Source organism: Rattus norvegicus, chromosome 2 (assembly GCF_021556685.1).
Source record: "Rattus norvegicus strain SHRSP/BbbUtx chromosome 2, alternate assembly SHRSP_T2T, whole genome shotgun sequence".
In the NCBI taxonomy this organism is placed as follows: domain Eukaryota; kingdom Metazoa; phylum Chordata; class Mammalia; order Rodentia; family Muridae; genus Rattus; species Rattus norvegicus.
The window spans coordinates 145,470,088-145,542,176 of NC_141535.1; the positions used below are offsets into that span (position 1 = coordinate 145,470,088).

At 37.3% G+C, this 72,089-nt stretch overlaps 2 protein-coding genes across 2 annotated transcripts; both read left to right on the forward strand.

Moving 5' to 3' along the window:
• The first annotated feature begins 651 nt into the window (after positions 1-651).
• Positions 652-21,628, forward strand: Aadacl2 (arylacetamide deacetylase-like 2). Its single transcript, NM_001191706.1, has 5 exons — positions 652-789; positions 4,318-4,540; positions 9,138-9,207; positions 10,793-10,964; positions 21,026-21,628. The coding sequence occupies exons 1-5, from the start codon at positions 652-654 to the stop codon at positions 21,626-21,628; spliced, it is 1,206 nt and encodes a 401-aa protein (NP_001178635.1).
• A 19,234-nt stretch (positions 21,629-40,862) lies between these two features.
• Aadac (arylacetamide deacetylase) lies at positions 40,863-52,125 on the forward strand. The gene is given in 5 exon segments (NM_020538.1): positions 40,863-41,022; positions 44,875-45,097; positions 46,310-46,379; positions 47,419-47,590; positions 51,105-52,125. Coding segments are annotated over 5 exon segments (1,197 nt in total). The 5' UTR covers positions 40,863-40,887; the 3' UTR covers positions 51,702-52,125.
• Positions 52,126-72,089: the final 19,964 nt, after the last annotated feature.

Sequence of the window (72,089 nt, forward strand, 5' to 3'; positions counted from 1 at the left end):
CACCAAGCAGCTCATCTAAGCCATGTTGACTCATGAATTTGAATCATCATGTAATGCAACTTTCTGCAAGACAGAATGTTTGCTAAAATACTTGTTCTGAACTTTCTGGTAATTCTGGTCCAGGTTTAAAGTTTTAGCTTGGTGCATGATAGAACTTGAACAAGTCTGCACACACCGTTCCTAAAGCTTGGTCCACACCAGGCATGGCTTGTTAACACAGGTAATAATGCTTAGTTATGATATTAGCATATATTTTGACTGGATATCAAATAACTTACTATAAACCTGTTATAAAATATTGAAACTACAAATGATAACTTCCAGAATTATCCAGTGCTTCCATTTGGGCTCTGATTTTCCTCAAAGTATTTCATGATGATATTAATATCGCAGAATGAAGAAACACTGCAGGGAATTTAAATTGAACAATAGGCACCTCACTTGATGCGTTTCAACATCCACTTCTGAGCCTTTGCACTTGCAGAACAAGTTAGAAGGGACACTGTGCTGTTTAAGAACCAGCTTCACATCATGGGAATAGCTGTGTTTCTGTGAGAGTTCCCAGTCTGTACTCATTCTGTGGCTTTTTATTCAGTATTTATGGAAATACGTTAATCTCTGCACTGGAAAGAGTCTAGGATCTAGGATATCATGGGATTTAAAGCTCTCTGTGTGGGGCTGCTTTGTGTTAGCTTTTTATCTTATATTTATACACCTATGCCTGACAACATTGAAGAACCTTGGAAACTAATAGCCCTGGATGCAGTTGCTAAAACTTTCTCCCTTACGGTAAGAAGAATGCATTTTTTTCTATTATCAAGACTGAACATTTTTGAATATTTTGATAATAGTAGTGATATAATTTTGAAAAAAAACATCACTTTTTAAAGAATATTGTTAATTTGATTTTTGCTTACATTCTAAGAAAAAACTGGTTTCATAACTATGTTTTTATATAGTATAAAGATATGAATTATTATTAACAGTACTTGTTTGATAACGAATTAGGACTTTTCTTATCCTCATAGTTTCTATTATTGGTCTCCAATTCTAAACTTCTGGAATTCTGGGTTAACTTAGAATATGCAATGTGGATATAATGGCTGAAATTGTTCCTGTATAGTCAGAAACTAGTATTTTTGATGTTGTAATACATATGCTTTCTTTGCATATATGTAGATCCCTCATTCTCCACTGTCTTCTAACTATATTGTGTATATGAGAGGAAAAAGATATGCAGAAGAGCTCATACAGAGAGAGTAACAGCTGAAATTTGAGCCCTTGCTTGGATGAGTCAACTGTGCTCTTTATGTGCATGGTGGTTACCTTGCAGAAAGTGGGTACCCTTTGGCAGTTCTAACATCCGGAGGCTGAAATTCTAAGCAAGAATTAATAATCAGAAGTTAACAACAGTCCAAGGTTTAAAAGAAGCACAGTTCTATGACAACTAAAACTCAAGTTCTTATAAAGTTCTGAGCCTCTATGTCTTTCTCCCACAGTTCTCTTTTTCAAGTGTTCTGATTCCTTGATTGAAGAATGAATACAAAATCCAGCACATGTCAGTCATCTTGTGATTAGTTTATATGTATTTAATGAGAAATTTCCATGCTTTTACCAAATCACACATTATCTATCAGAACTATCTATCTATTTCTCACTATAGTAAAATGCTTTTACTTTGTCAGCTTCACCAGTTTCCAGTCATCATGTGTTCACCATTAAAATACATGCTTTATGTATGTGACATCGTGAATCATTATACTGCACTTCTGCAATGATAATACACAAAATGAACATGTAATTAAATTTCATCCTAGCAAATTTGGAACTCTTTGATAATTTTAGCACTGAATCCTACAATTTAGATTGCAAAGACAACAAATACTCCTGCTTTTATCATATGAAAGTAAAAAATATTAAAGTGCATTATTGTGCAATCATATGTTGTTTTAAAAGAGTTTTGTAAAATATTCGCACATTAGCATGAGAGACTTCCTTGTCTCTGCGTTGTACCCATTAATCTAAAAGTGAGAGCACTAATTTTAATATTTGTATAGATTGTTCTGTGTAATATCAATCAGGGGTATTAGAAGAATATGGGATAATCTCTACATAGGCAGTTTTCATTATAGTCTTAAAATGCTTCAGTATCTTTTAAATCCAGAAAACATTGACATAATAGACATAAGGCAATTTCCTAAAAATCTAATTTCAAGAGTAAATTCATTGAATGAAAATTCCCTGAGTATATTGATATCTCATGCACTCATAGTAACAGATCATATCTTTTTATATTTAATTACTTAGAATATAGCTATAACCTTTTGTTTCATTTCAAAATTAATGAATTAACTAGTTAGTGTGTGTGTGTGTGTGTGTGTGTGTGTGTGTGTGTGTGTGTGTATGTGTGTGTGTTGGAGGGATAGTTCATGCCAAAGCATGGGTAGTACTCAAAGAACATCATATAAGAGTCAGTTCTTCTCTTCTAGAAGGTGGATCTTAAAAATGTTCGTGATTGGAAATAGGTACCTCTATCTACTGAGACATCGGACATGCACCTCTAGAAAGAATAGCTAAAGAATACTTAAATAATAAGGCAATATTTATTGAATGTTAACATGAACTACACTCTTCTATGTACACTAAAAATATTCATTCATCTATACTATACTAGAACTCAATAACTTTATTACTGGTATTATCATTGCATGGATTTTTACATAATAAAGTCAGTGTTCATTGATCAATAGCTTTCTATTTTACATTTTATTATATAAGACAATTTTTAAATTCAAACATCTTTTGATAATATTTTCCCTTCCCCCTACTCCTTCTACATTTTCTCCCTATCCACAAAATATTTTTTCCAGAAAAACTCAAAACTGAATACAACAAACTCCCTAAAAACCTAGAAAACAAAATGTAATGACAACCAAAAGGTAAAACTGAAACAGAATAAAAACTAACTAAAGTGTAACCAATTAAAAGAGCACTAAGTGGATGGAGTCCATTATACGTTGGTCAACTACTCTTCAATGTGAGACATGCTGGAGTAGTTGGTATATGCAGTGTTACTCTACTGCAGAAAACTTAATCCTATGCCTGCTGGTTTAAGAGGTAGTTCAGTCATTAACCTTTGCCATAGTTTGTAGACTGTAATTCATTCATTCATTTAAAAAATGTATAACAAAATAAATATAAGATAAAACAAAAACTATCACAACAAAGTTGGATAAGACAAATTGACAGAGGGAAAGGAGCCCAAGAGAAGGAACAAGGATCAGAGACCCACTCATTTGCAGTCATGAATCCCATAAAATAAAATTAAACTACAAGCCGTCAAGTAAGCTTGAGGATATTGTACAAGCATGCTGATTCAGGCTCTGTGGATAGTGCTCCTGGACAGGTCTGGCTGCAATTTTCTTAGTGCATTTTCTTCATCAAAGCATGGAGATTAGCCATAAGTACCTTACTCTGTAATACATGAGGTAATAAAGGCCATTTAGAGTACTGTTAGCTCTGGAAGTTTAAAGATATATTCCTTGAGTAAATTGTACAGGTTCTGAGTATTCTGGTAAGATTTCTGCAGTAAAATCAAAGAAGGATTTCAGAGAATGGGTAGAGAAAAAGAAGAACCAAGTTCAGATTATGCATAATGTAGTCATATCATACTTGAATTTAAAATTGAATAATTCAATTTAGAATTGAAATAAGGGCTGGAGAGATGACTCAGTGATTAAGAGCACTTACTGCTCTTTCAGAGGTCCCGAGTTCAAATCCTAGTAACCACATAGTGTCTTACAATGATCTGTAATGTGATTCGATGCCCTCTTTTGGTGTGTGTGTGTGTGTGTCTGTGTGTGTGTGTGTGTGTGTGTGTGTGTGTGTGTGTGAAGACAGCTATAAAAATAAATAAATAAATAAATAAATAACCAAACAAACATAAATCGTTTAGAAATTGAAATAAATAATGTAATTTTAGAAAGAACATATGACAACATACAAACTTAGAGGGATTATAAGACAGTAGTTTTAAAAGATTTATAATTGAGCAATAAATACAAGAATTTTTTAAAATGTAAGTAAAGATGCTTTTCTAAATAACATTTAATCTAAAACATCTGAGATTTTCACAGGCAGAAGGATCATCAAAAATGATGGTCATAATACTATTTTTGTTTAATTTTACAAATTCTTTAATTCTGTTTGACTTCTCTTCACTGTTTTTTGTGTTTTCTTCTTCTACCCTTTATCTTCACATGTATTTGATATTACAGATCTATTAATGAAGTTTGTGTTTATTCTGTTTCTTTGTAGGCTCTGTGTCTTGAAAACATAGGTGTTATGAGATATGAAGAATTTATCTCCATGATAATCAATCTGGATTACACACAACCACATTCTGACGAACACATTACAGTAACTGACACTGCCTTTGTTGACATTCCTGTGCGTTTGTACTTACCCAAGAGCAAGTCAGAAGCCCCAAGACGAGCTGTGATCTATTTTCATGGAGGAGGTTTTTGTTTCGGAAGTTTTAGTAAGTTTATCATATAAGGAAATTAAACAACTAGTTGCATGTTTGTAATACACAGCACTGATATATTTACCTATTCATATATGAAAATAATAGAGATACACATGTTAGATATCCAATACAATGATAGATACAGATATGTTTGAGGAATACTCTGATAGTGGCTTTCACTACAAAGTTTGCTTTACCCTGATCCACATTTGTTTACTTTTGTTTTTGAGATAGAAACTCATCTATTTTGGTCTTCCCTGGAAAGTACTACTTAGTTGATAATAACATTTTACTTATGAGTACTCTTAGGTACTATGATCAAATGCATTTGTCTCAAACTTGGCCTATGTGGTATTGGGTTTGAACTTAGGGCTTCCTGCAGGCTGGGATAATATTTTAGCAAGTGAGTCCTAGTAAAAGCCCTTTTCTCAAGTGGTATTTTATTTATCGTTCATGTGCAATGAACGGAAAAAGAATTGTCACGGATATGCCAATTGCTACAACACTTTCTCTTTAGCTTCAGGAATTTTTCAGATGTAACATTGAAAGGATGACTATAAGAAGTACATGCTCTTGATCCAAGAGGGAGTTTGTAATTTCTTACTAAATTGGTAAAGCTTATCGGGAAGTTGTTCAATTTAATGCTAAGGGGAAAACACAAAATAAAACTTTATAAACAAGCCCCATTCATTAAGTTCAGAATCTGTGCTCATCTCCTGTAATAAGGGACATGTAAAGGTGATGAATGTAAAAAATAAAACAAACAAGTCTTTGGAAAATTCCTTTTTTATTTATTTTTTTCATCTTTATTAACTTGACTATTTCTTATTTACGTTTCGATTGTTATTCCTTTTCCCGGTTTCTGGGTCAACATCCCCCAGCCCCTCCCCCTCCCCTTCTCTATGGGTGTTCCCCTCCCCATCCTCCCCCCCATTAGAGATAATAACAATATATGGAAAGCCTCTGTAAGTAAACTGCAAAAACAAGCAAGTTAATTACATCATAAAAGTTTTAAAATAATATATGAATTTTTATCAATCTCAGGTAATATCTGAATAGTCTATTGATTCCTCAATTTAAAAGAGGGTATGAGATTTTTAATATGGAAGAGAAAATTGAGTATGCTCCCTTGCAGTTCAAGAACGGCAATAGAATTCAGTGTATTAAAAATGGTGGTTTGGATCAGTCCTTGCCCTTTGGCACAAATATTAAAGAACAGCACTACTTTTGCACTCTGTCTTTTTTTCTTTCAGTTATTCAAAGTTTATAGCATGTTTGTAGAAGGCAGGTAGTGACTCTATGTAAATTGCAAGACAAATACAATGGCTGTGGGGAAAGAGGAACCCTCTATCATGTTTATTTTATTCTATGCAAACTTCCAAGTAGAAAGCAAAATACAAAACTAGGTGGTTCCCATGCTGAGGAGAGAAATTCAGGTCTATGTTCTTAGAAAAAAAATCTGTTTTATGGACACAACCAATGTCTTAGAAGTCAAGGCCACTGTATGCCATTGATGGTAATGATCACTCTTATAAATATATACAGTTATGGAATGACAAAAGACATGCAGGAATAGTAAATCAAGGAACAAGAACTAAGACTGTGTTGTACAAAGTGGCTCCCTAAGGAGGCCAGTATATCTGCTAGATGTAGGAAAAACTCACAAACTTTGTTTTCTCTTCCTAAGACTTTAACAGATGCTTTAAAGATTAATTTCAGTGCACACAGGGTGACAAAGAGGAGTGATTTCCCTTTAGAGGACAGTGATTCTTAAAACTCAAGTGGCTTAGAATTTAGGCTAAACAGATTATATGCTATTGCTTTCAGGACTGTTAACTTGGTAGAAAGTGCCCCAGGGAAGTCTCTGGTTGATGTTCATGTCTGGTTTCTCACAGCTGTGTTTTGCTATTGTTCCTTAATACCCTGCTGTGGGTCAGGAAATCTTGTCAGCGTGTAGCTCTCTTTGCCACTAAGAACACTTGAAATCTCCTAGTCTTCCAGAGATCAAACTTTATATGATTCTAGAGAAAATGAAGGACATGGGGAATTCCATGTTCTTACATTCTAAATCTTCCATTCTTACCTGAATCTCTTTTTGTCAGTTTTACTTCCAACATGTCAGTCATGCTACTCTCTTTTAAGATCTCCCAGAAGAGAAAATATTTCCCTCTTGGCATTAGTCCTTTTTTGCTAGCTATTACATGGCTCTTGAGCTATATTCAATTTTATCAATACAGAGACACCCATCTTAAAGTCTTTTTTATGCACATGATTTCTTTACATCACTACATAGAACACACTGAAATTTCTTAGCAGTCTATTGCTTGGCCTTACATTTGATGTTCTTTTTTTTTTTTTTTTGGTTCTTTTTTTTTTTTTTTTTGGAGCTGGGGACCGAACCCAGGGCCTTGTGCTTCCTAGGCAAGCGCTCTACCACTGAGCTAAATGCCCAACCCACATTTGATGTTCTTAACTTCAGTCAATGCTCCTTTTCACATTTTGCTTCAGCCCCACAGTGAGCTGGTATTTTTGTCTTCTGTAGACTTCATATGATCTCAATTCTGTCTCTGAAAATTTTTTTTATATTATACTGAGCTCCCAAACGCTACTCATACTTTCATGTTGAGATGAAGTAGCATCTTTTGTCATGACCAGATAGATCTTATCAACAAATATTTCATACTTGGAACAATTTCTAAGAGCGAGAAAACTCTTTATTTTGACTTTGACTATATGACAATAAAAATTGATTGGGGGGGTGAATACAAATCCAAGTCTAAAATATAATACCAAAGGACATCAAATGTGAAAAATCTAGGCTTAATATCTTATATATTTTATCTTCAACTAGGCATTTCCTTTTCCTAAAAATGAACAACTAGATTTTTAATCATAAATGGGATCATTCTACCTAAAAGACTGAATGACTTAACTTCTTTGTTTTCCAAGTTGTTATATACTCAGTAACTAAATACCTTTTAGTTTAATTTTTTATAAACACATAAGAGATAGATGCCTCGTAAAAGTCTAGATTTTGATAATAATTTTAAAGTTCAGCAGCTTTCCAAGATTTTGTAGTTAATATATTGTGAATAGACATGATAGAACTTATGAAGACATTGCATCCAGGGAGGTGGAAAACAGAAAGGGTGAGTCGTTAGTCTGCCTCCTATTGCTGAGATAAACACCATAACAAAACCAAACGTGAGACAGAGAGGTCTATTTCATGTGAAATCCTGCCATCTGTCATAAAGAGAGACCAGGGAAGGAACGATGGGGGCAGAAATTGAAGCCGGAGCTGCTTTACTGCTTTGTTCTACACAGCTTGCTCAGCTTTTCTTATTCAACCAAGGATCACCTATCCAGGGATGGCACCATTCCATTGGTCCCTTCTACACCAATCATTAATCAGAACCAACCCCACAGCTTTGCCTATAGGCCAATCTTATGGAGCCATTTTCTCAAGTGAGATTCCCTCAACCCAGATGTGCCTAGCTTGTGTTAAGTTTATTAAAAAAAGTAACCAGCACAGGTGGATACTTGAGAAATCTGTAGCCTGTATGTAGAGACAAATGGACATCTATGTGTGTGTTGGGAGAGAATCAATGGCTTGCATGAGATGTGCTAATGCCTATATGTACATCAAAGCCTTACATTAACTTACTAGGGGATCTTTAAAAACTTGCGATTCCTTAGAATTTGGGTTAATCATTAAATTCCTAATCATTGCAGCATCATATAATGGGACATATTCATAAAAGCAGAGCTTTTAAGCAACTAAGTTGCTATCTTACATAATATCTGTCTATCTATATATCATCTACTTACATACTTATACCACACACACACACACACACACACACACACACACACACAAAGCACACATGTAAAAAGAGAGATCTACTGCATTCTTTCTTCCTGAATTTATGACCCAACTGATAGAATATGCCAAGAGTTCATATAGACCAACAGTTTTCAACCTTTCTAATACTGCAACCCTTTAATACATCTTCTTATGTTGTGATGACCTACAACCATAAAGTTATTTTTGTTGCTATTTCATAACTGTTATTCTGTTAATGTTATAAATCCTAATTTAAGTGTTTTTAGAGATTGAAGTTTGCCAAAAGAACTGAGACCCGTAGGTTAAGAACTGCTGATATAGTTGAATGACAAAATGATTCTTTCTAATGAAGACCTTGAATGTTTATGTTTATCTATTGATGGGAGAGTCTTGGATTATAGACCTGGCTGTGGTGATTATAAAAAGACCAATTAACTTCCTTTACTGCCTAAAACTTCTAGAATGAAGGAGGAGAGGATGATACCAGTTAACAAAGGGATATAAAAAGGGTCTTTCTGTGGCTAATAGAATTCACCAGCCTAATTTTCACCTTCAAAATGGCAAGATGCAGAACCATCTCTTCATATCTGGAAATTCAAGAATGTTGTGTACATTGAGTGCCCTCTGTGTGGAAGCAGGGGTAGGAAATAGAGATCCCTGTCTGATAATGGGAAATCACATTTCTTCTATAGATATCTGTCATTATTTATGTCACTTTTTAAATTACAAGGAGAATTTTAACTTTGCATTCTTTTTTCCTTTCAGAGCAGAGGGCTTTTGATTTCCTGAATAGATGGACTGCAAGCAAACTTGACGCTGTTGTTGTAGGAGTAGAGTAAGAGTTACTTTTTTTTGACTAATATGATTTTTACCTTATCTGTCTATAGGTTTGATTTCCAAATAATAAATCCATACTTGGAATTTGAATTTTAAAATTTACCTCATATTATCTGCCCAATTGTTGCATAGACTACCCTGTAAAGGATTCCACTACCCTAAATATTGTCCTTTAAAAAACAAAACAAAAAAAAAAAACCTTTTGAATTAGACTCTAAGTTGATTACTTTGTGAAATCTTGTTGGTCATGTCCCATATGGTCCAGTTCTGTCCCTTATTAAATAGTCAGACAGGAAAGAGAAAATTAATCATTGCATAATTGAAATATTTGATCATATTTATGCTCGATAGAAAATGTTTAGTTTCAAAATAATTATTATTTGGAATAGTCTCAACTTCCTAATGTTGTCACCCTTTAATACAGTTCCTCACGTGGTGACTCCCTGCAATAAAATTACTTTCATTGCTACTTCATAACTGTAATTTTGCTATTATGAATAATAATGCAAATATCTGTATTTTCTGAACACCTTTGGGAAGCATGGCCTACAGTTTTAAAATAAGCAGTTTAGAGTGTTGAAGGTAATAAAGTTTGGGGTCAGTTGAAATGTTGAACACATGCTCTCAAAAAGTGATTTTACACTCTTAAGGTATTTGGAGCGTGTGTACTGGAGTATCTTAGCCCATTATTTCCTTACTCATATTAGTATACTCTAGATTTCTGAATCTGAGTTTGACTCCAAAATTCATCAATCTTAAGAGGATTTTTTTTCATCCATCTTCTCCTTAGTTCATAGTTACAAAAACATAACTCAAAATTTTTAATCCAACATTTTTAATCAATAATGACATTTTAAACTATGCAAATTTGGGTAAAACTTAATTTCTAACATGTTTATTATTGTTATCATACCCAGAAAAAATTTATATGTTAATGACTAGATTACTATACTGGAACAGTCTTCTTTATTGTTTGGGGAAATTTAAATTGGAATCATATTTTAATATAATGATATAGGACCTGTCACACATTTACTCTAATCATTATGATTTGTATTCTTCTAAATATACTATGCTTGATGTAATAGATATAAACGTCTTTTGTGTACATCACAGTATCCAAATTATTCTTTGGGGTTTTCTTAGGGCAGTTCATATTACATTCTAGGATTCCTACCATGAACTTTCAACATTAAATATAGGTATTTGTAAATTTTTGACATTCTGAAGAACAAAAAGAGAACATGATGTTCATATAGCCAGTTACATTAAGAACATAAAAAAAAGATATAGAATATCTCCAGTATAAAATGCATTTAAAGTGAAAAGTTTACTTACAAAACTAAGAGGTTTGTAGCAATATATTACCTTCAGGCATAAGATCACCCACCGTTTTAATTACATGCTTTAAATAATTTTATATTGAGTTTTATTCTAGTTAAGCCTTAGAAGAAAACCTTGGATCAATTTCTATGAACTGCGCAGTAGGACTTGGTGTCACAGTGCATGTGTGGATGGATGCGTAGATGTTGGAGACCTGTTGTACACCTATGCTCTACCCGCTCTCCTTTTCTGTGTTGAAGCTACAGGCTAGCTCCTCAGCATCACTTTCCCGCACAATTTGAAGATGGTGTCACAGCAGTCAAGTTTTTTCTTCAGGATAAAATGCTTACCAAGTATGGAGTAGATCCTACCCGAATTGCTATCTCAGGAGACAGTTCTGGAGGCACTCTGGCTGCAGCAGTGACACAACAGGTAGAGCATATTTGGTTCTGTGGGTGAGGAGTAGTTATTTCAACTCTTTGAACTAAAGGAGCATTCATTCCCACAGAATTACAATGGTCTTGAATGAAACATCAACTGAGCATAACAGGGCTAATTTGGGTTATTTACTGTTATACTTATCTACATGTCTATCTTTATGTCAATATTTTATTTCAACCTTCATTTTCTTTGTAAAAGTTAGCTGTGGTGTTATATTTCTCAGGTGTTAAAACATTATAAAGAATATTGTTAATTAATCTCTAACAAAGAAAACAAAATAGTATTTTAATTATGCTTGCACTAGATCTATGGACTCTGGTGATTATGATCACGTTGATATTGAAACTTCCAGCCAAATTACCCTAGACCTCATGTTTTAGTAAAGTACCTTTAGTTCCTCAACAGTGTTAAAACGCTAGAGTACATCAATGATGCAATTCTCCTTTGAATTTGGTTTACAATTATTTTCCATTAATTAATTAATTAGTTAAATAATTAATTTATTCACTTTATTCCTGATCGCAGTCTCTCATCTCTACCCAGTCCCCTCACATGGTTCCTCTTCCTAGCCCCTCTCTCCTTCACCTCTGAGAAGGGGGAGATCCTCTTCAGGGAATCAACCTGGACTAGCACCTAAAGTCACTCCAGGACTAGGTATATCCTCTTCCACTGAGGCTAGACAAGACAGCCGAGTTAGAGGAGCAGAATCCACAGGCAACAGAGTCAGCGTAAGTACCATTCTAGATGTTGGGAGGACCCATATGAACACCAAGTTTCATACACACACACACACACACACACACACACACACACACACACACACACACACACACGCACACACACACGCAGACACACATACCTGCTACATATGTGTGGAAGACCTAGGTTCAACCCTAGTATGCTCTTTGGTTGGTGGTTCAGTGTCTGGGAGCCCCAAGGTTCTAAGTTAGTTGACCTTGATTGTCTTCTTGTGGGGTTCGTATCCCTCCATGGTATTCAATCCTTCCACAAACTTTATTTTACCAGATGTTTGGAGCTTCAACTAGAGTCTCTATATCTGTTTTGGCAAGCTGCTGGTTAGAGCATCTTAGAAGACAGTTATTCTAGGGTCCTGTCTGTGAACCCAGGTTGACTGATACAAACATGACCTGAAGCTCCATGACCTGAGGCCTGCAATATGTCTATACAGATTTTCTGAGGACAGCTTGAAACATTCCCCTCAAAATTGGCAGAGGTTTCTACTGCATTCATGTCGATATCACACAGGGCACCTCTGTATGTAGGCCAAGAATGAGGAATATAGCTGCCAAAAGTGTCTTTACATGTTGCATAATTATGACAAGGCTTTGACCACCAAAGAGGCATTAAGTTCTCACAGTGTGTCCTCTGAATTCACTCTTTGTGTAATCATAGTGGTTATTGTTTCCTCCATCCACACACAGATCTCCATGGAGACATAGCTGACTGGAACATTCATCAAAGTTGAGTTCACAGTGGTTTCCAAGGAATCCAAGTACAAGTCATAGAAGTCGGAGCATCCTGACACATGGCACCATGTAGACACAGCTGAGATCCACATTCATCAATATCAAACTCAGAGTTCACACCAGAATACACTTGAGGATACAACTGCTGTGTAGAATAAATGTGGCCTTAGCGAAGCTTGCTAAACGTACGTAGTGATTGACAGACAATAATAGGGAGAGTTTGGAAGATGCAAGTGCTAACTGAAATGAGGATGAAGAAGACTATGCCTATGAGGTTTCCATGGGAACACATAATTCATGGGAATCAGGGTAGAAGCTATTTGTGTCAGTTTATCTCAAAGCATGTAGCTGCATTCTTCCCATGTGTTGATATTTGATTGAGACTGTTGAATCAAAAAGTAATAGATTATTTTTTTTGGCAAAGGTAATTTTAAGACAGCGTAGCAGCTGGGCTTTGGAATAGCTATTGCTTACTTTCTTTATCATATTTATAGTGAAAGAGAGCTTAAAGCAAGGTAGAAAATATGAAAAATACGCAAGTCAGTGAGTAAAAGGGCTTGTGTCTAGTTAAATTGAAGACAGTAAGAGCTCCGACAAAGCAATTACGGTTCTTAAAGAGAATGGTGTCATTAAGGAGAATTATTAGACTCTCTTAGAACAATGGTAAAAAAGCTTCAAGAGCAAAAGCCACCAATCAAGAGCTCTGAGCTCATCATACAAATTCATTTTTTAAAAATAATTTGTTCTCTTTTATTGATAATGTAATTGAGATATTTACTTTATAGTTTTATATTACCTTAAGATTGAATGGACTAATTAGATACAGTGTGGTTCAAAGATTAAAGCATACTGAAGAGCTTTATAAACACTTATTCCCACTCCTATTACATTTACAAATCAAAAGATACATTTTTATTTTTAAAGTAAAGATTTTAAAAATGAGACTAACTCATCCAATCTTTACAACAATATGATTAGAAAAGTTTACATACACAAAAATGCAGAAATAACATTTGCAGCTTAATTTTGATGTCTTAAAATTATATCAGTTCTATAATCACTACCTCTAAAAGCAGTTAACTGCTTCTAATCCATGTGTCATGCTTACGACAGAAGAGAAAAATTATTCTAAACAAGTTTCATTTTAAAGGACAATGTCTGAGGAAAAATTTCCCAGGGAAACCATGAAGGCACACAGAGGCCATTGCCACCATGATACAAAGGAACAAGAACATACTATGTACTGGCAGTAGAATGTTTCAGTCCATGTAGTTCCAGATTTGTAGGCATGAGGGATAAAATACTAACTGGTTAGTAAAGTTTGTACCAAGGTTCTGACAGCTATGGTTAACTCTCTTTCATCTTGTTCTGATGAAAATATTTATGAGGTTCTTAAAACCTCCTGATAGAGCATACATGGATTTTTAAATACTAAATCCTATTAATATAATTTATTTAACTACATCATCTATACACATGAAGAATTCAATGTTCTTTCCAGTTTTTACCTTATTATTTCTTCTTTCTTATATTACCAGGTAAGGTTTCCACTATTATTTGAGGAAGCATGGAGAGAACACATAATTGCTGAATAATTTTGGAGGAAATGACTTCAGGGTTATTTCCATGTGGTTTTTTTCCTGGATACTGGTTTCTTATAATCTTTGCATTCCTTTTCTTCGATATTTATTAACTTGAGTATTTCTTATTTACATTTCGATTGTTATTCCCCTTACCGGTTTCCGGGCCAACATCCCCCTAACGCCTCCCCCTCCTCTACAATATGGGTGTTCCCCTCCCCATCCTTCCCCCATTACTACCCTCCCCCCAACAATCACGTTCACTGGGGGTTCAGTCTTGGCAGGACCAAGGGCTTCCCCTTCAACTGGTGCTCTTACTAGGCTATTCATTGCTACCTATGAGGTTGGAGCCCAGGGTCAGTCCATGTATAGCCTTTGGATAGTGGCTTAGTCCCTGGAAGCTCTGGTTGTTGGCATTGTTGTTCATATGGGGTCTCGAGCCACTTCAAACTCTTCCAGTCCTTTCTCTGATTCCTTCAATGGGTGTCCAATTCTCAGTTCAGTGTTTTGCTGCTGGCATTCGCCTATGTATTTGCTGTATTCTGGGTGTGTCTCTCAGGAGAGATCTACATCCTGTTCCTGTCGGCCTGCACTTCTTTGCTTCATCCATTTATCTAATTGGGTGGCTGTATATGTATGGTCCAAATGTGGGGCAGGCTCTAAATGGGTGTTCCTTCTGCCTCTGTTCTAAACTTTGCCTCAGTATTCCCTCCCAAGGGTATTCATGTTCCCCTTTTAAAGAAGGATTGAAGCATTTGCATTTTGGTCAACCATCTTGAGTTTCATGTGGTCTGTGCATCTAGGGTAATTCGAGCATTTGGACTAATATCCACTTATCAATGAGTGCATACCATGTGTGTTTTTCTGTGATTGGGTTACCTCACTCAGGATGATATTTTCCAGTTCCATCCACGTGCCTATGAATTTCATAAAGTCATTGTTTTTGATAGCTGAGTAGTATTCCATTGTGTAGATGTACCACATTTTCTGTATCCATTCCTATGTCGAAGGGCTTCTGGGTACTTTCCAGCTTCTGGCTATTATAAATAGGGCTTCTATGAACTTAGTGGAGCACCTGTCTTTATTATATGTTGTGTCATCTTTTGGGTATATGACCAAGAGAGGTATAGCTGGGTCCTCAGGTAGTTCAATTTCCAATTTTCTGAGGAAATTTCAGACTGATTTCCAGAATGGTTGTACAGTCTGCAATCCCACCAACAATGGAGGAGTGTTCCTCTTTCTCCATATCCTTGCCAGCATTTGTTGTCACCTGTGTTTTTGATTTTAGCCATTCTCACTGGTGTGAGGTGAAATCTCAGGGTTGTTTTGATTTGCATTTCCCTTATGACTAAAGATGTTGAACATTTCTTTAGGTGTTTCTCAGCCATTCGGCATTCCTCAGCTGTGAATTCTTTGTTTAGCTCTGAACCCCATTTTTAATAGGGTTATTTGTCTCCCTGCGGTCTAACTTCTTGAGTTCTTTGTATATTTTGGATATAAGGCCTCTATCTGTTGTAGGATTGGTAAAGATCTTTTCCCAATCTGTTGGTTGCTGTTTTGTCCTAAACACAATGTCCTTTGCCTTACAGAAGCTTTGCAGTTTTATGAGATGCCATTTGTTGATTCTTGATCTTAGAGCATAAGCCATTGGTATTTTGTTCAGGAATTTTTTTCCAGTGCCCATGTGTTCGAGATGCTGCCCTAGTTTTTCTTCTATTAGTTTGAGTGTATCTGGTTTGATGTGGAGGTCCTTGATCCACTGGGACTTTAGTTTGTACAGGGTGATAAGAATGGATCGATCTGCATTCTTCTACATGTTGACCTCCAGTTGAACCAGCACCATTTGCTGAAAATGCTATCTTTTTTCCACTGAATGGTTTTGGCTCCTTTGTCAAAAATCAAGTGACCATAGGTGTGTGGGTTTATTTCTGTGTCTTCAATTCTATTCCACTGGTCTATCTGTCTGTCTCTGTACCAATACCATGCCGTTTTTATCACTATTGCTCTATAATACTGCTTGAGTTCAGGGATAGTGATTCCCCTAGAAGTCATTTGATTGTTGAGGATAGTTTTAGCTATCCTGGGTTTTTTGTTATTCCAGATGAATTTGCAAATTGTTCTGTCTAACTCTCTGAAGAACTGGATTGATATTTTGATGGGGATTGCATTGAATCTGCATATCACTTTTGGTAAAATGGCAATTTTCACTATATTACTCCTGCCAATCCATGAGCATGGGAGATCTTTCCATCTTCTAAGGTCTTCTTCAGTTTTTTTCTTCAGACGCGTGAAGTTCTTATTTTACAGATCTTTTACTTGCTTGGCTAAAGTCACATCGAGGTATTTTATATTATTTGGGACCATTATGAAAGGTGCCTTTCACTCTAAGGTAGTGTCTGTCTTTGTCTCTGAGGTGTGTTGCCTGTAGGCAGCAGAATGCAGGGTCCTCATTGTGTATCCAGTTTGTTAATTTATGTTTTTTTATTGGGGAGTTGAGACCATTGCTGTTGAGAGATATTAAGCAATAGTGATTATTGCTTCCTGTTATATTCATATTTGGTTGTGAGATTATGTTTTTGTGTCTTTCTTCTCTTTGTTTTGTTGCCAAGATGATTAGTTTCTTGCTTTTTCTAGGGTGTAGCTTGCCTCCTTATGTTGGGCTTTACCATTTATTATCCTTTGTAGCACTGGATTTGTAGAAAGATATTGTTTAATTTGGTTTTTTCATCAAATATCTTGGTTTCTCCATCTATGTTAATTGAGAGTTTTGCTGGACACAGTAACCAGGGCTGGCATTTCTGTTCTCTTAGGGTCTGTATGATATCTGTCCAGGATCTTCTGGCTTTCATAGTCTCTGGTGAGAAGTCTAGTGTGATTCTCATAGGTCTGATTTTATATGTTACTTGACCTTTTTCCCTTACTGCTTTTAATATTCTTTCTTTGTTGTGTACATTTGGTGTTTTGACTATTATGTGATGGGAGGAGTTTCTTTTCTGGTCCAATCTATTTGGAGTTCTGTAGGCTTCTTGTATGTTTATGGGCATCTCTTTCTTTAGGTTAGGGAAGTTTTCTTCTATGATTTTGTTGAAGATATTTACTGGTCCTTTGAGCTGGGAGTCTTTACTCTCTTCTATACATATTATCCTTAGGTTTGATCTTCTCATTGAGTCCTGGATTTCCTGTATGTTTTGGACCAGTAGCTTTTTCCATTTTACATTGTCCTTGGCCTTTGTGTAGATGATTTCTATGGTATCTTCTTCTGAGATTCTCTCTTCTATCTCTTGTATTCTGTTGGTGATGCTTGTATCTACGGCTCCTTGTCTCTTCCTTTCGTTTTCTATATCCAGGGTTGCTTCCCTTTGTGCTTTCTTTATTGCTTCTATTTCTATTTTTAAATCCTTCACCTGTTTGATTGTGTTTTCCTGAAATTCTCTCAGGGATTTCTGTGATTCCTCTCTATAGGCTTCTACTTGTTTATTTATGTTTTCCTGCGTTTCTCAAAGTGAGTTCTTTATGTCTTTCTTGAAGTCCTCCATCACCATGATCAAATGTGATTTTAAATCTAGATCTTGCTTTTCTGGTGTGTTTGGGTATTCTGTGTTTGCTTTGGTGGGAGAATTGGGCTCCAATGATGCCATATAGTCTTGGTTTCTGTTTCTTGGGTTCCTGCACTTGCCTCTTGCCATCACTTGTCTCTGGTGTTACCTTGTTCTGCTATTTCTAACAGTGGCTAGACCATCCTATTGGCCTGTGTGTCAGGAGTGGTGTAGACCTGTTTTCCTGTTTTCTTTCAGTCAGTTTGGGAACAGAGTGTTCTCCTTTTAGGCATGTAGTCTTTCCTGTCTACTGTTCTTTAGCTGCTCCTGTGGGCGTGTGTCCTGAGTCCACCAGGCAGGTCGCTTGGAGCAAAAAGTTGGTCTTACCTCTTTTTCCGTGGCTGAAGTTGCTCCTGCAGGGCTGCTTTTGAGCTCTCCGTGAGGGCAGCAACCAGGAAGACCTGTGCTGCCTTTTCCTGGGGCCCCCATGCACCCGGGTCCCAGATAGCATTAGGTGTTTTCTTCTGGAGTCAGAATGTGGGCAAAGTGTAGTCTCTTCTGGCTTCCCAGGCATGTCTGCTCCTCTGAAGGTTTAGTTCTCCTTCCCATGGGATTTCGGTGCAGAGAATTGTTGACTGGGTCCCTTCAGGTTCGGGCAGTGTCTGGACAGCCAATCTTTGTATTCCTAGATGTACTACTCTGTCTTATCTATTTTTTAAACTTCTATTTCTTAATTAGAAAGGAATGGTAGAATTGCAATAGAATGTTCTGAATCTTTTATAACAGTTGTGATTTTTTGTTGCTCCTTCATTATATTTGTATACAGAAATTTATTTTTAAATTTGAATATGTTGAACCATTCTTGCACTTTTGGAAGACAGTAAACCTGATCCTGTTATGTTATCTTTTCAAGTATTGTTATTGTTGACTTTGATTTGGTTGTTGAGGATGTTTAAATGTGTGTCACCTTGGAAACTGGGCTGTGAGTTCTTTCTTTTTGTTCTGGTCTCATCTCCCTTTGATATCAGGACCCTACTGGCATTGTAGAGTTGCCAAGGATCAGTTTTGGTTTGGAGAGTGATTGTGTGGAAGGGGTGTTTGGGAGTAATGACTCAGAGCCAAATTTTTTGCCCACACTTGTGGCTTGTGTTCTGCTCAAGATAGCTTTCCAGACCCACACTTCCTGTGTTCTGCATAGAGAAGACAGTTCTTTGAGCAGTTCTCCCTTGCTTTTCTAAAAATTCTCTGGAGAGCTCATAACTTGCAGATCAAACTTCCAGTCTTGCTTACATATCACCTCATTTGTAGGTTTCCTTTACATTATTGCATGAATTAGAGTCACATGACCCAAGGGACCCTTGATTTTTAGGAGACAGCAGGCATTTTTTTTTTTACATTGTAAAAATTCAGAGATCTGCCTGCCTCTGTTAGGCACGGAAAATAAACTAGCTCTCTGGGACTCTGCCTGAATGTACCATTTATACCATGCCTGAACCTAACCTTGCTCTGTCCCAGGCCCCAAACCTGAACCCAGGAATCTGCATCTCCTTGTAAGCATAAAAAAAATTTGGGTATTGATTATTACCTGTTATTACCATTCATTAAATCTTTAATTCCTGCCTTAATACCTTTCTGACAAGTTAACACATAGCACAGCTACCTCTGTTCCTTTAGATCTGTGTAGCTCCTGACACAATTCTTATCACATCCTTATATCAGAAGGGAGGCTTGGAGAGCTCAGTGAAGCTTCCTTTTCTCTTATCTATGACCTGCTGAGGAGGATTCTCTCCATTATAAATCATATAATACTAGTGTGCTCCATTTCATCTTCTTAAAAAAAATTAGTTCTCTACTATAGAGGTAAGAGGTACTGTAGAGTCCTCTGCGTATGTGTTATGGCTGTTAAATTGATGTTTTTGTGGTGCTCCCAACAGTGGGAGCAGATGTACCTCTAACTCTATGGCCTGATCTTTGTACTGTTTTGCTGCTATTGGGCTGCCTGGTCCAGCCTCACTATGAGGACTTTTGCCTTGTTTTAGTGTCTTGTTATGTCCCCTTTGGTTGTTCTCTCTTGGAGCCCTGCTCTTTTCTGAAGGGAAATGGAGGGGGATTGGATGGGGAAGATGGGAGATAGTGGGAAGGACTGGGAGGAGTGGATGGATGGGAAGCTATAGTTGAGATACATTGTATAAGAGAGGCATCTATTTTCAATAAAACAAGGAAAAATAAGTTTTCTGAAAGGATTTTATGCCATGTGTTTTGACCATATCACCTGCTTTCCCTACTCCTCCCAGATATATCTTATCTTTCCTAACAACCTGAGTTTAAGTCCTTTTCAAAAAAAAAACAAAAAAAACCAAAATAAAACAGCATATTGAATTTAATTTACTCAGCCCACATATTCTTAGTGCAGTATTTTCTACTGGAGCATGTTCAATTATCAGGGGCTACACTTTTAGAGGAAACAGACTTTCTTTTTTTTTTTTTTTTTTTATTAACTTGAGTATTTCTTATATACATTTCGAGTGTTATTCCCTTTCCCGGTTTCCGGGCAAACATCCCCCTCCCCCCTCCCCTTCCTTATGGGTGTTCCCCTCCCAACCCTCCCCCCATTGCCGCCCTCCCCCCATAGACTAGTTCACTGGGGGTTCAGTCTTAGCAGGACCCAGGGCTTCCCCTTCCACTGGTGCTCTTACTAGGATATTCATTGCTACCTATGGGGTCAGAGTCCAGGGTCAGTCCATGTATAGTCTTTAGGTAGTGGCTTAGTCCCTGGAAGCTCTGGTTGCTTGGCATTGTGGAAACAGACTTTCTTATCCTAACAGCTATCAAATGTCAACAGTTCCTCAGGTGGGGGCAAAACATTATGCTTACTTCTTCTTTCCTTGCAGGCATTTAGTCTGGTTTGGCCTTGCACAGACATTGTATGTGCTATTGTTCTGCAGTGTCAAGACAAATAGTTTCCTTATAGTCATCTATTGCCTCTGGCTCTTGAAGTATTTCTGTCTGAGATTTGGGGAACTGTAGATTATACTGGTGTTCTACGTAGAGTGAGCATTATAGTCTCTTATCAGCTGAATTGTGGCCACTTGTCAAAAATAATTTCTACATATTTATATATGTAAAACCCTCCATCACTTTTAAGACTGTTATTTCCACTATTTACTTTTGGTAAAATATATTTATATATCTTTCTTCCTTTTACCTTCTGTCCCTGTATCCTCCTAATCTTTTCTATCATTTTTTCTCATATACTCAAGCAATGTTTTAAAAAATGATATTTCAGTGCCAGGGTCTTCAAAAGTGATTAAGGGTATTATAGGCACTTTTGTCATAATCATGCTTTCTGCCAGCAGTCCATGTAGTTTATTATCATATCTGCTTCATGGTTACATTTTGTCTGTTGGAATATTGGAAGCCTTTACCTCACTGGACATCCTATTTTCCAGGTGCAGATTGATCCCGAAGTAAAGCATAAATTCAAGCTGCAAGCTCTACTTTATCCTGGCTTACAGGTGATTGACACTCACTTGCCATCACATCTAGAGAACGAACGTGGTATAGTTCTGACAAGGGACATAGCCATAAAACTTGTGAGTTTGTTTTTCACCAAGGATGAGGCACTTCAATGGGCAATGAGAAAAAACCAGCACATGCCTCTGGAGTCCAAACATCTGTTCAGGTTTGTTAACTGGAGTGCTCTTCTCCCTGACAAGTTTAGAAAGAACTATGTGTACACTGAGCCTGTGCTTGGAAGATCGGCCTTCTCTCTGCCAGCTCTGATGGACCACAGAGCATTGCCCTTGTTAGCCAATGATGCTCACTTACAACACTTGCCACAAACATACATTCTTACCTGTCAATATGATGTCCTGAGAGATGATGGAATCATGTATGCTTCAAGACTTCAAAGTGTTGGAGTAGAAGTATATCACGACCATGTTGAGGATGGAATCCATGGGGCCTTATCGTATATGACATCACCACTCCACTTGAATCTAGGGCTGAGAATAAGAGATATGTATGTTAGTTGGCTGGATAAGAATCTATAATTACATTTTTCCTCAATGCAGTTTAATTGTAGAAATATTTTAGTTTTGAAGAGAACAATACAATCTGTGTTGACTAAATCTAGATTTGAATCAATTTTAAGTTGTTACATGTTCTTGAACTAATTATTGTAACTGTGGGCTTTTCTACGTGGCCTCATTGTTCCTGAATTAATGACTCTGAGACTTAATCATATTTATGAATAAATCCTTAGGCCATAATTTTGGGCTCCACAACTATCTCATAACTTAATTATCATGTTTATTGTATTCTAGATTCTACCGCATGTCCGGTTACATGCTCCTCAATTCTATGAGACCATCTTGCTGTGTGTTTAGGTGAATGTCTTCTGATTCAATCCCAGAATTTCTCTCTCTCTCTCTCTCTCTCTCTCTCTCTCTCTCTCTCTCTCTCTCTCTCCCTCTTTCTTTCTCTCTCTTGGTCAGATGTACCATTTTCTAATCTGGCTTCAGACCATTGGCCAATCAGCTTTTTATTGACAGGTGAATGCTTTTACACAGTGCACAAGAGATTATCTCTATAAATTATTAATTTTTAAAAAATTCTGTATCTGTAAATGTTAGTGTATTTTCCTTTAGTTATATTTAGTATAATTATGGTGGTCCCCAGGAACCATGAATTTGAGAAATATTGATTATTGTCATTATATGTAAGTTCTCATATACAGAAGATAGCCATTTATTTATTCATTCATGTACATGTATTTATATATAGTTTTTGTTGGTATTTTGCAATTTATATCATTGATAAATATAAATTTTTCCTCTATCAACAATTACTATGTGGTATTTGAAGACAGTTTCCATCCTTGTAAAATTGGATAGTATAACAGATATTTTGAGTCTGGTAATTTTACAGGAATATACTATTATATATTATTTTGCTTAATATCTTCTTCCCAAGTATGTGGTGTATATTTTCAACATTCAGTTTCAAAAGTTTAAGGTATTTTTTCTTTTAAACTGTAATATTATAAGTGGTTTATTTTTATATTGAAATTTTATTTTTTCATACACCGTTTTTTTTTTTTTTTTTTTTTTTTTGGTTCTATTTTTCGGAGCTCGGGACCGAACCCAGGGCCTTGCGCTTCCTAGGCAAGCGCTCTACCACTGAGCTAAATCCCCAACCCCCATACACCGTTTTCTGATTATGGATTCTGCTTCCCCCAGTCCTCCCAAATTCACCGCACTTTGCCACCCACTCACATTTACAGACTTTCTTTCCTTTTCTCATTAAAAACAAACAAGGTTTTTCTTTTGTTTTGCTTGCTATTGATTTTGTCTCGTTCTGTTTTGTTTTGTTTTTAATCTTGAATTGTAGTTTTGGTAACTATTTCATTTTCCTTCTTTTGGTTTTCTTCTATAATAAATTTCAGTAAAGCTCATTGTGGTCATCTTTACATTGTCTTCTGTTTTCTTAAAAAACAACTTTCCCTTCTTCACTCCTAAGAATAAAGAAGAAACATGTAGCACCATATGATCAGGGAAGAAGTTTAGACAAAGGATCATTTGTTTAGACAAAGGTCATTTCCAAATGAACAACTGCTCTTCTACTTGGTGGAAGGAAGAGTAGATAAAGGAGAGTGTTATCACTTGCCCTTTACCTCGGAGACCAACAGGTATATGATTTAATTAAGTATCTAATGTCTATTATATTTACACAGCAGTGTCAAAGCTCTTTTTAGTGATTGAAATGATTACTTTCTTCACAATAAAAGAAGATAACAAAATAAATTTACCTTTCTGACATAGTAGTAAATTATTGTTTAGTTTTATAATTTCTTTTTTATTGGATATTTTTTACTTACATTTCAAATGCTATCCCCTTCCCATCTCCCCACTCTGACATTCCTTACACTGGGGGGTCGAGCCTTGGCAGGACCAAGGGCTTCTCCTTCCATTGGTGCCCAACAAGGCCATCCTCTGCTACGTATGCAGCTGGAGCTATGGGTTTGTCTATGTCTACACTTTGGATGGTGGTTTTGCCTCTGGGAGCTCTGGTTGATTGGCACTGTTGTTCTTATGGGTTCCACACCCTTTCAGCTCCTTCAATTCTTTCTCTAACTCCTCCAATGGGGACCCGGTTCTCAGTTCAATGGGTGGCTGCTAGCATTCACCTCTGTATTTGTCATGCTCTGGCAGATCCTCTCAGGAGACAGCTATATTGGGTTCCTGTCAGCATGCACTTCTAGGCCTCAGCAATAGTGTCTGGGTTTGATAGCTGTATGTATATGGGTTGGGTTGGATCCCCAGGTGGGGCAGTCTTTGAATGGCCATTCCTTCAGTCTCTGCTCCACACTTTGTCTCTGTATATCCTTCTATGAATATTTTTGTTCCCCCTTCTAAGAAGGACTAAACCATCTGCACTTTAGTCGTACTTCTTGAGTTTCATGTGGTCTGTGAATTGTATCTTGGGTAACTCGAGCTTTTGGGCTAATATCCACTTATCAGTGAGTGCATATCATGTGTTTTTTGGTGTGTGTATGTCTGTGTGTGTGTGTGTGTGAGAGAGAGAGAGATTGTCTTACTGCACTCAGGAATCTCCAAGGAAATCTTTCATATAGGTCCATCATAGAAACTTTTTAGTTGCATACTTATTAACTGATTAGTGAATCTCTGTTTATTTTTATGAAAGGTCTTTTGCAAAAGTGTTTCTTCTGGATCTATGAAAAAGAGCGCTTCCTTTGGGAATTTGTCAATTTTTAATTAACCAAAAGCTACAGTAGTAGTTTTGCATGTGTTTGTGTTATGCACATGTTACGATGAGGTTCCATTACACATTTATTCAAATTGTGCAAATGTTCCTTAGTGCAAATAATAGTGTTTTCAAAAAGATAATTATCTAATAAAGATTTTTTACTTTAAAACATCTAAAGTTGTAAAGGTGTTGATATATAGACTCCTTACTACATGGACTTTAGCAGATGTAAATTGCTATAAGAATTTTAACTTGGAATAACACAACATCTTAGGAGTGAGATGCCATTGGAAAGATATTATTGCTTCAAGCCTCTGAGCAGTCCGTTTCTTGCATTCAGGACGGATATATAAAAGTGCATATCTGGTTGTACTAACCCTATGTTATTGTTTACACTACTAAGCACTATCAATGCCAAAATAATTTCCATCATATTAGACACTTCGTGATGTTAATGTGCATTGACAATCTGGTATGTATGTATTTATTTTGATGCTGTCTTAGTGTTTCTATTGCTGCAAGGAAACTCCATGACCAAAAATAAAGTTGGGGAGGGAAGGGTTTATTTGGCTTGTACTTCCATATTTCTCCTCATTTACTCAGTATGCTTTTCTATTGAACCCAGGACAACCAGGCCAGGTATGGCACCACCCACATTGGCTGGGCCCTCCCTTATTGATCATTAATTTACAAGAATTTACTTATAATCTTACTTATACATCATTACTTATAATGATGTCAAAAAGGCATTTTTTTAAATTTTGGTTCCGTCCTTTGAGATAACTAGTCTGTCACATTGACAAAAGACCAGCTAGCACAACTGAGTTTTATCGATTTGACACCCAAACACACTACCATGAAGCCATACTTTCCCTTTCTTCTTCATCCTCAATATCTCGCATTAAAAGCATAACTTTAAAATTCCAACAGTCTTTTCAAACTCAAACATATTAAAATTCCAGTCTCTTTGAAATTTCCAATCTCTCTAACAATCCAAAATCTCCTTTAAAATCCAAACTGTTTGTATTGAAAAAACTGTGTGCTATTGAAAAAAATCAAAATTAAATTAAAAACCTTCTTCAAAGTGGAAGAAACAGGGCACATTAACAATCTGAACTGAGCAAAACCAAACCCCAATGACATATTCAAGTCAACGTCCAATTATCTGAGATTCAGTCACAATCTTCTAGGCTTCTCCAAGGAGCTTGAGTCACCTCTTTACCTCTGCCTCTGCAGCACACACAGATTGTCTTCTAGGCCACAGAGGGCTCCACTCAACCACTGCTCCTGATCTTGATGGTAATTCCATGTTATTGACTGTGATGATTTGTATATGCTTGGCTCAAGAAGTGACACTATTAGGAGGTGTGTCCTTGTTGGAGTAGGTGTGTCACTGTGGGTATAAGCTTAACACCCTCCCTCGTCTTACATGCCTGGAAGTAAGGATTCTGCTAGCAGTCTTCAGATGAAGATGTAGAACTCTCAGCTCCTCCTGTATCATGCCTGTCTGGATGTGGCCACACTCTTGCTTTGATGGCAATGGACTTAAACTCTCAACCTGTAAGTCAGCTCCAGTTAAATATTGTCCTTACAAGAGTCGCCTTAGTCATGGAATGTGTTCCCAGCAGTAAAACCCTAACACAGTGACATCTCCAAAATTCTTGGGTCTTCTGCTGCAATTAGGCTGTGCTTTCACTAATACCTTTTCATAGGCTCTCTTCATGGTGCTAGGCCTCACCTTCTTGTATGACCCTTTAGGTTCTAGACTTTCAATTGCCACTAAGGCTGCACTTATCAATGGTCATTCCCTGGCCTCTCATAGTGTCAAGCCTCAGGTATTCTTCATAACCCCTTCATGCCTTCCAAGCCAGTACTATCTGGGTGACTCTTACACTACAAAATTCAGCTGCCAGCACAAGATCCAATCTTATCTGTTTCTAGATCACAGCTTGTGTGTGCTAACCTTTAGTAAGCCTACTTCTCAGAACGTTTCACCTCACTGATACTGGTCTCTTCTCAATCACTGATAATTTCTTAGTTTCAGTGAAGCAGAATCAATTTTTCCAGCAATGCAAAGATTTCACTTCAATATTTCCAGTCTCTTTGTCCCATCTGAACAGAACAAAAGAATCAATTCAAAAGAGCAAATGTCCCTAATGTAGTCTTTAAGGTTCCTTCAGAAACTTCACAAACCAGGCCTCCATATTCTGCACTGCTCTTATGTTCTTATATCTTCTAATCTACAGAACAGCTCAGTGACATCTCAACACTCTGTGTCTTTTCTAGTCCAAAGTTTCAAAATTCTTCTGCAATCCCCCCAAAACATGGTCAGATCTATCATAGAAACAATCCACTATGCTGGTACCAATTTGTGTTTGCTAGAGTTTCTATTGATATAACAAAACACATTGACCAAAAAGCAATTTGCAGAGGGTAAATGAACTATTCTCTTGATGGATTGTTGTTTATTATAGAATCCATGAAACAACTAAAAACAAACAAACAAAAACAAAACAAAACAAACCCAATTCCTCTAAATCTCAAGAACATTTCTGAGGAGAAGCAGCAATGGAGTATGAGAACAAGAAGTGATGGCTGATGACACAAAAGCAGTGTCCTCAGGACTCAGTATACCTGTTGCACAGTAGTTATGATATAATGTCCAAGACCAGGGAAAGACTAATTCAGACAAAAATCCACTATGAAGGAGAGAGTTGGACTTAAAATTTCACCCCTAGCCAAGAAGACTTTTATGATCCTTAGCTCCTGGGAGAGCTGGAGGCAGATTTCTCTAATGAAAACTCTGTTAAGTCAGTGGTGCTCTAGTGCATTGGTCCTCAACCTATGGGTTGCAACTAACTACTGTAGGGGTTGAGTATCATATTTTTCATATCAAGTATACCATCACTAACAACAGTAAAAGTTACAGTTATAGCAATGTCATAATTTCATGTTTGGAAATCATCACTCTGTCCTAGTAATAGGATGCAAGTTACCAAAAGAAAAAATTGGGGCAATCCAAATTAGTCTTGATGGGGAGAAATGAGACAAATTTGGGTGAGAAGGAAAGGTTTGATTCTAGAAAGATTTGGGGAGGGAGTGTGAAAATGATTAATACACATTCTATGACATTCTCAAAGAATTACTTATAAAAAAATGGGTAAAATCTGAATGTAACCCAATCCCAGAACTAAGCTTCCTTTGGTGACAAGGGACGGTCAATTGGTGCTCTATCTCCCTCATTATTTAGAGACTTCATTAGAATTGGTTTCATATATTTTAAGAAGATTCTACTGCACTTGGTTTCGGTAGCATACCTCATTTGCCTCTGAATTCCACCTGTCTCTCTCTGCATTTTCTACCTCAATCCCATCTACCTTCTTCCTCTTAGTCTGCTCCTCCTCTGAAATCCAGTCAACCCATAAAATGTATCTATGACTTCTCTCTGTCCCCTCCTCTATACCTAACCTCTCTTGTTCAATGGAGTGTTGTTAATTATCATTTTTAATGGTTAATATGTACATACAAGTAAGTACATGCCATATTTAACATAGGTCTGGTCTACCTCACTCAGGATAATTTTTCTCTAGTTCTACAAAAGTAACTTTTATTTGACTGATATAATAGTTTTCTCTGAGGCCAATGACTTACCTCCAATTTGGTTACATCCAATTGAGTTGTTGACCAACGGAGTCCCATAGAAATCCTCAAACAACAAGCTGTTGTCAAGACAATAGGTTGCTCTCTGTAAACTGACAGCAAGGCTCCATTGCTGAGGACAACACCCACACAATTCATTGAACATGGGGACAGTAAGCGGGTGCCCACATAAAACCTTCACCTCTGTATTCTATTCACTTTGTTGTATATAGCAGCTTCTCTGCATATATATTTTAGATTTCAGTTTAGCATTTTTATGTGACTCCTGAATGTGTGAACAAGTGAAACTCTGATTCTTGTGACTTCTCTTGGATGGAGGGCTTTTTTTTCTTCTATTTATTTTCCTTGTTCAACTTCAAATATGAGGGCTTTGTGTTGTTATACTTATTGTTATCTCCTAGAAGCCTTTTCTCACATGAGATACAGAAAGATAGTAGATCTGTGTGTGAGGGGAGGTAGGGAACTGTAAGAAATAGAGGGGGTAGGAAATGTGATTAAGATATATTGAAAATAAAGAAAAATGGTTAAATGTTACCACTTACTTTTTTCAGTCATCATAAATATGTGGTTCAGTGGTGGTGGTGGTGGTGGTGGTGGTGGTGGTGGTGGTGGTGGTAGTGGTATGTGTGTGTGTGTGTGTGTGTGTGTGTGTGTGTGAGTGCATGCATACGTGCATGTGTGTGTGTGTGTGTGTGTGTGTGTGTGTGTGATGTATCCCTGTATCCCTTAGGTAAATTTCTCCATATTTCCACTTGTAGGATATCTTCAGCACCTCAAGCGCTTTCTTTTCCTCTTGAAACCTTCCTTCATCCCAATCTTAACAGCTACAGGACAATTTTCTTTACATATTTACTTTGTCTAGACTACTTTAGCACTACTAGATCACTTAGCATAGCCTTTTTGCTTGAAACCTTTATTTATTCTTTTTCTATGTAACCTTCATGATGTTATCTGTATTCTTTTTATCTTTATGTTATGATTTTCTACTCTTCGAGCTCTCTGTGAATTCTGATCTAAATTCATTGAAATGCTTTTGTCTATTTGAATTTGTTCGGGGGATTGTTTTTTCATATATATAATTCATTTACATCACAAATGTTGCCCCCTTCCTGGTCCCACTTACTGAGTTCTTCCCCTATTTCCCTGCCCCTTTGCCTCTGACAGGGTGCTTCCCCAGGGTAAGCCTCTACCCAGAGCCACAACATCTCTACAGGATTAGGTGAATCTCCTCCTTCTAAGGCCAGACATAGGAGACCTCTGCTACATATGTACCAGGGCTCTTTGGTTGTTGGCTCAGTTTCCTAGGTTTTCACATTAGTTGACACTGTTGGTTTTCCTATGTGGTTGCCGTCCCCTTTGGTTCCTTTAATCCTTCCCCTAACTCTTCCATAGGGGTCCCCAACCTCCACGAAGTACTTAGCTGTGGAATCTGCATCTGTCTCAGGCAACTGCTAGAGCCTCTCAGAGAACATCCATGCTAGGTTCCTGTCTGCAAACTCAACAGATCATAAGTAATAGTGTCAGGGATTGATGCCTACCCATGGGATGGATCCCAAGTTGGGCTGGTCACTCACTAGCCATTCCTTCAGTCTCTGCTCCATTTTTGTCCCTGCATTCATTTCTTTTTCCTTTGTGAAAATTTTGTAACAGAATTTCTCTATATTGCTGAGGCTTACCTTGAACTCTATTCCAGTTGTCTTCATGTCTCAGTTTCTCCAGTGATTGCCATTAAAAGCTTACAGCATGTGTATGTGTGTCTCTGGGAGGGGTAACACCCAGAAGGGGGCTTCCTCTTTTCTTTTTTCTTTTTTTTTATAAATTTATTTTTTAAGATTTTATTTTATTGTATGAGTACACTGTAGCTGCCTTCAGACACACCAGAAGAGGGCATCATATCTCATTATAGATGGTTGTGAGCCACCATGTGGTTGCTGGAATTTGAACTCAGGACCTTAGGAAGAGCAGCCGGTGCTCTTAACCACTGAGCCATCTCTCCAGCCCCCGGGCTTCCTCTTTTCAATGAAAAGGAGAATATGAGACTTTTGTGAAGGGATACTAGGAGAAGAGGGGTGACTAATTTTGCATTATAAAGTGAATGAATAAATTTTAAAAATACAATTGATGTGAACCTCAAAAGGCACCAGTTTAGAAATATACAGTAGAGCATGGCAAAAATAAATACCTTCCTCACTTATACAAAGAGAATAATTGGCACGATCATAAAAAAGCATACAACATGCCATTTGCTATATCCTGTAAAAATTATTTTCAGTGTGTCATTTACTGATTTCTGGATCTGTTTTAAAGTCAGGCTTCTATTGTTTGCAGTTGGAGATCATTGCCTTCAGTGATTTTGGTAATTACAGTGAATTACTCTGTAATTCCCCTCTGCCTTGTGATTGTCTATTGTCTACACAGAGGTGTTATTACTGTTCTTATATTTATTCTGAATGAGATATTCCACATCAGTTATTTCCTTCCTTTGCTAAGTGGGTAAAGATTTGGGGTATTTCCTAACTGTGACTCTAGAGCTCTTCTTCAACTATTCTCATGAGATGCTCCCTTCTCTTCCCATGTTTTACCCTACTTCATTTCTTATGCAAAAGTCATTATAGATTCTACTCCCTGCCATCTTATCTCAACTTGGAATGCTTCCCTGGACAAGGCTTCTGATGGTGAATGATGAGAAACAGCAGAACTCAGACAGTGGCAGGCTGTTCAGCTAGACTCATAGATAGCGTGTGCTTAGAACAGTTAGAATACAGAACTTCCAGCAGATTTAAGTGCTGTCTAAAATCCATAACTAATTTTGATGAATGCCTTCTTTGAGTTTTACTCTGTCCAGTATCCTTTGATTGTACCTGCACAGAGGACTGTATACATAATTTTGGTACTTGTTAGAGGATTGCACCCACTTTGGGAATTTTATCCCCATGGCAAAACACCTGAGATGAACAACTGAATGGAAGGATTTGTCTTGATTAGTAGTGTTAGAAGCTTCAGCTCAGATATCTGACTCGATGTAATGGTAAGAATGTAACTAAACGTACGAAATAATTTTCCTGTATACAACCAATAAATGAGCAAGTGATTTTTGTCAAAATGGACTTAATATCATAGATGAAATAGATATGCAATAATTTATTTAGATACATCTTAATATATTTACTTCAGATTCAACTTAGTTGATTGAATTTTTTAAAACTTTTATTAGATATTTTCTTTTCTTACATTTCAAAGGTTATTCCCCTTCCCGGTTTCCTGTCCATAGCCCCCATTCCTTCCCCTCCCTCTCCCCGATGCGGGTGTTCCCTCTATACATCCCCCTTATTGCCTCCTGCCATGTTCCCCTGCACATGAGAACCCTGGGTCAGTCCATGTATAGTCTTTCGGTAGTGGTTTACTTGGCATTGTTGTTTTTATGATGTTGCAAGCTCCTTCAATTCTTTCAATACTTCCTCTAATTCCCCCCAAGGGGGTCCTTTTCTCAGTTCGGTGGTTTGCTGTTAGCATTGACCTCTGTATTTGACATGCTCTGGATGTGTCTCTCAGGAGAGATCTGTATCTGATCCCTTTCAGCATGCATTTTCTAGCTTCATCAATCTTTTCTGGTTTTGGTGGCTGTATATATATGGGCCACATGTGTGTCAGGCTCTGAATGGCCATTCCTTGAGTCGCTGCTCTAAACTTTGCTTCCATATCCCCTCCTATAGATATTTCCCCCCCCTTTTTTTTTTCTTTTTTCTTTTTTTCGGAGCTGAGGACCGAACCCAGGGCCTTGTGCTTGCTAGGCAAGCGCTCTACCACTGAGCTAAATCCCCAACCCCATTTTCCCCCCTTTTAAGAAGGAGTGGGAGCATCCGCATTTTGGATCCTTCTTCTTGAGCTTCCTGTGGTCTGTGGATTGCATCTTGGGTAATTCGAACTTTTTCGCTAATATCCATTTATCAATGAGTGCATACCAAATGTCTTTTTCTGTGATTGAGTAACCTCACTCAGGATGATATTTTCTAGTTCATTCAATTTGCCTATGAATTTCATGAAGTCATTGTTTTTGTTAGCTGCGTAGTACTCCATTGTGTAGATGTACCACATTTTTTTAATCCATTCCTCTGTTGAAGGGCATTTGGGTTCTTTCCAGCTTCTGGCTGTTATAAATAAGGCTGCTATGAACATAGTGGAGCATGTGTCTTTGTTGTATGTTGGAGCATCTTTTGGGTATATGCCCAAGAGTGGTATAGCTGGGTCCTCAGGTAGTGAAATGTCCAATTTCCTGAGGAACCTCCAGACTGATTTCCAGAGTGGTTGTACCAGTTTGCTATCCACCAACAATGGAGGAGTGTTCCTCTTTCTCCACACCAGCATCTGCTGTCACTGCAAAGCTTTTGTAAAGCAAAGGCACTGTCATTAGGACAAAATGGCAACCAACAGATTGGGAAAAGATCTTTACCAATCCTACATCTGACAGGGGGCTTATATCTAAAATATACAAAGAACTCAAGAAGTTAGACTCCAGAGAGCCAAATAACACTATTAAAAAGTGGGGTACAGAGCTAAACAAAGCATTTTGAACTGAGGATTATCAAATGGCCAAAAAGCACCTAAAGAAATGGTCAACATTCTTAGTCACCAGGGAAATGCAAATCAAAACAACGCTGAGATTCCACCTCACACCAGTCAGAATGGTTAAGGTAAAAGACATGCAATAATTTTAACAGAAACTTTGATAAGCTATTAGAAATGAGCTTCTTCAGATTTGTTGTATAATTCATTTAGACAGAATAATATTCTCCATAATATTTTGATAAAAAATGAAACAAGTACTATACACCATAGAAACAGCTTAAAAAAAGAGAAAAAAACCACAGCTAATAAGCCAACATTAAGGCAAAATAGAATCACCAGGAAGATCATGAGGACAGAGCAATGGCAAAAAAGTGGTAATACACAGCAAGAAGGTGGATTTTAAACTCAGCCAATTGTTACATTAATGTAGAGGGGCTAAACACTGAAATCATGAGGAACATATCAAATTATATATATATTTTCCTAGGGAAAGTGTTTGAAAATACGTCTCAGGTATTCCAAACAGGAGGGGATCACATCACAGTGTTATTCCTGCACACTAGTATACCCAGCACAGGAAGTAATACCTTCTGTGTCCCAGCTTCTTCCTGTGACAGAGCTTTCTTGTTGTATCTTAGGAGAAAATGACTTCATAGATTGAAACATTGCATAGAAACTAAAGCAGCTACATATTTTTGAGCCAAGAGTCATGTTTGGAAATCTCTCAAACTGCCTAAACTGTGGCAGAGGGTCCTATGATAGCATCAGCTGTGGTATTGATGGCAGGAGTATGGTAGAATGACTGGTCCTTTACAACCACACCTATGGATGGATGCATGTGTTTTTGTGCATAATGACAAACTATCCTTGTGTTATAGATTCACACAGTAAATACTGTACCAGAGAGAGAGTCAGTTTTCTACTCATTCTCCACAATAATTATATATCTTTTACAAATTCATGCCAATTTCTGAAAAGACAAATAAATACAACCAGTCTGTGGAAACTGAGGATTGCATGGAGCTTATACTGTAACTTGAAGAAGTAATGTTATATAACATGATAATTAAATTTATTGGAATCTTTAATGTCTTTTGGAAATGCTTTGAGGTTTTGAATGTATAACACATGAGCACACCTGTTAAGTTTGTCTCAGGATTATAGATATCTTTTTTTTTGTTTTTTTGTTTTTTTGTTTTTTTTTTTTATTAACTTGAGTATTTCTTATATACATTTCGAGTGTTATTCCCTTTCCCGGTTTCCGGGCAAACATCCCCCTCCCCCCTCCCCTTCCTTATGGGTGTTCCCCTCCCAACCCTCCCCCCATTGCCGCCCTCCCCCCATAGACTAGTTCACTGGGGGTTCAGTCTTAGCAGGACCCAGGGCTTCCCCTTCCACTGGTGCTCTTACTAGGATATTCATTGCTACCTATGGGGTCAGAGTCCAGGGTCAGTCCATGTATAGTCTTTAGGTAGTGGCCTAGTCTTTTCAATGATAGACTCAGGTGATGCTGATACTCATAGCCATTTCAAAATAGGTACCACTGACAATGATTTCATAGTCTTCAAATATAAATTTAGCTGTTTCCATTTAAACTACTGCGTGATGATTGCTTCTATCCTATCAGCTCATTCCTTATCATTCATGTATAAGGAGAGGCAAGTACAGGAACAAAACAGTGTTGCTGTTTTTAATTTAAAATAATATGTAGTCCATACCAAAAGCCTCCAAAACATTAACTCATACAGCATCAATTTTAAGTGAAGTATCTAAACGCTCTACTAACTCTTATACAATTTAGATATAGATGATCTCAGTGAATGGTTTATTCTGAGCCAAATTTCTCTCCTATGGATCTGTAAAACCAAACACATTATGTTTCCAGAATAGAATGGTGGGTTAAGTATTATATGGACATCCTACCCACAGAATCAAAAATTAGGGTCCTTTGATGTAATGATATCACCCACTTCTAGGGACATGGAAAAAGGTCAGGAAATCAGCCTAGAACACAGCCCACCAGCTAGCACGATCACTATGGCAGTCTGAGAGAGGCAGAGTCCTGAGGACTACTGCACAGATTTGCTCCATTTGCTGTCCTCACATCACAACCCTTATAACCTATGAGTTGTGTGAAGATTTTAAGGGGACTTTCAGCCCTTCACTGGACATTATCATTGGCTCTTAAAATACCACTGCTTGATCTTTCTCGAGCATTGCTGCTGGTCAGTTTAATAATTCAACTACCATCCTTAAAACAAATTTGGAGATGTAGATTGTTAGTGAAGCTAAGTTATGATGATTTTGATAGTGGCTCTGGTGTAGAAAATCTTAAGGGAGCAATTTGAAGTTCAGAAAGGCACACTCTTAATAGTTAAGCCATGAACTTTATTTAAGGTCAGGGAATAAGAACAGTGGAAGCCGACTGCCCTTGGCTGCTGTGCCTCTCTTGCTGAAGATTCAGATTTGTGAATCACTTAGGAATTTTAAAAGATTACTTTCAAAGTAGTAGTAAAATAATTGATTATTTCGTTGTAACTACGAACTGCTATCAGCCAATAAACAAAACTGGCTGAGAAAAATTACCTTGTTTCCTTACCTTTTTTTAAATCCATAACAAGTTGCTTAGTTATGACTGCATGTGGGTTTGTAGGAATGATTTATTTATTTTTACCTGTACTATGTAATGTTTATTCATATAAGGTTATTGGGGAACATTTTTTCTCCTTATCTATACTCACTGTAATCATTCACTAGAAGAAAAATAGAGTGTGAGTGTATTGTAATTTGAATACTTCCGGAAAGATTTTCCTGGAATATATAAGCTGTGGGAGAGAAAGAAATAAAGGTGTTAGAGCCTTCTCATTGAAGTTTGCTCTATCCACCAAATGTATCTATGTATTTGTGTGTGTGTGTGTGTGTGTGTGTGTGTGTGTGTGTATGCAATTGTGTGTGTGCACCCATATGTGTGTATGATCTTCCCCTTTTTTTCTTTTTTCCTTCTTGCTAGTCCCTAAAGAGTTCAAAGAGTTTCTCACTAGTCATAGGGAATGTACAGCCCAGCAAATCAAGTTTTATTCCCTCAGAGAAAAATCTACCGACTGATCAATTGCTAACTCTATGCTTTTGTCTCATTTTGTTCATTTCTTTTATTGGATATTTTCCTTTTTCTTTCTTAGATTTTTAATTTACATTTCAAATGTTATCCCCTTTCCCAGTTTCCTGCACATAAACCCCCTATCCTATTCCCCTTCCCCCTGCTTCTATGAGCAGGAGCATTGAGGTTTGGCAGGACCAAGGACTTCTCCTCCCTTTGGTGCCCAACAAGGCCATCCTCTGCTACACATGTAGCTGAAGCCATGGGTCTGTCCATGTGTACTCTCTGGATGGTGGTTTAGTCCCTGGGAGCTCTGGTTGATTGGTATTGTTTTTCTTACGGGGTTGCAAACCCCTTCAACTCCTGCAATCCTTTCTCTTAAGTGTTCCATTGGGGACCTCATGCTCAGTTCAATGGTTAGCTGCAAGCATCTGCCTCTATATTTGTCATGCTCTGGCTGAAACTCTCAGGAGACAGCTATATCAGGCTCCTGCAGCATGCACTTCTTGGCATCACCAATATTGCCTGGGTTTGGTGTCTGTATATGGGATGGATCCCAGTGTAGGGCAAGCTCTGGATGGCCTTTCCTTCAGTCTCTGTTCCAAACTTTGTATCCGTATTACTTCCCTCAGGATGATATTTTCTAGTTACATCCATTTGCCTATGAATTTCATGAAGTCATTGTTTTTAATAGCTGAGTAGTACTCCAATTGTGTAAATGTACCACATTTTCTGTATCCATTCCTTTGTTGAGGGACATCTGGGTTCTTTCTAGCTTCTGGCTATTATAAATAGGGCTGCTATGAACGTAGTGAAGCATGTGTCCTTATTAAATGTTGGAGCATCTTTTGGGTATATGCCCAGGAGTGGTATAGCTAGAGCCTCAAGTAGGACTATGTCAAATGCCCCTTTTTATCCTGGATGTTGAAGCTGGCCTTTGACACACTCAAATAAAATTTATGAGAAAGGTCCACCACAACTCTCTGCTTTGTCCCTTTCACTTTGGCGACTTCTTTCCCCTGTATATTCTTATCTCATACAATACATTCAACATAACCTCTCTTCCCTCAACTCCTGCTATTCCTCCTGCCACCCCTCCTCTCCACAGATCCACTTCCCCTGTTTCCCTTCAGGAAAGAGCAGATCTCCCAGGAATATCAACCAAACATGTCATAAGAAGATGCAGCAAGACTAGGCACAAACCTTCATATCAGGGCTAGACAATGAAGGAAGACAAGGAGAAAATGGTCCCAACACAGGCCAAAGGGTCAGCAACACCCATGCCCACTCTTAGGAGTCCCACAAAAAACACAAGTTAAATAATCGTAATATGAGTGCATGTATGCAGAGCACTTAGTACAAACCCTTGTAGGCTCCATTATTAATGTTTTAGTCTATGTTAGCCTCTATGAGCCCTGCTTAGTTGATTCTGTGAGTCCTAAGATAGTCTACCATTTTTTTTCTTTTCAAGAACAGATTCCCAGTCTGAAGATGCTGGAGATAATCAACCCTACTAATGTGTACTGATATTATCCAATTTATTTAAGTCTTGACTATAAAAAAGGAAGGTAATTCTCTTTGAGTTAGCATAATCAATTTCTACTGACTTGGAGATAGAAGATCCAGGTTTCCAGAACATCAACTTTAGGGCTGTCTTTAACATAATTTATCCAGTTCTCAGGCCTTCAAATTGAGATTGGAAATGAAAATGTGTCCCCTGCTATGAAAGCCTTTGAATATAGAATGAAATTCAACAAGAATTTTCCTATTTTACCAGCTTGCAGATGACAGAGAGTGGAATTCCTTGAAAGTTCTATTAATGTTAGATGAGATAATTCCCATAATAAACCTGTTTTTCTTTTTTGAAAATCTCATACATATTTATCATTAACTATGGTCTTATGAAGCCCCCATTTTCTCATCCAACTCCATCAACATGGCAACTCTCCAGCCTCTCAAGTTCAAATCATTTTGGTGTTGTTGTTTGTTTTGGTGCATGTGTGTGTGTGTGTATATATATATATGATGTGTGTGTGTGTGTGTGTGTGTGTGTGTATGATGTGTGTGTGTGTTTTGTGTTTGATTCTCTCTCTCTATGTGTGTGTGTGTATATGATGTGTGTGTGTTTTGTGTTTGTCTCTCTGTGTGTTTGTGTGTTTCTCTCTGTGTGTTGGTCTCTGTGTGTGTTTGTCTCTCTCTCTCTCCTCTCCTTTACTCTCCTCTCTCTTTCTGATTCTCCATCTCTCTGTCTGTCTCTGTCTCTTTGTGACTGTCTCTCTGTGTCTGTCTCTCTGTGTCTGTCTCTATCTGTCTCTCTGTGTCTGTCTCTCTCTGTTTCTCTCTGTCTCTCTCTGTCTGTCTCTCTCTCTGTCTCTCTGTCTCTCTCTGTGTGTGTGTGTGTGTGTGTGTGTGTGTCCGTGTGTGACATTCCACTTAGTCCAGTTAGAGTTGCCAGGAAGTAGATCGATATGGATTTACCCAGTTGAGCATAAGAAACTTACTATACTAGAGGCCATATATTCAATAAAGTATGATTCTCCATATTCCAGCAATGATCGACTGCTATAGCTCCTCAGTAATGGAGAGGCCTGGCAAGAGTCTAAGTCACTTATCCTTAGACTATGCCTGGCTTGACATTTTGTTAAGTCTGGTTTAAGTAACCACGACTGCTGTGAGATCATGCTTGAGATAGTCATGTCATTTCACAACATTTCAAAGCTCCCCTCCACATTTTCCAGGTATTAAACTCTTCAGTCATGGTGCTTTCATAATCTTTGTATGGCATGGGTAACATACATGTCCTGTTTAAGGCTTCGAGCCAAGTGTCTTATTCTCATTACTCTAACCAGCTATGGATTTCTCCATTGACTGCTCTCTCTCTCTCTCTCTCTCTCTCTCTCTCTCTCTCTCTCTCTCCATATATATACATACATATATGTATATATATGTTATAATCACAGAATTGTAGAGCAGCAGTGCAGTAGTTCTAAACTTGTGGCTATAAGTTACCCTTTGGAGGTCAAATAACGCTTTCACTGGGATCACCTAAGACCAGGAAAACACAGATATCTACAATACAGTATAATTCAGGATACTAGAAAAAAAATTACAGTTAGGAAGTACCAATGAAAATAATTTTATAGGTGGGGGTCACCACAGCATGAGGGACAATATTAAAGGGTTGAAGAATTAGGAGGGTTGAGAACCAAATTGTAGGACTGATTTGGCAGAATAACCATTCAGAAAAATAACACATTCTATCCTAGGCCTCTGACAGCCCAAGCCCCAGGCTTTTGACTATATGTTTAGCAGTACTTCAGATGAAATCTACTTCTATGGAGAAGACCTCAAATCTAACCAGAAATGGGTTAGTCACCCACAATACTTAAGACAATATTACACCAGTAAACACATCTCTTTCGGGAGATTGGCACTGAAGCAGATTCATCTCGGTGCTGCTTAAAACCACTGATAATGTTTCTCCTCCAGCTGACTCAGCATGACAAAAAAGGTAGCCAGTAGGAGGAAAATCTCCTGATCAATTTGATATTAAGTACTTTATGTTCTAAAGCTAAAATTATGATGTTTTCAACAATATGGTCAGCCCAGAAGGGCAGACTGGAGATAGATCCTGGGACCAAAAACACATTTCCAACAGACAACAACATTGCCACAACTTTACCATAACTTAGTCTTTCCTGAACATTGCCAACATGTTTACTGAAAGAAGTAAGCCATCTTGAATTAAAAGAATAAAAGGAAAAATAAATCTGAGTCAATTATCAAAATAGAAGTGGGCAGATATGACAAGACAAAACAAAACAAACATTAGTGGTTTGAAAAAAAATAACAACTACTAGTTTTTCCAAATCAACAAATCATTTCTAACAATCCTCTCATACAAATAATTATATGAAATTCCTGATGCATAATTCTTTTAAATTAGGGGTTGGTTATAATACAGCTACAACACAACATTTCTTACTTTCCTCTTTTTACCTCCAGACACTTTTCTGCTCTTTCAAATTCATGGCTTCTTTTTTTTCTTCCCTTTGCCATCACTGATCTCTTTCACAAGACCATCTGCTCACTTAATACTGTGTCATATCATGTGAAGAAAAACACTCAGTGCATAACACAGATAGTCATGTACAGTAATTAGACAAAAGTAGACCAAGATTTCCACTCTGGTTTGCTTTCATAGAGCTCCAGGATAAAGCCTTCATGAAACATAGGATCCAATATAAAATATTAGCTTAGAAATATATAATTATGTTTACTCTTTAAAAAGTAGTCTAGTAATATTCATCTTTCCACCCTGATATTGATATAAAGATTATTTAATGCAATATACTTATTGTGAAAGTTAAGTAATTGGTTGAATTTGGTGTGGGATATACTTGAAGCTCAATAAATCAGAATTTAATACTTGAGTCATTCAACACTTGAGTCATTCACTATCCAAACAAATGGGGATTAGTATAGACAAGTGATTTACTGCAGATTCACTGATAGTAGCTATAAACGTAACAGCCAAGGAAATGTTTTAAATTAGAACATCAGACTAAAAGGTGATAATTGTCATATTATTAGTGCAGTCAAATATAAAATGAAGAGAAAAAGTTTTTCAAGTTGAGATTGTACCGACTGGAATCAGCTGACCCATGACAAGAAAGGAAACATGATATAATTATACTATATTCTCAAAATAATGGAAATAATATAAACAGAACAGATTACTTCCTAAGCAGTGCCCTTGAACAGTCATTAAAAAATCCTGGAGTTTCTCAGCAGGGAGGAGAGCAAGGCATAGAGGGAATAAAGGGAAAATGGTTTCTTCTCAAAATCTCACATAGCTTTAAGAGTGCTGTTGACCTTCTATTAGTTTCTACTTGACACATTCACTGTCTTTCACATACGTCATAATACCCATTACATACAAGTAAGAGAGTCTGAATAATAATGCCTTTGTAAAGGATACATTTTCGTTGCAAACAGTTCAGCAAGTCTGTTGCTACTAGATAAGAAGTATCTTAGAGATAGAAATTCTGTTTTGAAATTCTTTGTGGACTTGGACTGCCTATGCATTAAGAGATTGTGCAGTGGAATTTGGACTGAACGAGTTAGGTAACACTTTACGACAGGTTAAATTTCAACATTCAAAGATTTAAAATCAGTTTTGCTTGCTAGGGTGCCAAAGTAGAAAGAGCAGAAGGAAACATGGGAAGAACTATTTTTCTTCTCATCTCTGTGGTGCTTGTAGCTTATTATATTTATATACCTCTCCCAGATGATATTGAAGAGCCTTGGAAAATAATATTGGGAAATACACTTCTAAAACTTGGAGGAGATTTGGTAAGTTTTGATTTTTAACTGACCTTATGAATGCTGAATAACTTAAAAAAAGAGAAAATAGGAACTGTAAAAGAAGTTTCTTAGCATGATCCTTCTTTAGATCCAATTCCAGTTATAGACAGAAACTGGGAAGAGGGAAAGGAGAAGGAAGAGTGGTAAAGGATAGAAAGAGAATGTGCGCTTTACAGTATTGCCAGATGGAGCTTTTCAGAAGATTCAACTTCAGGGAAAGAAGAATGGAATAGCATTCTGTTTAATTGTAGAAGTCTATGCAGTAGTTTTAGATTCATGCATGGAAATCCATGCATGCGGGACAGTTAGAAAGACTGGTTAAAAACAAAACAAAACAAGACAAAACCAAAACAAACAAAAAACAAGCAACACAGGAAACAAAACCCTGTAATTCCCAGTTGGAGTCACTATTGCACATATGGGCATTTTGTATAGGTTCCTCTTCACTCCATTGTATATTTCCATTGCTGTACAGAAACTTTTCATTTATTGGAGGAGCCATTTGTCTGTTATTGTCTTAATATATGAAAAATGAAATTATATTTATAGAGTCCTTTCCTTTACATATAAATGTAGAGTATAACCTAATGTCTTTTCTAGAAGTTTCAGAGTTTGGGGCTTACTATTGCAGTTTTTTCATGAATTTTCATTTTACTCTTGTGCAGAGTGAAAGGTGACTGTGGGACTTAGTTATTTTACAAGTGGACATCCCATTCTGGCAGCACACGTGCCTGTCTCTTTTCTAGTACGTGACTTTGGCATCTTTGTGGTATATCAGTCAGCAATGAATATGTTTCATTATATCATAAATAAAATTTAAACCCTCCACATACATATCTAGGACCACAAGCTTTGATTGTATTATATAGGGAACAATTTAATATTACCTTATTCTTGTGCCTTTGCTAAGAGTATGATTATGATTTGTTTTGGCCTTTTACTGTTACGTTAGGTTTTTTTTTTGCTTGTTTGCTTTAGTTTTCATTTTAGTGGTTTTTTGAGAGAGACGGAGAGAGACAGAGAGAGACAGAGAGAGAGAGAGAGACAGAGAGAGAGAGAGAGAGAGAGAGAGAGAGAGAGAGAGAGAGAGAGAGAGAGAGTTAGTTGGGTGGGCAAGGAGGTGGGGAAACATACCTAAAATATATTGTATGAAATTTTTTAAATGAAAAAATGCAGTATGATTACTAAAACTAAGGCATTCTGACTAATATGTTAAATTCTATAGGTGAAAAATATAAAAAGAATTTATGTCATGTTTTGATTGACAAAATTATAAAAAGCATGAAGTGTTTACATGACACAAACAGAAATATGGATTTGTAGATTAGTGAAAAAGAAGACCCAAAAGTATATTCATATTTAAAAAGCTATTTGATATTTGACAAGTTGCCAAATAAACACTAGAGAAAAGACAGCATCTTCAACAAATTATAGTGGAATTAAGTCAAACCTTTATCATACTTTATCAAAATCAACTTCAAAATGAAATTAGGTCAGTGTGAAACCTGAAATGCTAGAAGAAAATGTAGACAGTACCTTATAAAATATAGGTGTGGAAAAATTCTGAATAGAATATCCTTTATCCCGGAATTAAGATCACCCATTGAAAAATGGGACATCAAATAATCAAAAAGCTTCTGAACAGCAAAGAAAACTGTCAGTTGGATGAAGATGAATTTCTCTGAGGGAGAGAGTCTCTGCCAGCTATATATTTGGTAGAAGATTAATATCTAGAATATAAAATAACTCAAAATCAAAGAGTCAAGAAAAAATGACAAAATTAAAATTATTATAAAATTTAAAAATGAAATCTTTAAGGGACTTGTTTCCTCTTTAAGGGTTTCTACCTGTTTACCTGTGTTTCTTGTATTTCTTTTAGTGAGTTATTTATATCCTTCTTAAAGGACTCTATTGTCTTCATGAGATAGGATTTTAACATCCTGGTTTTCATGTGTGTTGGGTATCCAAAGCTTGCTGTGGTGGGAGAATTGGGTTCTGAAGGTACCAATGTATATTGGCTTCTGTGACTTATGGTCTTTCACTTGCCTCTCACCCTCTGGTCATCTCTGGTGTTTCTTAGCCTGGGTTTCTCTCATTCACAATTGCTGTGATTGCAAACTGGTGCAAACATTATGAAGATCAGCTTGACAAATTCTCATAAAGCTAAAAGTAGATCTGCCCTAAGACTCATTTATCCTACTCAATGGCATGTGCCCAAAGGACTTAATGTCCTACTCTACAAATATCTGTTTGGCTATGTTCCTTGTTGCTCTAGACCCAATAGCTAGGGAATGGAAACAACCAAAATGTCCCTCAACTGATGAACGGGTAAGGAAAGAGTGGTACAACTGCACCATGGAATATTATTCATCTCTGAAGAAAACTGAAATCATGGAACTAGAAGCTGCAGTTGAGATGAAATGTATAAGGGAAGAATACATTACAAAAGAAAATATACTGAGTGAGGTAGCTCATACCATGAAGACAATTATCACATGTTCTCTATGTGTGAATTATAGTTCTCAGTATTTAGATGTTAGTATGTAACCTAGAGCTACTGCAGAAACAGAGAAGTTAGAAGAGATCATGGGGGAAGAAGAGAAAGAGAGGGGATAGAAAGACACAACAGGAATGGGAAATCAGAATCTAAGGATTAACTGGAAACTGGGATTGGATTGAAGGATAATAAAGGGGAAGGAGAGGAAAGATAGACAACTCTATGAATGTTTGAAAAATATCACAGGGAAACCTTGTTTTATGTTAACTCAAAAAGTTTCACCTGAGAGTAAAAATCTTCCCACCAGCTACATCTAACAAAAATCCATTTGCAAAAGACTGCCATTGCCACTGGTAACTGTCAAAAAGTTGAAAGTAAGACCTTGTTACTGAAGACACCACACAAGAAACAAACTGGATCCTGAAAGCGTTCTCCTTGACAAGTAGCTCTCATATTAGCTGTGCTAGATATTGAGGGAATAAATCAATAAATAGTCCTACCCAGCTATGGCATCTAGAATGTACAAGAATAGCCAGCATTGCAAGATGTGCCCCACGGTGTAACAGTATCAATCACATCTTGAGGTAACCAACATTAATTTGATTGAATTTAAGGCTTCCTCAATAGGAGGGGAATTTTATCTGGTATTATAAAGACAGTCAAAGATTTATAGCTGTCACTGACTTTGAGGAAAACTAAACCAGTATAACTTCTTGTTGCTTTCTAAATACGTATACTGTTATGAAAAACACATGTGCAGAAATCATAACAAAAAGTCACAATTAATAAAATTATAAAAAAAGAAAGAAAAAAAATCCCTGACCAACAGATTCATCTACAACCCCTATACCTAAGGATCAGGGATGTGATACACAAAGGGAGAGAAAAAGTTTAAGAGCCAGAGGACCGAGATGTCTGAGGTGACAGGTGACATAGTTTCTTGTGTGTGTGTGTGTGTGTGTGTGTGTGTGTGTGTGTGTGTGTGTGTGTGTATGTGTGAGAAACAGCACCCAAGAAGTATCAGAAATTGGTGACCTAAGGAAGACAAGGACACTAGCAATTCAGGCTGACTTTCCAATGTGAATATCAGAAATTTTATAAGATCCGATCTGTAGCTGAAGAGATACAGGTTATAGATGGTGATGAGAGAAGTAGAAGCAATCTCAAGGGAAAAGACCCTGACAGGTTATCCAATACCAAGCAGTTAGCTATAAATACATATCCATATGAGCAAGACTAGAGAGGCTCAGCAGGCTGCATTTATACACACACAGACACACACCCCCACAGATGCACATACACACTTACAGACACACTTGTAATTTTTTTTCTTCTCCACATAGGCTTCTTTTGGTGAACTTTTGGGACTCAATCATTTCATGGACACGGTACAGTTATTTATGAGATTTCAAGTTGTCCCACCCACTTCTGATGAGAATGTCACTGTGATGGAGACAGATTTCAACAGTGTTCCTGTTCGCATATATATACCCAAAAGGAAGTCAACGACGCTCAGGAGGGGCTTGTTTTTTATTCATGGTGGTGGCTGGTGTCTGGGGAGTGCTGGTATGTCCCATTGGGTGAACATTCTTCTTATCCCATAAAATGTGACTGTGCATAAAAAGACATATAAACTCACATGTAAGTTAGATACTAATACTTCAATTGCTTAATGCACTCTTTTCTGAAAGGTAAATTAATTACTATTACTACTCAAAGCTATAGAAAAACCTCACTTAAACATGGAAATTTATTATTGTATAATTGGTGGAATACTCTAGTGAGAACAAATGTGGTGTGAACTGAACAGTGGGTGAAATAGCAACCAATAGAGATGGTGGCTCTGGTCTTTTATAAAGCACTAAATGAAGGAAATGAGACAAAGATAGTAGATGTAAAAGCATAAAGCTGAACATGCTATATTTATTTGACATTACCCATTTCACTTGTTACATATAGGTTGTACAGTACAATTAAAGTTGTGTCCTAATTTGACTTTATTAAATGTGAGAAAATATAAGTAATATATAATCGATATATCTAATCTATTTTATAATGTATGTCTTTTATAATGAATCAAGGAGCCTATGATAGCTTCATAAGCTGATTTTAAGATGTTGGAATATGAGGTATCCTGGAATGTGAGATGTGAGACTTAAGGAAGAGGTCTTTTTGACCCTGAGAATTTGGAGGTAACTTTGCAGGCTCTGGTTTACTTTTAACCTATGTTATGTGTATTTGGAATGCTTTCCTAAGCCCAGGTGCATGTATATTGTCCATTCCTAACCCATTGCAATGCTAAAGTGGAAATACACCAAAACCTCATTTTTCCCTCTTTCTCCTTAGTTATGAATGGATTGTGAATAAGGACTGACTTTTTCTCTTTATCTTTCTGGCAGTTTTATTGAAATCTAACGCTATTACTAGGTAGTGCTCTCTATACAACTCTGTTAGAGCAAGCATTATTATGTATCTGTGCTTTGTGATAACCTCTGACTCTAGTAGGTCTGGCTATGCTCCTTAATGTCTGGTAAAGTTATTTGTTCTTCCAACAATATTCCTAAAATTTGTAAAGGTAAAATCTGCCAAATGAGAGGGAAAGACACGAAACTTGATAGGAGTGCCAGAGCTTTCGAGTAGGTGTGTGAAATGGACAAAACAAACACCTCAGCTCATTTGTAGATGGTCTGTGAGGAGCAGCAGACACTGATGTGGTTTTAACAATTTGCTTTCCATTCATATGCTTGCCACCCTCTCACTCAGTTTTCTTGATTTCAGCTTACTTCATGTATGACACTCTGTCAAGACGGACTGCCCATAGACTTGATGCCGTTGTTGTGTCAACTGAGTAAGACCATGGTTTGCTTCTTCAGCCCTTACCCATGTGCTTTCTATAGCAAGAAACCAATGCTCTTGGTTATTTATTTATTTATTTATTTATTTATTTATTTATTTATTTATGTTATTATTGGAAGGCTTCAAATTAAATTAAGAGAGAAAACAAAGAAAACAAACCTAAGTTGGCCAGAGTAGAGTCAGAGATACCAAAACAAAAAAGCAACATGAAACGCTCAAATCAACTGGGGATCAAAAGAGAAAGTGCAGAAATCATTAGAACATAGTAACTGGGGTGCATCATGTGCATAAAGAACCTGCATTGAAATTCTAGCCTGGTTTCTTTCAGCAGAATGAGTGCTTACAATCAGAGAATCACAGGGAAATGAGATTTGAAGTTTTACCTGGAGATTTTTTATATGTTATATATTATTAATTAAATATAGTTTATCCACAAGTGAACTAAGAATGATAATTTTTGTATAATATGATCCTTCTGGGAATTACATGATAAACTCTATTTAAAAGGTTAGTTCACCATCACACTCAACACAATCAACACTGAAAGTAATTTGTCCTTAAGCTACACATAAAACAAGAAAAGGAATATTCTCAAATATAGCATACTATGGCAATAACTGATAAGAAATCAATTTGATGGAAATGAAGAGAAGAATGAAGTAATTAATAAAATACAATGATCACAGAGGTAGATTTTGTTATTTATGAAGTTCAAACATAATATCAATAAGATTTTTTCATTGATAATTTGAAGTATAATAGTTATAAAAAATGTACTGGGAGATGTTATTAAGGGAATGTATTACCTATTGTTTTTTTCACTCTTTTTCTTTTGATTCAACTAATTTGCTTGTTTTACTCAAAGTTTTACTAGTATAATAATTAAATCAGTGAAGGATTTATGATGGAGATTCTGTGGGTAAAAAGCTAGCAATATTTTTATTATTAAAGAAAACAGATTTTTAGTTTAGAGATACACCACATATCTTTAATTAAAACTCATTAATTTGGAACTCTTATTCCTCACACAGCTATGGCTTAGCCCCAAAATACCATTTTCCAAAACAGTTTGAAGATGTATATCATAGTTTACGATGGTTCTTACAAGAGGACATTCTTGAAAAATATGGTGTAGATCCTAGAAGAGTTGGTGTGTCTGGGGACAGTGCTGGTGGAAACTTAGCTGCAGCTGTGACACAACAGGTAGGCTTCACAGTCTGTTTATTTTAAAACACCCTACATATAAACATTTCCTCGGATATTCTAAAGGTCAGTGAGTGCTGAGTCCTGTTTGATCATGCAATGGACAATATGCCATGGTTTCCAGACCCTGAAGCAAAGCCAACAGGGCAAGCCATGAGTGTTGACCACTGCTAGGCATGAGGTTTGTTTGTGAGATATATATATATATATATATATATATATATATATATATATATATATATATATATATATATTATAGGAAATATATATATAATATATATATATTATAGGAAATATTCTCCATGCCAAAGTTATTAGGGAATGTCCTTTTTGCCAAGGTTAATGACACCATGATAATAAGAGCAGCACGAATCCAGGAGGTAAAGGTGTGTCTATGAGTATAGCAAAAATGGTGAACTCTGTGACCTTTAGGACAGCCCTTAAGGCTGTAGGAAAAGAACTCTCAAAACAAGAGTTCAAAAACATGTAATGTCTTAACTATGCAAATCATAAAGATGCAGTGTGGGTTATATGGAGGGTTTCATGGACCAAAAAGAACAGAGGCAGCTGCGCTATGAGCCACCTTGTCAGAAGGATACAAAGGCAGGCATATGCAAAGGCAAGTAGATTACTGAGTTCAAGGTCAGCCTGGAACAGATTGAATTTAGGTCCAGGCATGGTCAGAGTGGTAAACTCAGGATGGCATCCTGTCCAGCTAAGTTTATTGTTTGTGATTACAAGGGCAGGAGGATCTCTGAATTCATTCCCAATGATTAAAAATAATATGCTTGCTGTCTTTTACCAAGAATCAGGGGGCTGTGTTCATGGAATACTGATTTATGTTATAATGAAAGAAAACCTTAAGCAAATGGCAGAATTAATAAGTAAATAAAAGACTGTGTCTTGATCTGCAAGAACTGAGCTATCTGGAGGAGCTGTTTGGAGATCTCTAGAGAAAGTTGTTTGGAACAGAACACAGGCTGTTAGCTTGTATCTGACCATTTGACTTTGAATCATTTCTTTCGTGGTTCTCAAACACCTCTCAAGAACGAGGAACACTCTGCCATTGTTGTTGGAATTGCAGACTGGTACAACCATCCTGGAAATCAGTCTGGAGGTTCCTCAGAAAATTGGACATTGCACTACCTGAGGACTAAGCTATATCTCTCTTGGGCATATACCCAAAAGATGCTCCAACAAATAACAAAGACACATGCTCCACTATGTTCATAGTAGCCTAATTTATAATAGCCAGAAGCTAGAAAGAACCCAGATACCCTTCAACCAAGGAATGGATACAGAAAATGTGGTACATCTACACAATGGAATACTACTCAGCTATCAAAAACAATGACTTTATGAAATTCATAGGCAAGTGGATGGAACTGGAAAATATCATCCTGAGTGAGGTAACCCAATCACAGAAAAGCACACATGGTATGCACTCATTAATAAGTGGATATTAGCCCAAATGCTCGAATTACCCTCCATGCACAGAGCACATGAAACTCAAGAAGGATGACCAAAATGCATATGCTTCACTCCTTCTTTAAAAGGGGAACAAGAATACCCTTGGGAGGAGATAGGGAGGCAAAGTTTAGAACAGAGACTGAAGGGACGACCATTCAGAGCCTGCTCCACATGTGGCCCATACATATACAGACACCAAACTAGATAAGTTGGATGAAGCAGGCCGACAAGAACAGGATGTAGATCTCTCCTGAGAGACACAGCCAGAATACAGCAAATACAGAGGCGAATGCCAGCAGCAAACCATGGAAGTGAGAACAGGACCCCCACTGGAGGAATCAGAGAAAGGACTGAAAGAGCTTGAAGGGGCTTGAGACCCCCATATGAACAACAATGCCAACCAACCAGAGCTTCCAGGGACTAAGCCACTACCCAAAGACTATACATGGACTGACCCTGGACTCTGACCTCATAGGTAGCAATGAATAGTCTAGTAAGAGCACCAGTGGAAGGGGAAGCCCTTGGTCCTGCCAAGACTGAACCCCCAGTGAATAGGATTGTTTGGGGAGAACGGTAATGGGGGAGATTGGGGAGGGGAACACCCATATTGAAGGGGAGGGGGAAGGGTTAGGGGGATGTTGGCCTGGAAACTGGGAAAGGGAATAACAATTGAAATGTAAATAAGAAATACCCAAGTTAATAATGGAGAAAAAAAAAGAACTCCAAGCTGGTCCTTGGCAGGTGAGAACATATGAATTTATGAGCATGCTAAAATATTAGAGAAACACCTGGACTGATGTTAGGAAACATTTGTCTTCACAGTACCTCTATATTTTATCTATCTATCTATCTATCTATCTATCTATCTATCTATCTATCTATCTATCTATCTATGTGTGTATATGTGTACATACACACATATATAATATGACAGATTTTACTAGTAAATTTTACTAGTAAAATTGATGACACCAACTACTATAACTATACTATTGATAAGTGGATGATGCCCAAATTAATATTATATCTTTCGGTATCAGAATAAAGAAATTGCACAAAGGAAGTAATTACTAGGTTTACAGTTATCATTTGCTAGACATAATTTGATAATTTTAAGATCCAAATTGTTCATAATATTTCAGGATATTTAATTGCTATGTTTGAATTTTATTTCCCACATACTACTATATTTAAAGAATCCTTTTCATTTCCAGAGAATCAATACTATAAATTCTGTGGTTTGCTCTAATATCCAATAAAACAAATGTCCAAGATGTTCTAGAGTTTGAATCTATACCCTATATGCCTCATGGCTCTAAAAGGCAACCTAGTGAGGTATGCATAAAGAGGCAAATATTTTTCAAACTAATGCAGTATCCAAATGTAAACTTACCCTTTTTTTCCGAACATTTTAAACACATTTATTTTTCCTGTTGTACTATCCTTTATTCTTGTATATGTTCCCACTTCTGTAAGATCAGAATTTTAAATAATTCTGATTCATAATTATTGAATAGCTGTATAAAATATCATAAATATGCTGTACACCATCATAGACTAAAAAGATGGAAAAAATTTCTAAATCTAAAACATTTTGAAGACAAAGAAGTCCCACACAGTTAACTAGAATTCAGTGTTTTGTCTTCCGTACCACGTGCACTACTTAAAGGAACACTTTTGTCTAACATAAGCATTGGAACCTTCTTAGGGTCACAGGTGTGAGAATAAATTGAAGAAATTCCCCTCATTCATTCTACTGAATAGGATATGCATAAACTACCTCACATTTTCTATGTTGGTAGGATAAACTCTCCATGTCAAAGTCAAACAATGCTCATTAACAGTTAAAGCTCTGCTTCTAATCTTCCTTGGTATTTGACTGAAATTAATGCATATTAGTACATATAGACAATATAGAGAACTGGAAAAATGTATGAGATATTTCTGTTGAATCTGATTATCTTATTTCTTCACATTATTTTTAGATTAAAGTATACCTACTAATTAAAATAGTCATTCAAATGCAATTTTAAATCCTTTTCAGATTCTACAGGATCCAGATGTCAAGATCAAACTCAAGGTCCAAGCCTTAATATATCCTGCCCTTCAGGCTCTTGATATGAATGTACCATCACAACAAGAAAATTCACAATACCCACTTTTAACCAGGTCATTATTGATCCGTTTCTGGAGTGAATACTTTACTACAGACCGAGACCTTGAGAAAGCCATGCTTCTCAACCAACATGTACCTGTGGAATTCAGCCATTTGTTACAATTTGTGAATTGGAGTTCCTTGCTCCCTCAGAGATATAAGAAAGGTTACTTTTATAAAACTCCCACTCCTGGTAGTTTTGAGCTGGCTCAAAAGTACCCAGGGTTCACAGATGTAAAGGCATGCCCTCTGTTGGCCAATGACAGTATATTACATCATTTACCTATGACCTATATTATCACTTGTCAGTATGATGTTCTAAGAGATGACGGACTCATGTATGTCAAGCGGCTTCAGAATACTGGAGTTCATGTGACTCATCACCATATTGAAGATGGATTCCATGGAGCACTTACCTTACCTGGTTTGAAAATTACATACAGGATGCAAAATCAGTACTTGAATTGGCTTCACAAAAATCTGTAGCAAAATCTATAAAATGGTTTATTGAAGATATATAAACAACAAAATAAGAAATAAACTAGTAAACATGGTTTTGAGGTTTCACATAAATCATTTGTTGTTTCTAATGAGCTGATAGCTTCCACATTTTGTTACTTTTATTATTAGCAAACATTTTTTTTTCATTCCTTATTCCGCATTTACCTACAGACTCATCTTCCAAACAAGAGTTTTATGTGGGTACTGACAATCCAAATTCATGTGTGCATGCTTATGAAATGGGCACTTTATCAATTATCACCATGTACAAATTCCATAACAATTCTGTAGTGCACTTTTATTACCCATTATTATTTTACACATAAGAAAAAGTGAACTTAAATAAGTGAAGTAATAAAATATGTCCTAAATCTAGTACTGTTGGAATAAACATTCATTGTAAGTTTCTACCACAACTTTGATCATTTCGTTCTCAAGTAAAAGACACAAAACATTTATATTTCTAATAAGCCTTAAATCATTAGAGGTAGGCAGATATCAACCCTCTATGCTATTTTGTCAACTTCCCTGTCAATAACCCCGAGATATAACTTTCCATGTTCCACCTGGGCTCCTCCTACTCCAACTAGCCATCTTTATTCAACAAATAGTTTTAAATCAAGGAACAAGGTTTGTAAAACAAAAGCTGGCATATGTGAGAATTCACTTGTCTGTAGCAACTAGACATTGGGATACAGAATTTAGCATTAAAATACATAGCAACAAACCAACCTTCAACAAAATATCAACTGTAAGAATGATACTCAGGTAAATGGCCTATCAACATCGATGGCTTTTTATTTGAGAAACTAATCTCCATTTTATACTTCATTGTTAAAATTAACTTTGGTTTTATTTTCCCTGTGTTTTATTGATTTTAAACTGTATTTCAAAAGAAAACACTAGTATAGCATAATTTACATAGTTTTTAGAGTATGATGCTTACATTAAGTTATTTTAATTTAGATAACATTTTTATCAATTCACCAACAATGAAGAGAATATCATCTTATTAGTTCAAAGTCCATGTGCTCAAAGCAAATGCATTCATTCTGTTCTACTTTCAAACTTCCTAAAGAATAAGGTTTTGCATACAACATTCTTTTTCCAGAACCTTGGACATAGATGCAGAAGGTTGTTACTTTCTGAATTATCTAGTTTCTATTACCACTGACTCAGTAAAAATGTTCTGGATATGTGACTAAAATTCAAGACATTGTATTAATCTCTTATACTCTTGACTTTCTTCTATATTAGTTGTGCGAGCTTGTTTATACTTCTGCTTCTCACACTGGTATAATGGATGCAATGATGCCTCAGTAATACTCAAGTAGCAAAAAAAGTTAAGTAAAGTTTTACATAAGAAATGATTGCTTAACATATTAAGAACTATACAAGTGTATTTCAGGTAAGGAGGTCCTGGGACCTTGCAACCCCCCATCTATATTTCTCAGTTCCCTTAAGTCTGAGGATGACAGGCCTCAAGTCCAGAGACCTCTAACTCCTACTCCACACTCTTACTTAACCAGACCACTTCAGATGTCCAATTTCAGCATGAAAAGCACAAGAAAATCAGTGTACCACATCTCTTCCAAAAAATTACTAATCCTAAATAAGGAACCTGATGAGTGTGACCTGGAAAAATAATCAGACAAATAACTGAAAAGAATAATTGTAACTATGTTCAAACAGCTCAAGTGAGATTTGAATATGCCTGTAGGCTTAAATTTTTCAAAATGTACTTTGCTTAAGGTTCTTCAACACTTCAACCTCCCTTCTAGACCACATGACCCGGGGAAAAGAAGAGTAATAGGAAAGGAGTGTTATAGAGCTGTTTAGAAGTAAGTTCCTTGGGGGCTATTCCACCCCTGGTTTTCAGGATACCAGCATGCCAGTTCCATAACTAACACCAAGTACTATTCATCAGTGGTATGGTCCAGTAGAAAAAGCAAGATTTCACCAAATCAGCATGAGTCAGCAGAAGCAGGCAGAGCTAGCCATAATAACACCAGAAGTCTTTTGATAAGTTCTTCTCTATGAAGTGAAGACCAGTGAAGTATTACATGGCAGAGCAATGCAGAAGTCTCCTTTCACTGTTTCTGGGCTTCTATTTATATTCTTTCTGAGCACCACGTGCCCTCTGAAAATTCTGTTTTCAGCAAGATATCACATGCCCTCTCACAAGACAACTTCCAGAAAAACATCACATGACATAACTGAGTTAGTAAAAAAGCAAGAAAATTTCACTTCATATTCTCCTTTCTGTTTTTTCTTTTTAAATGTCTTTTTCTCTAACATTAACAATCTACACTCAATAAAATAATTATGAGGAACAGAAAACTAGAATTTAACATCATATCTTAAATAGGATGATTATGTACAACATATCAAATAATAATCAAATAAAGCAAACTTAAATTTCTATCACTAAACAATAGTCAAGCAAAATAACCTTAAATTTCTATCTATCTATCTATCTTTATCTATCTATCTATCTATCTATCTATCTATCTATCTATCTATCTATCTATATTGTTTTTATTCCGATTTCCTCTTTTCTCCATTATTACATAGAGGAGAAAGAGCCCTGATTTTATTTTGTTTCCTCTATGACCACAACCATAACAACCACCCACTCTATTTGATAACAACCTTAACACATCAAACAGACAAAAACATCCATCCCACCTTTTGGAAGTATGGGAATCATGTTCTACTTGTCTAGAGGCAAGGATATCTTTTGGGTATCCTATGAAATTTGGGATATTGGCCAAATCCCAAGAAAGTTAGCTGTATCTTTTCCAGTCCAGTTTCTGTGTTGTCCAGTCTCTGTGTGATTGATCCTTTGGGTTAGCCCTTTTGAAATTGATTTGCATCCCTATTTTGGAGAGATTAGTAACAGGTAGTCTGTGATAGCGAATCACTTTGGCTATTTTCTTTTGAAGACATTCATGTCTCAGATGATAAGTTTTTCCATGGTCAGATCTAATCTTTATAACTTTTGTTGGGAACCATATTTTCTATTCCATATCTTAAAACAGTTTCCATTCTAATGCCAACTGTCTGATTAAAGGGCAGTAGTAAGAATTCTGATTGTTTTTAAAACCTAGTTATGTTATGTGAATATGTTTTAGTTTTAATCCCAGGTATGGGTTAAGTAATTACTTCAAAGGAGGGACTGGAGAGTAGATCCAAATGAGAAGGGGCACTCTGAGAAGGCTGTTGCTCCCACTAATACTGTGGTTTGTCAAGTGGTTGTAAACAAAGAATAAGAGGAAGAAGTAGAAGTCCTCATCCTGAACACTGGACTCACCTCGAGAAACCTGAGAACCCTAACACTTATCAGCAGGAAGTAGTCTAAGGAGGTTTATGTCCCTTTCCCGTCTAACCTGCTTCCTCTCCTATCTAGTGTTGGGGGTTGAAAGGAGTTGGGGTAGGATAAACGTTAGAATGGAGGTACAGGTATAAGAACACAATAAAGTTGCTAAAACCTATGCTATCAGAAGAGACCTAAGGGACAGAAGAGGCAGTTGGCACATTGTTACCGTTGTGTAAGGGTAGCTTTGACTTGGTGAACATAAAAAGCATAATGGTTCCTTTAAAAGACTTATTTTAATTTTAATTATGTTTATCTGTATCTGCATAAAGATGTATGCATGTATGTGCCAGCACTTACAGGGTCCAGATGTATCGGTTACTCTCAAGCTGGAGTTATGGGCTGTTGAAGGTTGTTAACGTAAGTGTGGGAAACCAAACTCTGGCCACATACAAGCTCTCTAGGCTCCAGAAGGGTGCTGTCTCATGTTAGCAATACTAGGATAATTACCCTCTGAGCAGAAAGCCAAAGACTATATTGACTTAAATGATTACCTTAGGATGGGAATTCAAACTATCAAAAATATTAGAAATAAAATAATTAATAATACTTTAAAATATCTTAGTCCAGACTTCTACATACATTACACTAATGTATGAGTCAATCAATCATATCTACTGAGCATACACAGAAGCAGCCCAGGAGTAAAACCTATTTGTCATTGCTGGATATATATCAGTGTAGGTACCCAGATCACTTCCCTACACTGGATTATCAGAGACATGTATGAATGTGACCAGGGTTTGAAACAAAACAAGCATATGAGAGACAACACTCAATAGTTACCTTTTTGTGTCTGTCTTAGTGTGCTTCACTGAACAATTTCTCAGCTTCATCTATGTTTTCGCAAAATAGAAAAGTCTTAATTATGGGTAAATAAATTAGTCTAGATTTAAATTCATATAAATAGTTATAAGGATGTGAATGCACATGTATGTAAGTGTGTGTGTGAGAGGGGGAGGGAGAAGGAGGAAGAGAGGGGGAGAAAGGGAGAGAGAGCGGGAGAGAGAGAATGTGTATATAAGACATGAAAATCGAAAGACATCATGAGAAGGGTAAAGAGATTTTCAGTAGGAGTGGGCAGAGTAATAGGACACTTGAACCTAAAGGAAGAAAAGTACTGGGTGTGGGAAAGGGCCTCAGCAGAGAGAGTGAGAATGGGAATAGGAACCCAGGAGGAGGATCAACAGATCAACTAAGCAAAGTATCAAAGTATTTTTTAAATACTGAGATGAAACCTATTAAATGGTATTCAGATTTAAACAGAAATGCAAGCTAAAAGTAAATTCAGGCCATTGTGTTCTTTAGTTGCTGAAGATCCACTCTCATCAGCACAAGGAGCTGCTGTGTCTCACAGGCCACAAAACAATACTCAATGTTAATTGGTTTTGAAAAACAGGCAGGAACATTTTTTTCTGCTTATATTGCCATGAAATTAAAATTTTGCAACAATAAAAAGTATGGAAGTTGAAAAATGCATGGAGATTGAGCATGATCCTGGACATTCATTCAACTGAGGCCTCTTGGCCTGCCTGCTTTCTTTGTTTCTTCTGTTCCTCCCTTCTGTCCTTTCTCTCATCCATCCTTCATTTTGGCCTTTCTTTCTCCCTTCATCACTCCATTCCTTTCTTCCTCCCTCCACCTCTTCCTCCTCTTCCTTATTCTTTTGTTTTTATTCTTTTATATGTTGCAAATAAGGGAAAGATTTTATCTTTAAATTTTAAAAGAGTTTATTTTAAATTGTATGCATGTGGTATTTCTGTGTGGGCATATGCAGATGGGTAGGTACCTACTTAGGCCATGAAGTGCATCCAGTTCTCTGGATCGAGAACTACAGGAGGCTCTGGATGATCCAACATGGTTATTGGGAACTGAACTCAAATCCCCACAATGATATGTGTGATTTAGAGTTTGTTTTGGTTTTATGTTTACAGTTGTGATGCTTTTTAAATACATGAATCTACATTGTATGATATTGCTGTAAGTGATCTAATTTTCATTTAGTGTTTGACTTGTTTGTCTATATTTATTTTTATATCATTGTCCCATTTCTTTTGTGTTTAAAGTGTTTCTGTGAGATGGTTCAGCAACTAGGAGCGCATATCATTGTAATTTAATATATCACACCAGTATGGCCAAATCAAAGACATCAAATGAAAAAAAACCTAGAAATTAATAATGAAAGTATAAGTATCAAAAATATATAATGAAATGAGTTGGCCAAATAATAATAAAAAAACTTGGAAATATATATTGAGCGACTCAGACATGTTAGAAATTCAAATTGCATTTGCATACAAAATAAATGAAATCTAAAATTATATAAAAATTCTAAAATTCAATGCTATTTTTCTCCTTTACCATAAAAAGTGATCAAATTAAAAACAAAATTATAAATAGTTCCTTGATTTTCCAGACTTGATAAAGAATATCTATGGAGAAAAATCAAATGAAATTATAGAAAGTAGTAAAAATTTGAATGCTTCATTTTAAGAGTGAATAAAATGTATGTTAGTATTCCCATTCAATATTGTACTAAGGATTGTACTTCATATGCATGTTGACAAAAGTGCAAAAGTCTGAAATAAAACAGGGAAAGTTTAACTCTTCCCTATAGAATATGATTATTTGTTCAAAAAATCTTCAAGCAATACAAAGAGTGGATAGAGCTCTGCCAACTCTATATGCAAATATAAATTATCTTTTTTTCTAGTTGATATTAGATGCAAATACTGGTCTTCCTGACTTTTCACTGATAGACACACACACACACACACACACACACACACACACACACACACTCCCCAAATATTGTAATCTGTTTACTAATTGCCTAGCAACATAATATGGCTGTTGGATATTTTAGAGCTTACAGATAGGCTCAATTTCCTTTGCAAAGTTCTTCCTTGTATATCTACAATGTATAATTTTCCTGTTTTTCCCTAAGGAAACTCAAAGTGAGCAGAAAAACGTGTACTGAGGAAATTGTGCAATGGTTTTTAATAGAGGCTAAATGAACTGAAAACTGGACACTGATGTTTTAAAGTACATTTACTGTATTCCCAACATGCAAAGATCAGAGGAAACATCTGAGACAGAAGGAGTATTTGGCTCTCATTGGAAGCTTTTGTACGTACCTCTCTGACAATGCTGGGGAACCTTGGAACTTCCTGTGGATCAACACAGCAACAAAAGCAGCAAAACATTTTGTAAGTTTACAAATTTGTCAACTCTGAGTACTTAATAACTTAATTTGAAATGTTCTTTTTTCTAATAATTATTTTATTTGCCTTAAAGTTTACATTCTTTTTGTTATTATTTTTATAAATTGGTGCCCCCCTCCCTGTCTGCAATTCCATAGTTCCTCATTCCATTCCTCCTCCTCCTTGTCTCCAAGAGGATATCTTCCTTCTCACCCTCCCACTCCACCAGGTCTCCCAACTCCCTGGGGTCTCAAGGGTTAGGTGCATCTTCTCTCACTGAAGACAGACCAGGCAGTCCACTGCTATATATGTGTCTGGGACTCCTATCAGTACTGAATGCTTCCTGGTTGGTGGCTAAGTGTTTGAGAGATCTCAGGTGTCTAGGTTAGTTGAGACTCTTTGTCTTCCTATGGGGTTGTCCCTCCTCAGCTTCTTCTAGATTTTCTCTCATTCAACCACAGGGGTCCCTGACTTCAGCTCAGTGGTTGGATGTAATATCTGAGTTTGTATCAGTCAGCTGCTTATTGGGCCTCTTGGAGGAAAGCCATTCTAGGCTCCTGCCTGTAAGCACACCATACCTTCATAACAGTGTCAGACCTTAGATCCTTCTCTTGAGATGGATCCCAAGTGAGACTGGTCACTGGATCACCTTTCTCTTGGTCTCTTCTCCATTTTTTTCTCTGCAGTTCTTTTAGACAGGAACAGTTCTGTGTCAGAGTTTTTGACTATGGGATGGCAACCCCATCCTTCCACTTGATGCCCTGTCTTTCTACTGGAGGTGGACTACAAGCTCCCTGTCCCCACTCTTAGAAATTCCATCTAAGGTCCCTTTCTTTGAGTTCTGAGCATCTCTTACCTCCCAGGTCTCTGGTACATTCTGAAGGATCTCCCTACTTCCCACCTCCCCCAAGGTTGCATATTTCCATTCATTCTGCTAGCCTTCAGGGCTTCTTTCCTCACTCCCCATATACCTGATCTTCTTCCCCTTTTCCTCTTCCTCTCCCCTCTTCCACCCAGGTCCCTTCATCCCTTTATCTCCCATGATGCTTTTTTTCTCCCTCCCAAGAGGTATAGAAGAATCTTCACTTGGGCCCTTCTGCTTGTTAATCTTCTTGAGTTCTATGGACTGTACCCTATGTACTCCACACATTTTTGGCTAATATCCTTTCATTACTGAGTATATACCACACATGTTCTTTTGGGTCTGAGTTACCTCACTCAGCATGATATTTTCTAATTCCATACATTTGCCTGCAAAATTGTCTTGGAAGTTTTAGGTTGAAGGTTGTTTGCTGACTCTCTCTCTCTCTCTCTCTCTCTCTCTCTCTCTCTCTCTCTCTCTCTCTGTGTGTGTGTGTGTGTGTATGTTTGCACTAGAAATTAAACTCAAGAACTTGCACATATTAAGCAAGTGGTCTACATTGAACAATATTCCACTCAATTTTAACTATTCTTAATGCAGACATTTAAGAGGAAGGATATGGAAAAATTCTAGTCAAATAAATTCTTAATTTATATTAGTAACAAATGTATTAGCTAAAATAAACAAACAACAACAAAATGCCTTATATTGTGTTCCATACAAAATAAATACTAGAAGAAAATCCTGAAAAATAAATTTCAAGATAGGTAGAGCTAAGACACACTATGTTTTTTCTGAAAAGACTTTGTTGTAATAAACTGTAAAAATGCAGTAATTGAAATATTTGGTATCACAGTTAATTTGTAAAAATACCACAGGCCCTAGACAAATATGGTTATACAGGTGAGCTTTGGCCTGTTCTAGCTACCTACCCATTACTCTAGCTATCTACTTGTGGTTCTTTTCTAGTAAAAAAAATTACTTCATTTCTTGAATATACACATAGTTCCAGACTTAGCTCAGGATATGCTAACTATTGCACCCTGGTGATGACCCAGATACCCATCTATTCTTAATGTCCTTTTATTACCAGAAAATCTAACTTTGGCCATGCAGATTGTGGTCTAGAGAAGTGACTGCCCATGATCCCTCATGAATCTGGAACTTATGCTTCCAGTTCTACCCAGGTGTGATAATATTCCTTGGGAGACATAAACAAATGTCTTCTCCCTTCAGATAGGGAAACAAAGACAGAACAGTGTACACACATGCTAAAATTCTACTTTGTGGACCAAGGAGGTGTTTTAGAGCTGCTTACAGGAACATAGGTAAGAGATTCCTTACAAAAGTAGAAATGCCTCAAAGGCAGTTACATCACTGAAGCCTATCCCAGTGTAAGTGATAGTGGATTAAGGCTGGAAACCTTATGCCTAATATTCTTTCCATGTCACTCAGTTGGCCTGAGGTTCCAGAAAGCTCAGCTAATCTCTGCCTCTTCCAGCCTGATCTATTCGTCTCAACTGCTCTCCGTCAACTCAACTTGTGTCACTGTGATTCCTTATTGCTTACTCATGTGTAGGAGGAAGAGTCCTAGTGAACTGGGTAGTTTCTGAGACTTACTGAAGCCACTGAATTCCTGAGCTTAGAGAGTTTCTCTTCAAGATAGGATTTTTTACCCTTAGGACATTGTGTTGTTTCACCTCCCTGATAACAGTCTGTCTTACAGTACAATGTTGACCTCCTCTTTAACGTCTTATGTTTTATGAGCTTCCCTCCTAGATAAAAGGTTTTCATTAAAGAAACTGTGACACAATACCCAGGTAGCTTATCTTCTGCACTTGCCCAAGCAGACCCAGGGAAGAGTCTCACATTCACGCCCTTTCTTGGTTACCACTGAACTAGAATCCCACCCAGCACTCTAATCAAAACAATCAATGTGGAACCTTTGGGAGACTGACATACAAGCTCTTCATACTTTATTTGAAATCAGCCAAGCTTGAACAACAGCAAAGCCAGAGCCAAACTTTCACTCAACAAAGGCAGTATATTAACTCATATCAGGCACACAATGAGAAAGTCTACAAGTCCAGACCCTCCAACAAAACCAAAAGCAGCATGAAAGGCTAAAACAATGATGCCCCAATTGAGTCCTATAGCCAAGTTCTCCAGGAATAACTACCCACATGAACCTCAGGATATGAGTTTAAAAGAGAAATCATAAACATAATTGATGATTTAAAAAGAGCATGAACAAAAATTTCAGCAAGTAAAGAGAATGGGAATTAAATCCCAAGTGAAATGTAAAGAAATAAAAATAGAAGTCTGCCTGAGCCTATGCTATATGTGCCATACTCATCATTCAGGGCCAGCCAAGACTGAACATCCAATACATCAGCCTAGATTAAGCCCTCTAAACACTATTCCCACTCTACAGGTACTGGCCCTGATTGTACATCTTTTATATCTGAAATACAAACTTTGCTTGGCCCTAGTCACCTATCCTATGTACCAACTCACCCTACTGAGACTGCTGGTATCTAGCTCAATCATGACCTATCTAAATTCCAGAATTAGCCGAATTGCACATCCGGTGTGCTTGTTCAGTCTGATGAATTTCCCTAAGTCTAGCTCACCTGAACCATAGCCAACCACCTAGCATAACCTGAAATGCACATTTGTGTGGGGCCCTCAGTTGTCTTTCTGGCCTTGCCTCTGTGTTATAGTAATCAGACTATACAGAGGTACCTTTTAGAGCTCACAGAGATTTTACTGCTGTTATTTTCAATTTTAGATCTTACATCCTAGAAAAGTCAGTAATACATTATAAGTGTACTTGGAGGAGGAGGAGGAGGAGGGAGATTCTCATAGGCATACAACTCTTTAAGTCTTGCTGCATCACTTAGAAATTAGCAGTCAACAAACCTGATTATTAGGGACTTGTACCTCTGTCTGCCACTGTTCAGGAACATAACAGAGGTTCATCTACAAAAATCTGAAAAGCAATTATTATTTTTTATGTTTTAACGATGTATTAAAGCTTTATTATAGACACCGGGTCTGGTTAATTTTAATGTCATTATTTATTTACAAGATCTTTGCAAAGAACTTGCAAATTAAAAATCAAGAAAAAGCTACAGCAACAGAAACCAGACCTAAATTCTATATCTCAATGAATTTCTATATAGTTAAAATTTTAAAAAAAAAGATCATGAAACAACAAGGTGACCCATCTATTTTTAACTTACGTACCTGCTACTCTGCCAAAAGTCATTCTCTGCAATAGATTTTCTAGCATGGTCTTTAACGTTTTACTTTACTTTCAGATCTCTGGAACTCTGAAGGTTTTAGAAGTGCACATACTATTTAAGACTTAAGACATTTCATAGGAGAGCTCAAGGCTGGCATAAAGTTCACATAAAGAAAAAGAAGAATGACTCCTGGTGATGAAAATTGGTGTAATTTTAGGAGACATAGACGGAATATGACAAAAAAGTTTGTCCTTTTATTTGAAGAGTCACTGGTCGATTGGCTTCACTTCTTTTCCCTCGGATTAATTCAGAACATGACCTGTTGCTGGGAGGAGCTGATGGTTTTGAGAGGCTGAGCTTTGCCAAGCCCATAATGATGCACCCCTGTCCTAGGGAGGACTGAGCTTTCTGCAAGCAGCTTGTAATAAACACGCAAGTAGCTTGCCTACACACATTGCAACCTGTTCCCCTCCCTCTGAGGTAGTACCTAATAAAAGACATTATGGAAATCTTACAAAGCAGATGCAGAGCTCCTTCCAGAGATGGCAGACTGAAGAATGGGTGAGGAGCCACTTTTTGAACGCATCCTCTTCTCATAGTTCTTAGCCTCTAATGGTCATTTCTTCCTTATGGGGAGGAGATTCAAAAACAAGTCAAAGGAAAAAGAAAATGAAAACTTACCTAGTCCAAGCCCCTATAAGCACAGAAACCCAGTGAGTTTTCATTTTCCCACATCCCTTAAGACAGTGCAGAATCTAGCCTTAATTACGTTAACAGAGGATTTATTTTATTTTTTTAATTTTGACTGTGGTATTGGTAGCATAATATATTTATCTTACTCCTATTTATTCACTTGTTTATTTTTCACTAGACATCAATTCAGTTTTCTGTTTTCTTTCAGTGGAATATACTGTATATAACCATTTACTCTGCTGTCTTAGAAACCAGAAGATATGGCCTTTTACATTTATACTGTTATGTAATTATAATCAAAACTTTTACCAGGGCCTTGAACAAGTTTAGTATTTTTAGAAAGTAAATAAAATTATAAAAGCATTATGAGACATGGTGCTATTTAAGGAATTGAGACATCATGTTAAGGAATTAGTTCATCTCTTTTGCCCCCTTGTGGTTGTAAAAGGCTATTGCCCAGCATACACTGAAATGAAGGTAAGAGTCTTAGAATACATACCCAATAATTTCATGTTTGTATATTTCAATATGACTTTAAAGAAAATATATATACTTCCTTAGTAGAGAAATGATTTCAAATTATAAATATCAACAAAATTTCTGAATGAAGATTTATATACTTCTTACATTTTAAGAAGCCAGTGGTGTCTGAATCTTTTTTAAAATCCAAAGCAACTTTCTCTATTCTTTTTGTTTTTTTATTAACTTGAGTATTTCTTATATACATTTCGAGTGTTATTCCCTTTCCCGGTTTCCGGGCAAACATCCCCCTCCCCCCTCCCCTTCCTTATGGGTATTCCCCACCCAACTCTCCCCCCATTGCCGCCCTCCCCCCAACAGTCTAGTTCACTGGGGGTTCAGTCTTAGCAGGACCCAGGGCTTCCCCTTCCACTGGTGCTCTTACTAGGACAGTCACTGCTACCTATGAGGTCAGAGTCCAGGGTCAGTCCATGTATATTCTTTAGGTAGTGGCTTAGTCCCTGGAAGCTCTGGTTGCTTGGCATTGTTGTTCATATGGGGTCTCGAGCCCCTTCAAGCTCTTCCAGTTCTTTCTCTGATTCCTTCAACGGGGGTCCTATTCTCAGTTCAGTGGTTTGCTGCTGGCATTCGCCTCTGTATTTGCTGTATTCTGGCTGTGTCTCTCAGGAGCAATCTACATCCGGCTCCTGTCAGTCTGCACTTCTTTGCTTCATCCATCTTGTCTAATTAGGTGGCTGGATATGATTGGGCACATGTGGGGCAGGCTCTGAATGGGTTGATCATCCGTCTTGAGTTTCATTTGTTCTAGGCAATCTAGGGTAATTTAAGAATTTGGGCTAATAGCCACTTATCAGTGAGTGCATACCATGTATGTCTTTCTGTGATTGGGTTAGCTCCCTCGGGATGATATTTTCCAGTTCCAACCATTTGCCTACGAATTTCATAAAGTCGTTGTTTTTGATAGCTGAGTAATATTCCATTGTGTAGATGTACCATATTTTCTGTATCCATTCCTCTGTTGAAGGGCATCTGGGTTCTTTCCAGCTTCTGGGTATTATAAATAAGGCTGCGATGAACATAGGGGAGCACGTGTCTTTTTTATATGTTGGGGCATCTTTTGGGTATATGACCAAGAGAGGTATAGCTGGATCCTCAGGCAGTTCAATGTCCAATTTTCTGAGGAACCTCCAGACTGATTTCCAGAATGGTTGTACCAGTCTGCAATCCCACCAACAATGAAGGAGTGGTCCTCTTTCTCCACATCCTCGCCAGCATCTGCTGTCACCTGAGTTTTTTAAACTTAGCCATTCTCACTGGTGTGAGGTGAAATCTCAGGGTTGTTTTGATTTGCATTTCCCTTATGACGATGTTGAACATTTCTTTAGGTGTTTCTCAGCCATTCGGCATTCCTCAGCTGTGAATTCTTTGTTTAGCTCTGAACCCCATTTTTTAATAGGGTTATTTGTCTCCCTGCGGTCTAACTTCTTGAGTTTTTTGTATATTTTGGATATAAGGCCTCTATCTGTTGTAGGATTGGTAAAATCTTTTCCCTATCTGTTGGTTGCCGTTTTGTCCTAACCACAGTGTCCTTTGCCTTACAGAAGCTTTGCAGTTTTATGAGATCCCATTTGTCGATTCTTGATCTTAGAGCATAAGCCATTGGTGTTTTGTTCAGGAAATATTTTCCAGTGCCCATGTGTTCCAGATGCTTCCCTAGTTTTTCTTCTATTAGTTTGAGTGTGTCTGGTTTGATGTGGAGGTCCTTGATCCACTTGGACTTAAGCTTTGTACAGGGTGATAAGCATGGATCGATCTGCATTCTTCTACATGTTGACCTCCAGTTGAACCAGCACCATTTGCTGAAAATGCTATCTTTTTTTCCATTGGATGGTTTTGGCTCCTTTGTCAAAAATCAAGTGCCCATAGGTGTGTGGGTTCATTTCTGGGTCTTCAATTCTGTTCCATTGGTCTATCTGTCTGTCTCTGTACCAATACCATGCAGTTTTTATCACTATTGCTCTGTAATACTGCTTGAGTTCAGGGATAGTGATTCCCCCTGAAGTCCTTTTATTGTTGAGGATAGCTTTAGCTATCCTGGATTTTTTGTTATTCCAGATGAATTTGCAAATTGTTCTGTCTAACTCTTTGACGAATTGGATTGGTATTTTGATGGGGATTGCATTGAATCTGTAGATCGCTTTTGGTAAAATGGCCATTTTTACTATATTAATCCTGCCAATCCATGAGCATGGGAGATCTTTCCATCTTCTGAGGTCTTCTTCAATTTCTTTCTTCAGTGTCTTGAAGTTCTTATTGTACAGATATTTTAATTGCTTGGTTAAAGTCACACCGAGGTACTTTATATTATTTGGGTCTATCATGAAGGATGTCGTTTCCCTAATTTCTTTCTCGGCTTGTTTCTCTTTTGTGTAGAGGAAGGCTACTGATTTATTTGAGTTAATTTTATACCCAACCACTTTGCTGAAGTTGTTTATCAGCTTTAGTAGTTCTCTGGTGGAACTTTTGGGATCACTTAAATATACTATCATATCATCTGCAAATAGTGATATTTTGACTTCTTCTTTTCCGATCTGTATCCCCTTGACCTCCTTTTGTTGTCTGATTGCTCTGGTTAGAATTTCAAGAACTATATTGAATAAGTAGGGAGAGAGGGGGCAGCCTTGTCTAGTCCCTGATTTTAGTGGGATTGTTTCAAGTTTCTCTCCATTTAGTTTAATGTTAGCAACTGGTTTGATGTATATGGCTTTTACTATGTTTAGGTATGGGCCTTGAATTTCTATTCTTTCCAGGACTTTTATCATGAAGGGGTGTTGAATTTTGTCAAATGCTTTCTCAGCATCTAATGAAATGATCATGTGGTTTTGTTCTTTCAGTTTGTTTATATAATGGATCACGTTGATGGTTTTCCGTATATTAAACTATCCCTGCATGCCTGAGATGAAACCTACTGGATTATGGTGGATGATTGTTTTGATGTGCTCTTGGATTCGGTTTGCCAGAATTTTATTGAGTATTTTTGCATCGATATTCGAAATTGGTCTGAAGTTCTCTTTCTTTGTTGGGTCTTTGTGTGGTTTAGGTATAAGAGTAATTGTGGCTTCATAGAAGGAATTCGGTAGGGCTCCATCTGTTTCAATTTTGTGGAATAGTTTGGATAATATTGGTATGAGGTCTTCTATGAAGGTTTGATAGAATTCTGCACTAAACCCGTCTGGACCTGGGCTCTTTTTGGTTGGGAGACCTTTAATGACTGCTTCTATTTCCTTAGGAGTTATGGGGTTGTTTAACTGGTTTATCTGTTCCTGTTTTAACTTCGGTACCTGGTATCTGTCTAGGAAATTGTCCATTTCCTGCAGATTTTCAAGTTTTGTTGAATATAGGCTTTTATAGTAAGATCTGATGATTTTTTGAATTTCCTCTGAATCTGTAGTTAGGTCTCCCTTTTCATTTCTGATTTTGTTAATTTGGAAACACTCTCTGTGTCCTCTCCTTAGTCTGGCTAAGAGTTTATCTATCTTGTTGATTTTCTCAAAGAACCAACTTTTGGTTCTGTTGATTCTTTCTATGGTCCTTTTTGTTTCTTCTTGGTTGATTTCAGCTCTGAGTTTGATTATTTCCTGCCTTCTACTCCTCCTGGGTGTATTTGCTTCTTTTTGTTCTAGATCTTTTAGGTGTGCTGTCAAGCTGCTGACATATGCTCTTTCCTGTTTCTTTCTGCAGGCACTCAGCGCTATGAGTTTTCCTCTTAGCACAGCTTTCATTGTGGCCCATAAGTTTGGGTATGTTGTACCTTCATTTTCATTAAATTCTAAAAAGTTTTTAATTTCTTTCTTTATTTCTTCCTTGACCAGATTATCATTGAGTAGAGCTTTGTTCAATTTCCACGTGTATGTGGGCATTCTTCCCTTATTGTTATTAAAGACCAGTTTTAGGCCATGGAAGTGTGATAGCACGCATGCAATTATTTCTATCTTCCTGTACCTGTTGAGGCCCGTTTTTTGACCAATTATATGGTCAATTTTGGAGAACGTACCATGAGGAGCTGAGAAGAAGGTATATCCTTTTGCTTTAGGATAGAATGTTCTATAAATATCCGTTAAGTCCATTTGGCTCATGACTTCTCTTAGTCTGTCTACGTCTCTGTTTAATTTCTGTTTCCATGATCTGTCCATTGATGAGAGTGGGGTGTTGAAATCTCCTACTATTATTGTGTGAGGTGCAATGTGTGTTTTGAGCTTTAGTAAGGTTTCTTTTACGTATGTAGGTGCCCTTGTATTTGGGGCATAGATATTTAGGATTGAGAGTTCATCTTGGTGGATTTTTCCTTTGATGAATATGAAGTGTCCTTCCTTATCTTTTTTGATGACTTTTAGTTGAAAATTGATTTTGTTTGATATTAGAATGGCTACTCTAGCTTGCTTCTTCCGACCATTTGCTTGGAAAGTTGTTTTTCAGCCTTTCACTCTGAGGTAGTGTCTGTCTTTGTCTCTGAGGTGTGTTTCCTGTAGGCAGCAGAATGCAGGGTCCTCGTTGTCTATCCAGTTTGTTAATCTATGTCTTTTTATTGTGGAGTTGAAGTCATTGACGTTGAGAGATATTAAGGAATAGTGATTATTGCTTCCTGTTATATTCATATTTGGATGTGAGGTTATGTTTATTTGCTTTTCTTCTCTTTGTTTTGTTGCCAAGATGATTAGTTTCTTGCTTCTTCTAGGGTATAGCTTGCCTCCTTATGTTGGGCTTTACCATTTATTATCCTTTGTAGTGCTGGATTTGTAGAAAGATATTGTGTAAATTTGGTTTTGTCATGGAATATCTTGGTTTCTCCATCTATGTTAATTGAGAGTTTTGCAGGATACAGTAACCTGGGCTGGCATTTGTGTTCTCTTAGGGTCTGTATGACATCAGTCCAGGATCTTCTGGCCTTCACAGTTTCTGGCGAAAAGTCTGGTGTGATTCTGATAGGTCTGCCTTTATATGTTACTTGACCTTTTTCCCTTACTGCTTTTAATATTCTTTCTTTATTTTGTGCGTTTGGTGTTTTGACTATTATGTGACAGGAGGTGTTTCTTTTCTGGTCCAATCTATTTGGAGTTCTGTAGGCTTCTTGTATGCCTATGGGTATCTCTTTTTTTAGGTTAGGGAAGTTTTCTTCTATGATTTTGTTGAAGATATTTACTGGTCCTTTGAGCTGGGAGTCTTCACTCTCTTCTAAACCTATTATCCTTAGGTTTGATCTTCTCATTGAGTCCTGGATTTCCTGTATGTTTTGGACCAGTAGCTTTGTCTGCTTTACATTATCTTTGACAGTTGAGTCAATGATTTCTATGGAATCTTCTGCTCCTGAGATTCTCCCTTCCATCTCTTTTATTCTGTTGGTGAAGCTTGTATCTACAGCTCCTTGTCTCTTCTTTTGGTTTTCTATATCCAGGGTTGTTTCCATGTGTTCTTTCTTGATTGCTTCTATTTCCATTTTTAATTCCTTCAACTGTTTGATTGTGTTTTCCTGGAATTCTCTCAGGGATTTTTGCGTCTCCTCTCTATGGGCTTCTAATTGTTTATTTATGTTTTCCTGGAATTCTTTCAGGGATGTTTGCGATTCCTCTCTGTAGGCTTCTACTTGTTTATTAATATTTTCCTGTGTTTCTCTAAGGGAGTTTTTCACGTCTTTCTTGAAGTCCTCTAGCATCATGATCAAATATGATTTTGAAACTAGATCTTGCTTTTCTGGTGTGTTTGGATATTCCATGTTTGTTTTGATGGGAGAATTGGGCTCCGATGGTGCCATGTAGTCTTGGTTTCTGTTGCTTGGGTTCCTGCGCTTGCCTCTCACCATCAGATTATCTCTAGTGTTACTTTGTTCTGCTATTTCTGACAGTGGCTAGTCTGCCCTATAAGCCTGTGTGTCAGGAGTGCTGTAGACCTGTTTTCCTGTTTTCTTTCAGCCTGTTATGGGGACAGAGTGTTCTGCTTTCGGGTGTGTAGTTTTTCCTCTGTACAGGTCTTCAGCTGTTCCTGTGGGCCTGTGTCTTGAGTTCACCAGGCAGGTCACTTGCAGCAGAATAGTTGGTCTTACCTGTGGTCCTGATGCTCAAGTTCGCTTGCGGGGTGTTGCCCTCGAGCTCTCTGCGGCGGCAGCAACCAGGAAGATCTGCGCTGCCCTTTCCGGGAACTTCAGTGCACCAGGGTTCCAGATGGCGTTTGGTGTTTTCCTCTGGCGTCTGAGATGTCTGTGCAGAGTGCAGTCTCTTCTGGTTTCCCAGGCGTGTCTGCCTCTCTGAAGGTTTAGCTCTCCCTCCCACGGGATTTGGGTACAGAGAACTGTTTATCCGGTCTGTTTCCTTCAGGTTCCTGTGGTGTCTCAGGCACAGGGGTCCTGCCGCTCCTGGGCCCTCCCCTACGGGAACCCAGTGGCCTTATACAGTTTTCTCTTGGGCCAGGGATGTGGGCAGTGGTGGGCAGTGTTGGTGGTCTCTTCCGCTCTGCAGCCTCAGGAGTGCCCACCTGACCAGGCGGTGGGGTCTCTCTCCCATGGGGTCTGGGAGCAGAGAGCTGCTGCGGGCCGGGATCCACGGGTGTGGGACTCCCGGTAAACACAGGAGGTGCCCAGTCCTAGAGGAATTCTGCCTCTGTGTGTCCTGAGTTCACCAGGCAGGTCTCTTGCAGCAGAAAAGTTGGTCTTACCTGTGGTCCCGAGGCTCAAGTTTCCTCGCGGGGTGCTGCCCACGAGCTCTCTGTGGCGGCAGCAACCAGGAACAAATTTCTCTATTCTTAAATGTTTTTTAGCTCCTAATAAGAAAAGAAAGCTGAGTAGATTTGAGTATAGCCTTTTATCATCCCCTTTTATAATAACATCATTTCTCTCTCCTCTTTCCAAGCCATTTCATATTCATATACCTTCCCCTCTCTCTTTCAAATTCAGGACCAATTTTGCAATAGTTGTTAAAAAATTGCTTGTGTGTGTGTGTGTGTGTGTGTGTGTGTGTGCACGCGTGTGTGTGTACCAAAATATACCCTGCTCAATCTGTATAATGTTACTCGTATGTATTTTTTTTTACTATTTATTATTATATATAAGTTCACTGTAAATGTCTTCGGACACACTATAAGAGGGCATTGGATCCCATTACAGATGGTTTTGAGCCACCATGTGGTTGCTGAGAATTGAACTCACAATCTCTGAAAGAGCAGCTGGTGCTCTTAAACGCTGAGCCATTTCTCCAGCCTGTGGATGTATGTTTTCAAAACATTCAAATGTTTCCTGATCATTAGGAACTAGATAGGCCAATTGGTGCACTCATCCCTGGAGGAGACCAATTCTACACCCATCATCATTCCTTAATTGTTTATAGCTCTAAGACCTACAAAGGAAACATGGCTAAAGTCTCATTAACATGGCTGCCTAGGCATGAGCTGAACAAGCACAACAGTAGCTATAACATAGAGGGAAGAAAGACCACAGAGACTCAACATTAATTATGTTCTGTAGAGTTTAAGACTTTTCCCTTAGTCTATTTACAGAAATCAGAATACTGAGACAATTGCAAGAACTGCCACATGGTGCAGCCTGGCAGGTGGCCTCTCCCAGGTGCCTTTCCCAGGTGGCCTTTTGCATTTCTTTAATGTACCATAGATGGCTTTAGAAAATATTTATGATTTTCTGAAAAAAAAATTCCAACTGAGTTATTTTTATCCGAGGGAGCAAGAGGCAAATTATACAGCCACCAGAGTGTGTTGTAATCAATAGTGCAAGACAGATTCAGATTCTGGCAGACAGTGTCAGCCCTGGGTAGCTTAACTTTTAAATGTTCAGACTTAAGGGCTGTAAAAACTGTACAGTGATAATTTCCTTATGATACGTTTTGGAAACTAATAGCTAAATACGACTAGTGTCCTTTGATTTTCAAAATTTGACTGTTTAAACAGGCAGCCTCTAAGCTACAATATCATAAGTCAATATTATCCATAACTTAGTTTTTCTTATTCATGTTTCATCTTACTTTCTCCAGTATACCCTCTCCTCTTGTGAGTTACAGCATATGCTGTTAATTTTTCCTTTTAAGTAGCACAATAGATTTTCAGCTTTCTGGGTTTGGGTGGGTTAAATGACTTTTTAAATGAGATAAATAAAATAATGAACACAAACATTATGCATAATTAAGGTGTCATCTTCCCAATGTGAACAGAAGTTCTGTAGCAGCAGAGGGGGATTTATCTCTGGCTATGTTAAAAATTCTACAACGTTAACTGATGAAACTACCGTGATTGTGGGGAATTGGAGGGTCACAGGCATAGAGCCCAATTATCTTGAGCTATCTTTAGCCTCTCAAAAGTCATTCCCATTTAACATGTTTCACCCAACATTGTATGCTTGGCAGGGGAAACAATTACAATGTGTAAATGGATCATTAGTGTCTACAAACCCAAAAGCAAAGAATGTCATCAGCTATCATTTGAGACCCATAATAGAGATTCCCCCATTTACTGTAA

Excerpts from the sequence above, each read along its gene's own strand:
- Aadacl2 (NM_001191706.1), top strand. The coding sequence starts at position 652 with ATGGGATTTAAAGCTCTCTGTGTGGGGCTGCTTTGTGTTAGCTTTTTA. Across the intron at positions 790-4,317 it reads CTAAAACTTTCTCCCTTACG|GCTCTGTGTCTTGAAAACAT; the intron begins GTAAGAAGAATG and ends GTTTCTTTGTAG. Across the intron at positions 4,541-9,137 it reads TTTTTGTTTCGGAAGTTTTA|AGCAGAGGGCTTTTGATTTC; the intron begins GTAAGTTTATCA and ends TTTTCCTTTCAG.